The 72,089-nt window shown below is 49.2% G+C and overlaps 1 long non-coding RNA gene across 1 annotated transcript; it reads right to left on the reverse strand.

Annotated features, from left to right (window-relative positions):
- Positions 1–4,896: 4,896 nt before the first annotated feature.
- LOC125945860 (uncharacterized) lies at positions 4,897–23,135 on the reverse strand. The gene is made up of 3 exons (XR_007467165.1): positions 23,007–23,135; positions 14,535–14,646; positions 4,897–5,103 (listed from the first exon to the last, which is right to left on the reverse strand). It is a non-coding gene; the product is annotated as an uncharacterized LOC125945860 (long non-coding RNA).
- Positions 23,136–72,089: the final 48,954 nt, after the last annotated feature.

The raw sequence follows: 72,089 nt of genomic DNA on the forward strand, positions 1-72,089 counted from the left end.
AGTCTGTACTGCAGTGTATGAATTTTTAAATTGCTTGGGGCTTTTTCGTTTTTCAGCAGATATTGTGGCTGCAGGAACAGTAACAATTTCTACGTGTATGCCAAAGTATTAGAGAGCGTCATGCTCTCTGACAACATTCTATGACAATGAAGAAGCGCACACAAGTAAAATCACTCCAGTAGAGAAATCCCGCATTGTCATCTGCGTTAGTTTAGGCTGGCAAAATGAAAAAAAAATATATTTCCCAAATGAGCCAAAAAACAAACAATCTACACAACTGAGGGTTAGAGTGGATCTATTTTTCTGCTTTTCGCTTCCGCGCTCGGGCAAATGCGGAACCGTAGCACGTGGAAGCTATGGTGATTTAGGATCTGTTCGGTGAAACCAAAAACGCTCTCAAACGGTACGTGAATACTTGGCGCAGTGACGCATGTGACACATGCTCCTGCAGAAGCCCCACATTCATTGCTATGTAAAGTAGTTATCCGTGAGAATAGAAACTTCTCCTGAAGCCTTAAATATATACTAAAACATATCTTCATAGAAGAGCACGTATAGTGATACTGATATTGAATGCACCTTCATCATATTACGCAGTTTTTTTACTAAATGCACTAATAAATAAATGCCAGAGAAGCTTTCTTATTTGGTCGACATGTTTTGTATAGTACTGTCAACGCTCCTTTCAAGACGAATTTCGTTTACGTACAATTCTTGGGTAAGAGGTCTTTGTAAAAACGCGTTCTCTTCAGTAATTGCTCCGGCCAAGAAACTGCTGCTGAGAAACAATTTATGCGTTCCCAAAGGGCCATAGAGTCATCCATATCCAAATTTAATGTATTAGCCTTATGCCACAAAGCTGACCGTGGCATCTCCCAGTCGAATAAAGCTTGGCGCGTCTTGAAGGGAACAGTGGCCAACGTCCTCAATCTGGCATAATGCCGAAATCGCTCCACAGAGACATATGCAACGAATATTTCGCGAGATGGCCAGAACTCAAAAAAGTCAGTGCTGAAGTTTTCTTGTTACCTGCGACCACTGCTTATCGCTGGTAAGCTTAAACTTCAAGGGAAAGACTATGATTACAAGGGTAACGTTCTGATTACCTTATGACTGCCTATTGGAAGTTCCGCCCACTCACTTGTATGTGAAAGAGGGAGCCGTACAGAAGTTTAGAGCCTGAACACTGTCGTGCACAACGCGAGAAAAGGTCGCTAAAAAGCTGAGAAGTCTACTGCAGGGAGGCGAGATTTCTGATGTAGCTCACTCTGAACGGGCAATGCTAATTGTGCCAGTGCTGAAGAGAGATCTGTGAGTTTCTGTGGCGATGACAAGGTAATTGTGAACGCGGTATACGTTACAGAACAGCGTTCTCTTCAGTTTGTTGATGGACTTCTTCCGGCGCTGCACTAAGGCGATGTCTACAGCACATTAGATTTACGCTGTGCCTATACCAGACCCCTATTGATGAAGAATGAAAAAAAAAAAGCTAACGATCACATCAGTACTCACAAAGGGCAGTTATGCTACAGCTGCCACCTTTTGGCGTGTCGTTGGCCACAGCTATCTTCTAATGCACCGGGTGCACAAGCGTAGTTGGATGACGTCCCGGTGGCAGAAAGGGAAGCTGGCAGTGAAAGCAAACTCTAAGCAGTAATTGAGCGCTCCCGTCAAAGTGATGTGACATTGCAGAAGGATGAGCGTTCCTTGAGAAGTTCGTGCCTCAGACGCATGCTTTCCGTAAAAGACTTCAATCGCTGGAAAAAAGCCTTGAAGCTGTGATGAAGGCAAGGTGGACAAACGTGAGTACACTGCGTTCTTAAATTGGACTACCTATCACAGTACGTTCTTTTACAGCGATGCTGTCTATGGCTAAGGTTCTGTGCATTTTTGCTGTCCGTCAACAGATCTGCGCGTGCAAAAACTCAGCTCCCGAATTTGATGTAAATTGCTTCATTTTATGCGATATCCTATACGTCTCATCACCTGAATGTCAATAGGCACCATTTTCAACATCATCTGACTCTCAGGTAGATATTAAGGGCTTCTCAAAGAATTGCCGCTGTGTCACCCGCGTCGGCCATGTGTACGCTCGCACCGCCCTCTCTTTGTCATTGTTCCAAGCGCTTGCGTGCCTACTTTCCTTCCGCTCTCCCGGCGTGGCGGTCCCGTCAGGCATGTCTAGTTTCCTCCGGCTCCCCGTGGTTGCGGTAGTCTTCCACGCGAATATTTGCCGCCGATAAAGAGCACCGATGAAAATAAAAGTGTGTGCATGTGCCTTTCTTCGGGATGACCGCCGGCATCCGCAAATACAAAAGATGCCCGCAAATACGCGCAAAATGTCTCGAGTGGCCAGTCGCACGGCAATTTTACGTGTATTCGCTGGCTTCTTTCACACTCGAAAAAACTCTCTTAATGTAGCACGTATTGAGCAAAAGAAAGGTGTATCGGGAGTTTTTCATGTTGCTCCGCCATTTTCTCATTTACACTTTTCATCTAATCGTAATAATTGAAAAGTTGATTAATTGATTAACGCTAATGATTTACTTAGGCGGAATGCAAGAAAAAACACTTAACCTTGCACTCGGCCGTGCAACGCCTGAAACAGTGAAACTGGGCGATCGTAGCCCAGCATTTTCCGGAAGTGCGCGCGAATTTCTCATCTTATTATCATGATGATAATTTATTTTCGCGCGTCTCGGACTTACGGCCGCCACTGTGCGTTGTATAGCGCTGCTTGCAACACCGACACCGCGTTCCAATGCCGACACCGCGTTCAACCGCGTTGCAATGCCTACAACGCGTTCTAGCAGACCCGCTCTGTGAATGCGTGTCTCCCTCTCTCTCTCGCTCTCATTTTCTCTCTCTCCCGAGCATAGTTGTGAGCATAGCGCGTAAAACCTCTTCTTGACCTCGCAGAGAATTGGCACGAGTGCGTGCGAACGCGCCAGCTGTGGACGAAGACGACGACGCTTGAATGCAATCATCTGGTTCACATAAATGCATGTTCTGCAAGCGTGGCTGTATAGCCTAGTGATTACGACGCTCCCCTTGGGTCCGTGGATACATGGGCTCGAATCCCACGTCGGCTAGAAAGCTTGTTTTCTTTCTTCATTGCTGCTGATGATGATAGTTTCTTGATACGAACCACAAATTACGGCTGGCTTAAACAGCTTCGCTGTTAAAATAATCTCAGTGTCTACAAACGACGGCAAACACCATTGCATTGGTTCCGTCCAGCTACGCAGCATTTACATATTTTTTTCAGTTTGGCCCAAGTCATGGAAAACACCCTGTATATGCTCCGTGGAACATGTGCGCCTGCAACCTGAAGCTGCCGCCTGTCACCGTAACGTCGTGCCCTTCCAGTCATTGATTTTCTAACCAGGAAGGTGGCATTTCCCAACACGTTAGTGAGCATTGCGCAAGCAAAGTCTCCTTTCCCCTTCTTAACTTCAGATTGCGCACTCAAGGGATGTCGCCAACCCCAATCACGACCACTAAATAGAAAATTTCAAGCTTGGATCCCTACAGCGCTTCCAGCTCTGTCTTCGAAGTCCCTTCTTCGCGTGATGCCTTTACCAAAATGACCCCTGACTATCTTTCTCCTCTACAACTCTCAAACTTCAAGTCCTGAAGCCCTGTCATGATATCTTCGATTTTGATGTTCATTCCTTGGTCCGCACACCTGTATTTCAGCATCGAATCGACGCAGGCCGATTTCACGTATACATAAACATCAAATCGATATTTACATATACATCGTTCTCGTCGATAACCTCAAGTACCCATCTATATTGTCGACAATAAAGCTACCAGTTTTGGTCCAGTAGTGACAATTCTCGCCGGTAGTGGCGTCTTGATGAACGATGTCCGGGACAACACCATAATAGGTGCGATGTATTTTTATATTCATCTCGCTTAAGTGTTTCCACACCCCCGCCGTTTTGTACATGAGTTTATAACATGTTTTGAAGTTGTAAGCTCTAGGTAAGTGGATTAAATCGTCCGCCCTTGTGTACCACAGTAATACAGAAAACTATTGCCATTGCACCTATTTCTGTGCACATTTTAAGAAACGTAATTTTAGAGCAAATGATCGCTCTAAAACTAGTTTTGCGGGTCTTTGGTAGCAGATTCTGTGAATGATTCGCCTTAAAAATTGCTTAGCCCTTTATTTTATTTTTAACCAGCATAAAGGGGTGCGGGTGATTTATTCAGCAGTAATGTGAAATTTCTTATGTTGATGTAGAATTTTAATGAAAATGTCCTATTACTGGAGTGGTGCCACGGAAAAGAATATGCTGATGTATCAATTTTATAGAAATTTCTTCGATACCTGTCATGGCACAGTAAAGTCCGAGCAAACGAATGGGAACATTTAACGGCACAGGTCTGATTGCCTGCACGGGACGATCTGTTGTCGTAGCGCTCTGTTGTCGTAGCGCTTTCCCGCAATGTGTATATCGACGCCAGTGAGTGCGCTGGCACTTCCAACCGATTGGTGGGGCTCGGCCCAATAACAGTGCACTGCCAGGAATAAAATACACCTTCCAGTAAAATTTCATATATTTCAATTGAGTTTGTTTCGAACACTGTCTGCCAAAACACAGCTATACCTCAAGCTTTTTTTGCTTATATTAGCCCTTTCGGTTGCGAAAAGTTCTGACTTCAGTTTCCATGACAGCCGCAAAATCTGCATTCTAGGTCCCGAAAGTAAAAAAAAGACGTCCAATATAGTTCTTAGAAGTAAATGTCTGTGTTTTCATGGGTCTTACATCACACGTTCCATTTAATACACTCCAATAATGAGCAAGAACACAAAAAGTCTTGCACTTCATGTCGTACGTAGAAAGTCGTTTATTAATCAGAGTCATGGGTGCGCTTGCGGTATACTAAATAACCGTGCCGACACCATCCATACCACGTAACCTAAAAGCCGGTTTATGAATATATGTTGAGTTAATCCGTCAGTCCCCAACGAAGCATCTTTATGAACGTCGTTGTACTTGAGGGCAATTAGCACAGCAGTGAGGCCATGCTCTAGTCTCCGCACTTGGCCCTCCCGGGGCCGTGGAGCTGCAGCCGGCGGTGTCTTGGCACCTGCATTGGAATAATCAGTTATTTCTGAACATTTAGACTGCAACCATATGCAACAAATAACATTTTTTAAGATAAAAAAAGCAGGTAAAACTTAATACAGGTGTCTGTATATGTAAGCGAAGCTCTCTTACTTTTGAAACAGAGTACATTCAAACGCATCCAATTTTATGTTAACTGTACATGGCTTCCAGTTTGTTTACAAGTTACGACATGTTCATACTTTCGGGCAGTTTCTATTTTCTTGTCCGGCTGTCTGGATCTTGATTCGCAACTGAGAGAAAGGGTGGTGCCAATTGCCTCTGTCTGATTAGTTAGTCGTTTCTAGCACCTTTTCCGAGCTATTTGCTATACGCAAGTGCTCTCGCTACTGCCAAAAGGCCCCGGTGCTGACGATTTCCGTGCATTTAAATCGCTTTCTTATTAGCATGCCACATAAATTACGTGAGTGAACTAAGAACCAATGTAGCGCACACCTTTTATTTAAGCGTCGCAGTCTATAGGGGCTGATTACACATAAGAGTGAAGCTGCGGAAAAGGTGCAGGATGTGTGGACCATAGGGAGTTGTGCCGTCAATAGCGGTTTCATTGTACCTCCAAAGTATAGAAAGTAACTGAGCAAGCTTTTCGTTAGAAAATAATTCCGGCATAACCTACCTCACAATGGCTGTCGACGTTAGTGCGATTAGTATTAATTATCACGAATACGATTAGCATGCAAACAATATTGTCACGTAGTAGTGACTGTAAAGAAAATAGTGTCAAAACTGTGAATGATGAAATGGACGTTTTATTGTTGTTCTTCTTCTTTCTGGGGTTTTACGTGCCAAAACCAGTTCTGATTATGAGGCACGCCGTAGTGGAGGGCTCCGGATTCATTTTGACCACATGGGGTTCTTTAACATTCACTACAACGCAAGCACACGGTCGTTTTTGCATTTCGCCTCCATTGAAATGCGGCCACCGCGCCCGGGATTCCATCTCGCGACCTCGTGCTCAGCAGCGCAACGCCTTAGCTGACTGAGCCACCCCGGCGTTTTATTGGGCGAACATGTGCCCACAAAAGCAAGTTGCACTCGAAGCACTACGATAGCGGTGAACACAGTCGGCGATCGTCCAAACCTGATCAGCGGCGAAACGCGTCGGCTTTTGTGCATGAGTCATCGAAGGTTCCAGAGTATTCCCTGGTGAAGTCAACAACCACAATGGCAGTCCCAGAGTCCCCTATCCTGCTGCAGCAACCTCGGGAGCCACCGACCTTACGTGGATCATCGGCTGAAGACCCTGAAACCTTGCTGGAGACATACGAGAGGACCGCGACGTTCAACAACTGGAGCGATGACAACAAGCTGCACCATGTCTATTTTTTGTTGGACGACGCTGCTCGGACCAGGTTTGAGAACAGAGAGACCAACCCTGGTAACGTGGCACCGACGACGTGAGAACTTCGTGCGGACCTTCACCAGTGTCGTACGAAAGGAAAGGGCCGAAGTTCTCTTAGAAACCAGAGTACAATTACCGAACGAGAACATCGCGATCTTCACGGAGATGACTCGCCTCTTCCGTCACGCCGACTCCGGCAGGTTTGAAGAAAAAAAGGTTTGGTGCTTGATGCGGGGTGTCAAAGAGCGACTATTCACTGGATTGATACGCAACCCGCCCAAGACTGTCGCAGAATTTTTTTCGGAGACCACAACGATCAAGAAGACCCTTGAAATGTGCGCCAGGCAATAAAATCGCCGTGTGCTGACAAACTACGCCGAAGCTCAAGCGTTAGGCACCCTGGACCTGCGAGAGACGATCAGAGCGATAGTACGGGAAGAGCTGCAAAAGTTATGGCCAATGTCGCAGCCTCAGGTGGCATCGATCGCTGATATAGTTAAAGAAGAGATTCAGCGGTCACTTGAAGTGCCAGAAGTTCCGCCATCGCCTCAACCACAGCCGGAAGCGATGACCTACGCCGCCGTCGCACCTAGTCAAGGTCCCCCTCCGTGCTTGGGCCATGGCCCCACACCGCCACAGTTTTGTTGTCCGCCGCCGCCGCCATCAGCACGCCCGCCCGTCGCCCAGCGCAGCTACCAGAGGAAGACGGACAATTGGCGCGCCCCCGACCACCGCCCGCTCAGCTATCACTGCAGGTAGCCCGCAATGTCTAACACCGATGCCCATACCGCGAGATCGGCCTACGAGGGTTCAAAGTCAACGCGCCACGTCCATAGTTTGGCGAGCGGCCACGGAATAAGGTGACTCCCTGGCAAGCTAGTCGACGAGTACCTCGAGCGTCTGCATTTCCTTAAGTTCCTCCTTCGAGATTCACCTCGAGCTACGCCGAGATCGTCCAGCTCAATACCTGCACGGGTAAATATGAGTGGACACTGTGTATTCCTATTCATTCGGTTCGTACGTGTTCGACGCTTAGTGCTTGTCGTTAATTATTTTCCTGTGTTTTGTTAACACCCATCGGAATTCCATTGTGATGTACCTAACCGACGTGTGTACGTGTGTATGAATTGCCTTATTTGAAGAATCTATTTTGTTGCGTTTTAGACAAATCTGGCCCCATGAATCGGTCTTTGGGCCACAGCCGGCGTTCGCTGGCGCACCACAAGGCCCCTTATTAATTGTCCTTGCTTTCGGGGGGTTATTTTCGGAAGCTGATAAGTTGACTCGAATTTGGGCCGGTGTTGGCGCCTCGTTCACGGGGTGTTTGAAAAGGTGCCGCTACGTTTTTAAGGCGAAAGCTTTAGGTGTCTATGTTGGCGGGTGACCTTGGCGAAACTGCGCCGTGATAAAAAGTAGCCGACGCCGCAAAGAGTAAGAACGTAAAATATGCTCAGATTTACGTCACATTGCTCAGGGAAGTTCCTGTAAATAAAGTAAATTAGTCGGTTTGAAAATTTAATGTGGTACATTTTGGTACATTTTGGACATCTTGGATCGAAACCGAGCCTCCGCGGTGCCACACCAGCACGCTTCCCTGAAGCCACGGCTGCTCCACGGTTCTGGCTTACGAAAGGTGTGCCTACTGCGTGCGTCATCGCACACGTCATGTCGCAGCCATCTCGCTATTTTCGCACATGCGCAATAAAATATGCAGAACGCTATATATATATATATATATATATATATATATATATATATATATATATATATATATATATATTGCAATGGGGATGTTTGCCTAGCAGCACTCGATCTAGAGTTTCAACGGTAGACCGAAACAAGTCAAAGGGAGCTATGGCGAAGCGGGCGAGGAAGCGTCACTTTTCTTCTTCCTTCACCAGCACCGTGACCCACTGCCTTCAGTACAATCACTCCCCACCGAAAGACGAGCCATCCTGGCGACCTAGGGGCAGGAGAAGACGGGGGGTCGTGGCACTGCTTGAGGCGGGAGACGTGGACAATTTCCTGGCCGCGACGACGATGGTCGGAAGACGCGTCCACCGTCTCGATGAGGTAGTTGACTGCGAATGTTTGTAGCAGTACCCGATAGGGACAGTGGTACTTAGAATGCAGCTTGGAGGAAAGGCCCGGTGGAGTAGACGGCACCCACAACCAGACCAGCGAGCCGGGAGCAAAGGATGTAGCCGTAGTGAACGCATGGTGGCGATGATTTTGGCGCCACTGGTCCTGGGATGTGAACGAGCGAGCGAGCTGGCGACATTCTTCGGCATATGCAGCCGTTCGGGAAACAGTCGTCGACTCCGAAGCATCCGGCCGGTAGGGTAGAATTGTGTCCATTGTGCAGGAAGGTTCGTGTCCGTAAAGAAGAAAGGGTGAAAATCTAGTAGTGCTTTGCGTTGCAGTATTGAATGCGTATGTTACTAAAGGCAGAATCCGATCCCAATTCGAGTGGTCAGATGAAACATACATGGCCGACATGTCGCCAAGGGTGCGATTAAAACGCTCTGTCATGCCATTAGTTTAGGGATGGTATGCCGTGGTAGTGCGGTGAATGATGCGACACTCCTTTAGCAACGCTGTAATGACATCAGAGAGGAAAACGCGACCGCTGTCGCTTAGTAATTCTCGAGGTGCTCCATGCCGTAATATCAGGTGCTGAAGGATAAAACTAGCAACGTCTTTTGCTGTGGCAGATGACAGGGCTGAAGTTTCTGCGTACCGCGTAAGATGGTCGATAGCAACAATAACCCAGCGGTTGCCGCTGGGAGTGCTGGCAAGCGCACCGTATAGGTCAACGCCGACGCGGTCGAACGCTCGAGCGGGGCATGGTAAAGGCTGCAAGGGTCCGGCAGCATATTTAAGTGGCGTCTTGCGGCGTTGGCACAGGGGGCATGACCGTACATACTGAGGAACGAAACGGTACATACCGCGCCAGTAGTACCGAACCTGGAGGCGAGAGTATGTCTTCAATGCCCCAGCATGGCCGCATTGTGGGTCATCGTGGAAAGTGGCGCAGATGTGGGAGCGAAGGTGACGGGGAATAACAAGCAACCACTTGAGGCCGCTGGAGTTGTAGTTGCGGCGGTAAAGCAGGTTATACCGAATAATAAAGTGCGTGGCTTGGCGACGGAGTGTCCGCGAGATCGGCGCTGGTGACCGGCTAGACAGAAAATCTAGAAGCGAACAGATCCATGGGTCCTTGCGCTGCTCTGATGTCATGTCGGAAATGTTGAGGGCGAAGGCACCGCAGTCGGAAACAGACGAGTAGATAGGATCAGGTGACAGGGCTGACCGGGAAAGAGCGTCTGCGTCGGAATGTTTTCGGACTGAGCGATAAACAACACGGATGTATTCTTGTAGGCGTAATGCCCAACGAGCGAGCCGACCAGTTGGATCTTTGAGTGACGACAACCAGCATAGGGCATGATGGTCCGTCAAGATGTCAAAAGGGTGCCCATACACGTAAGGTCTGAATTTTGCGATAGCCCAAATAATGGCCAGGCATTCCTTTTCAGTAACCGAGTAGTTCGCCTCAGCTTTGGTAATGGTGCGGCTGGCATACGCTACGACGTACTCATCGAAGCCATTCTTGCGCTGTGCAAGTACAGCGCCTAGTCCGACACCACTAGCGTCCGTGTGAATTTCAGTTGGAGCAGAGGGATCGAAGTGGCGCAGTATTGGCGGTGAAGTGAGAAGGCAGCGCAGTTCTTGAAATGCGTCGTCACATGCCGGGGACCAGTGCGGTAGCTCAGAACGGCCGGTAAGAAGCGCGGTCAAGGGGGCGATTATGGAGGCAAAATTGCGGACGAAGCGTCGGAAATATGAGCATAAGCCGATGAAGCTGCGAAGCTCTTTCAGGGTAGTTGGTTTGGGGAACGCGGACACGGCACTAAGTTTCGTAGGGTCCGGGAGGATACCGTCTTTTGAGACCACATGACCGAGAATAGTAAGCTTGCAAGCCGAAGTGGCATTTTCTCAAATTTAGCTGCAGTCCTGCAGCGGTCAGAGACGCAAGGACTTGCTCGAGGCGGCTGACGTGTGACGCAAAGTCGGTAGAAAAAACTACAATGTCATCTAAGTAACAAAGGCACGTGTTCTACTTCAGGCCTCGGAGAATGGTGTCTATCATTCGCTCAAAAGTGGCAGGCGCGTTGCAGAGGCCGAAGGGCATGACGATGAATTCATATAGGCCATCAGGTGTTACAAAGGCTGTCTTTTGGCGATCGGCACTTGCCAGTACCCGGAGCACAGATCCAGCGAGGAATAGAATTCCGCGCCCTGTAGGCTGTCCAAGGCATCGTCTATGCGCGGCAGAGGATAGACATCTTGCGCGTTATGCGGTTAAGGCGGCGATAGTCGACGCAGAACCTTACGGAGCCGTCTTTCTTTTCAACGAGTACAACCGGAGATGCCCAGGGACTGTTAGAGGGCTCGATGATGCCACGCTGCAGCATGTCGTCAACCTGCTGGTCGTCAGCCTGCTGGTATTCAGAGCTCCCCAGGCACTCGCCGTGGAGTATGGATGAAGGGCACGCGGAAGGATTGCACACGCAAAGGGCAGCAGAACCGCCGCAAAAAGTGACGATAGCAAAAGGAAGCAGAAAGTTCCGACGGCTCGCACAAGAGGTTGACGGCGTAAGCAAAACAGATGAGTTCGCGAAAGAGTCACACGACACAGGGACCAGAGCGGCTGAAAAAGGTGCAATGTCGATGTCCGAGGCAGTAACAACTTTAGTAGAATGGTGGTCGTCAGGGTCAAAGCGCGGCACTGACAACGTAAGTTCGGCAAGAGCGCAGTCGACAACAGCTTGATTTACAGATAGGAAATTCAATCCAAGAATGACGTCGTGCTAGGAGCGGGATAGGACGACAAATTCGACAACATACAAAACGCCTTGAATGACGACCCGAGCTGTGCATGATGCTGCAGGCTGAATGCAATGCGAGGTTGCCGTACGCAGCGATAGATAGGTAAGTGGAGTGGTCACTTTGTGGAAATTGCGGCAAAACTTTTCACTAACAACAGAAACGGCGGCTCCGGTGTCAATAAGTGCGTGTACGGTGACGCCATCTACGGACAGTTCAATTTCGTTCGCAGGAGAAAAACAAGACCTTGAAATGTTCGACGTAAACGCAGTTCTTGCCTCGGGAACTTCGACTGTTAGTTTTCATCGCGGGCTGGACTGAGTCGACGAACCATGGGGGAAAGGGATCGACGACGTGGGGAGGGCGACCGGCTTGAATTGAAGGGGCGGCGACTAGAAGACGAGTCCAGAGGAAGATTAGACACACTGTGCCGTGGCGCCACCTTCTCCCCATTCGCTGCTCAGTCACGTGCCCGATGATGCACGCACTAGGCACACCTTCAGTCAATCAGAACCGCGGAGCCGACGTGACGCGGGGAAGCGTGCTCGTCTCGCACCCCGGAGGCCCGGGTTCGAATCCCATCCAAACCAAAATTTACCGCATAATCTTTTCAAAGCCATTAATTTACTTTATGGAACCGCCCTGAGAAATATGACGTAAATCCGAACATTACGTGACGTATTTTCACGCTTTGCTCCGTCGACCATTTTGGGTACCATCTTTTGGTCACGCTGACTGCGCCGACGGATTTTCGCGTAATGGAGCAAATAATGGTTCGAAGTTATACAGGCTTCTAATACTTGTTTTGAAGAGTCTTGACTGGTCACATATGTGTTACTTAGTTTGGGGCAGACACGCAACCTACATTTTGACGATCAGTCCTGAGACTATATCTGCTACATATTAATGGTTTATATAACTCCTAACCCAAACGTCTTGCGAACTTTGCTGCACTAGTCTCCTAGACTCTCTTGAGGGCACCGCAACGATCCCTGACTTACCCGTCACATGAACACTGCTGGGAAAGTCAGATAACTATTCTAGTTGAGTAAGATCATTCTAGCTGAGAGTGCCAAGTGGCTTTTAGACGCGTTTCTCATCACACTACCAAAAAAAGTAAAGTAACTGTTCCATATGAGACGTTCGAGTCTTACAGGGGGCGTCACAGCACTTCTCAAAATCAGTCAAGTGACTGTTGCTGAAAATATATAGAGTCAACGTTGTTACGTTTTACATCAGATAATAGTAGCACAGCCGTGATGCTTTTGATTTGCGTGTTGTTTTAATGCAACAGCGCTAAGGGCCCCTTGTCGCAGAAAATGCGGTGTCGGCGTGCAGCGCAGAGGCATTAGTGAACAAAATTGAACTTCTAAAAGTAAAATCCGTCAGAAAAGTTATAAATTACGACTTGACCACAAACTACAGACAAGATAGCGTCGGATTGTAATTTGAAAGTAGGACAAAACATAATTCTGTTACGAGGAATCTCAAACACAAACCTCTTTTCCAGCAATTCTACTGTATACCAACTGCGGCACGCCTGGGTAGATTACTTGCAATAAAACCATCAAGATGACCCCGACCCCCCTCTCCTCCTCGGCAGCGTAGGGAGCGTAAAACGGCAGCGGCGCGCAGAGGCGAAGGTGGAGAAAAAAGAAAGCTGCAGTTGCCGGGAAGCCTGACAAGCATTCAGGGATCTTTGAATGCTATCGCGTTCCACTCTTAAAGGTGAAGCTTAAGCGTCCTCCAATTTTTTGTCGAATCTATGATCAACTTCTACGAAAGCAAGAGATACGGGACCACTTTATTTAAGTGCAAATTTTAATGACGGGATTTTAATGGCGCCGTAGTGGGGGACTCGTGATTAATTTTCACCACCTCAGGCTCTTAAACGTGCACCCATTGCGCGTTACATGGGCGTTCTTGCATTTCGCCTCTATCGAAATGCGGCCACTGTGGCCGGGATTTGATCCCACGCCGTCATGCTTAACAGTACAACACCAGAGCCACACGCCCCCACGGCGGGTCTGTACTTCATTGGTAACTCCCGCGTCAGCTATATCAGGATGCTTTGCCTTGAATATCAGTATAGATCACTCCCGTTTGCATTAAACTTTTAATTGAATTCACGAGCCCCTCGCCGTGGTCGCTTAGTGGCTATGGTGTTGGGCTGCTAAGTATGAGGTCGCATGATCAAATCCCGGCCACGGCGGCCGCATTTCGATGGGGGCGAAATGAGAAAACCCCCGTGAACGTAGATTTAGGTGCACGTTGAAGAACCCCCAGGTGGCCGAAATTATTTCGGAGTCCCCCACTACGGTGTGCCTCATAATCATATCGGGGTTTTGGCACGTAAAACTCCATAAGTTAATTTGAATTCACGAACTGTCAGCAAGACCAGCGACTGTTACCATCATAAAGGACGTTAGTACTGCATATAAAAATGCATTCCTCGATCAGATTTATCGTTCAAAGATTATAGGCACGATTTTTTTTATGAAACGCCTTTGACGAATAATTTCTTCTTAGCGTATACAACGCAAACTTCTCGTCGGTAGCTGGGCATACGACAAGGAGAATCAGTTATTCCTTTGCATGTACTGTTGAGAAGTTTATGTTGCAGCACTGGACGTAGGGCATAATAAATGCATAATATATCTTCTTTTAATACCGTATAGACTCGCGTATGGGCCCCGCTTTTTTTCACAATTTTGCAAGGTGCGGCCCGGACACGAGACCGAACCTTTTCGTCAAAATTGTGCACACCTCCGAGTCGCGGATATACCATTGCATCAGAAGTCAACGCGCAGCTCTTCGCCATCTAGTACGCAACACACGAAATTTCGCCCCAATGGAAAAATTTAACAGCGCCCGAAATTTCATCATTGGGGCACCAGAGGCTATTGATTCACCGCCGAAAAAAAATTTCAGAATTTTCGGCTCCAAGTTGGGTGTGCGGCACTTACACGGGTGTGGTCCTTACTCGAGTATACACTGTAATAATAAGTTTACCATTACCACGATGCCGGCGCGTAAATCGTCTTTAGTCACAATTACATTTGCAAAGAACTGTAGTCGTGACTAATGTTCTGTCTGTACCACGTACTGTTCACCTATTTTGATAGCGACAAGATGCTATAGACTACATTAAACATGTCACTCACCCTGTCAGAGTAAGTCTGTGTCCATTGCTGCTGCAGTCAGCATGTACACAGGGATTTCGCAAGTTTGCGCTTGTTCCCCGTGGTATTGTGTGCCCACGATATAGACATCCTTCTGTTAGTGAATAATAAAAATCAGAAATTAGAATCATTCCTGTATTCATCACAGTGAAATACAAAGAAACAAACAGCCTTACGGCCGCCTTCTCTGCTTTCTGATAATAGGTCATCTTTTACATACGTATAATTTACAAGGTTAGTTGCTTATCGACGCTTCCCTTGCCTATCTCTCCACGAATTGGCGTGTCGTCATCTTCCTAAATATTGGAGCGCTACGTGTCGAAACCACGATGTGATCGTCATCGTGTTCTGTGTCACCACGCAAAAGTTGTTGCTAAATATAGAGATGCAGATACCACGCACGGTGGCAATTGATGTTGTGCGAATGATTTTTCAGGTAGCTATTCGGCGTTGTAGGTACGCTTTTGCAGGTAGCTGTCCATTCGGCATTGCAGGCATACGGGCTGAGGCCGGCATGGTCGGCCATGTTACTGTTGTAAAATGCGGTATGAAACCACCGCGTTATGTGCGCTCTGTCAATGCGCACGCGCCAAGTTGTTTTCTATGTTCGCTCGACAGATGCCCCCCCTTTCCCCTTTGCTTTATATATGCGTGCAATAAACGCTTGTGCGTTGTTCTCGGCTAAACACTTCGTCGGCAACCTCTCCCTTCTTGCATGACGGCAGCTAGGCTTCCGCTGTTATGCTACAGTGGCGATGAGCCAGGAAGGCACCTACGCAGTCAAGGAAGAACCCAACGCTAAGCATTTAGAGACAGCCGTACCGCTGACCACGATGGCCTCCTACATGCTTCCGAACTTCGACGACCTCACAGATAAGTGGAAGCCTTACCTCATCAAAGTGGAAGCGTATTTTGAAGCTAACGGTATTTCGGAGTCTACTAAGAAGACACTTTTAGTCGCTGTACTTAGCACATCGACGGTTCAAATCCTAATGAGAAGGATAGCACCTACAAAGCCCAATGCCTTAAGTTATGAAGAAGTAGTGAAGGTGTTAAATGACCACTATGACCCAAAGCGCAGCGAAATCGCTGAAAGTTTCCAGTTTTTCAATCACTGTCAGCATGAGAACGAATCGATTCATGATTTTGACGTTGCAATCCGGCGCATAGCAGACAATTGCAATTTTGGAGACTCGCTGACCAGGCTACTTCGAGACAGAATTGTCTGCGGTGTGCGTTCAAGTGCTGTTCAGAAGCAACTGCTGGCAAAGCAGGATTTAATACTGGAGGAAGCGGAGTCTATAGCTATAGCCGCTGAAACTGCCGAAAAAGACGCCAGGACAATGTCTGTAGACGTACCGCCTGTGCTTAAAGTGGAAGCACGTCGCAAGCTACCATCGAGATCAAGCATGGGAAGCGCAAAACTATTTGAGTGTGGAATGTGTGGCAGTTCTAGACATGACAGCAGCAGCTGCAGATGGACTAAAGCCCGGTGTTACTCGTGCGATCAGAGGGGTCTTCTGGCAAAAATGTGTCGCAGCCGCAACGCTAACGAAGTTGCCACCAATCGGCGAGTCCCTCACGCGAAAGCTTTGGTGGTGGAAGACGCTGCTTTAGAAGAGGACAACAGCGATAGTGCGCAAATTTGGACGTTGGCGTCCGCACGAAAGAATGCTCTTGAGCCACCAATTCGACGAACGTTTAGTTGGGGAGGCGTGGATTTATCTATGGAAGTAGATACGGGTTCCCCGGTGTGCGTAATATCGCGACAGCTTATTGATAAACATCGCAAATGCTGGCCAAGCTTGAAGCCTTCGCATGTGAAGCTATCCTGCTACAATAGAAGATTGCCGGTGATGTGCGAGCTTCAACTTCATGTGAAATACCGTGATATTTCAGTTGGCTGTTCCCTTGTGGTTCTAGACTGCCCCGACCAAGCTTGTGCGGCCGAGACCTGCTAATCCTCCTGGAACAAGCGGGCGTTCCGGTACTACGAGTCACGTGCGAAGGTGAGGCGACCGCGAGTCAAGTGAACTGTCACAGCATCAATTCCATTCGCGACACATACCAGGACGTTTTCTCGAAAACGTTGGGGTTAATCAAGGGACAACCAGCCAGCCTCCTGCTAAATGGTGACGCTGTTCCCAAATTCATTAAGGCGAGACCTATTCCATACGCTCTACGTGACAAAATATCGCAAGAACTTGACCGGTTAGTGTCACTGGGTGTAATATCGCCAGTCAAGCATTCAAATTGGGCGACGCCCATTGTACCCGTTTTTAAGAAGGATGGCTCGGTCAGAATTTGCGGCGATTTTAAAGCCACTTTAAATCCTACTTGCACTACGGAGCAGTACCCGCTTCCGGTAATTCAAGATATCTTTGCATCATTAGGAGGAGGCCAGTTGTTCAATACGCTCGACTTGCGGGATGCATATACCCAGGTGCTTTTGGACGAGGACTCTGGGAAGCTTTGCGTTATTAACACTCACAAATGCCTGTTTTGTTACAATAGGTGTCCGTTCGGCATTTCCTCCGCTCCAGCAATTTTCCAAAAAAAATTGATACAATGCTGTCTGGCTTACCTGGCGTTCCGGCTTACTTGGATGACGTTCTAGTCTCGGAAAGCGTTGAAGATTGCGGAGTACGGTTGCAAAGTGTGTTAGAACGGTTCAGAGAGCACGGCGTGAAGCTCATATAGGATAAGTGTAAATTTAGACAGCCATCTGTCGCTTATCTTGGTCATCGTATTGACCGAGCCGGCCTTCACCCAACTGAGAAGAACGTAGATGCTATCATGAATGTTCCTGGTCCCGAAAACCTAAGCAAGCTGCGTTCTTTCCTTGGGATGAAATAATTGTATTCAAAGTTTTTGCCAAATATGTCAGACGCATTGTTCCCATTGTACCAGTTCTTAGAAAAAAAACGCGCAGTGGCAGTGGAAGGCCGCACAGGAATCTGCATTTCGGAAGGCAAAACAGTGTCTTAAGGACGCCGAGCTCCTCGTCCGTTTTGATCCATCAAGACAACTGAAGTTGGAATGCGACGCATCCGCTCGTGGGATAGGCACTGTTCTTTTTCACAAAATTGGAAGGACCAACAGACCAGTCGGGTTCCGTTCAAAAACCCTGACAAAAGCCGAAAGAAATTATTCTCAATCAGAACGTGAAGCATTGGCACTTGTTTTTGGAGTGACTAAATTCCGGGATTATCTTTTAGGTCGAGAGTTCGTCCTGGTTACCGATCACTAGCCACTTTTAGGACTGCTGAGTCCCGACCGCCAGATGCCTGCCATGGCCGCACCTCGCATTGAACGCTGGGCCCTCTACCTAGGAGGCTACCGTTACAAGCTCGAATATGCTCCAGGACGGCTGCTACTGAATGCGGATGCACGAGCAGACTACCGCTGCGGTGCTCCATTTCCGTTACGGAACCTGACCCTGAAGAATACGTACTTTCTTTGAAAAGCCTGGATGAAGGAATAGTCACAACACGCGAGCTGAAGGAGCTGAACGCCAATGACTCAACCTTAGCTCGCCTAAAGCAAAACGTGTTGCACGGGTGGCCGAAACGCACAGAACGGCTTGACCCTTCCTTGGTCCCCTTTGCTAATCGTAAGTTGCAGCTATCTCTAGCACACGACCTCGTCTACTGGGGACATCGTGTTGTCATACCTGTTGCAGCACGGAAGCGCTTCTTACAATTATTACATGAAACGCATCAGGGGTCCTCGGCAATGAAAACAGTTGCGCGGTCTTTGTTTTGGTGGCCAGGAATAGACCGCGAAATATAGTTCACGGCAGCGCAATGCACCAATTGCACTGACAATTTGCCTATGCCGCCCGCCGCTCCGCCGTTAAACTAGCCGCAAATGCAGGAGAGATGATCGCGGGTTCACGTCGACTTTGCAGGGCCAATACAAGGTAAAATGGTTCTCGTGGTAGTTGATTCCCACACTAAGTGGATAGAAGCGGCGCCACTGAACCAGCATACTTCGGCAACCACCATTGACTGCCTGCGGGATATATTTAGCCATTTCGGCGTACCAAGAACCCTCGTATCCGACAATGGAACACAGTTCACCAACGTTTGCTGACAGGAACAACATTACGCACCTAAGAACCACCCCCTATCACCCGCAGTCAAACGGTGCAGCGGAGAGGGCAGTCAGGAAAATCAAGGACGGTCTCCGGAAGGTGAGAGGCGGAAAGCTGGAGCATAACCTTGTGCGTTCCCTGCTCAATTACTGGAGGACTCCCCAGAAAACCGGAAACTCGCCATCGGAAATGCTGCTGGGGTACCAGATACAATCGCACCTGGACACCTCTTTCCCTGCGTCGACTGTTGCTAATTCTAAAGAAAACGACGAGTGGTTGCCTCCAATGGACTGCTGTGTACATGTCCACAACTACGGGTAAAATGGTAAATGGATACCAGGACGGGTAACAGCGAAATCGGCAGGACGGATGGTCAGAGTGGAGACTCCTCAAGCAATCGTGCGGCGTCACATCGATCAAGTGCGTGCCCGTACTGGATCTTCTCAAGATGAACCACCGGGCACCGACCCAGGCACGATCAGCAGAGACATTACACCGAGCGCACCGCCACTCTGCCAACAGCTATCCGCGAGCCCCGACGACGCGGGGAAATCTTCACCCCAAGAAGCGTTTCCAAACGTGGACCACCAGGGACCTGTTGCTCCAACACTCGTGGCAACCGGGGCAGACAATGTAACCGCACAACCTCTTCGACGCTCCACAAGATCACGCAAGCAAGTGCAGCGTTTTTAAGAGGGAAGAAATGTTGTAAAATGCGGTACAAACCACCGCGTCATGTGCGCGCTGTCAATGCGCATGCGCCAAGTTGTTTTCTATGTTCGCTCGGCAGATGCCCCCCCTTTCCCCTTTGCTTTATATATGCGTGCGATAAACGCTTGTGCGCTGTTCTCGGCTAAACACTTCGTCGGCAACGTCTCCCTTCTTGCATGACGGCAGCTACACGGCCGCTGCTATGCTACAGTTACATAGGATACGTGGAGTTTCTAACAATTGCCGGGAACACGACAACACGCATGTCGTGCTGCCGTGAAGGCTGTGGCCGTTGGAAATATCTTTTATGTAAAAGCATCAAATAGCCCATTGAGCGAAAAGCCGCCGTCTGTAGCAGCGAAACGGCAACTAAATCACCATTCGCTGTGACGCCACGTCAAGGGCACGCCACGTCTCGAGCGCGCATTGACGGAGCAGAGCGGGCGAAACGGAACACCTGCTGCCATAAGAGCGAGCCAGGTGTTGCGTGAGAGGAGAGGGCACCGCTGCGACGCCACGTTACCAGCGATCCTCTCGCAGTCTTGCTCTCGGAAGCCGTTGCACGGTCCGTATCTCTCTGTCTGACCCCCACTAGGCTTACCTGTTGCGCGCGCATGCCAGCCATAGTGACCGCTGCTGCTGCCTTGGTGTCTCGTACGCGCAGGACATCGGTGGCATGCGGCATTGGCACCTCAGGCTGCTGCTGCTTGCTGGCTCGGGCAGCGCGTACCACTATGGTACATACAATGCATCGCAGCGCAAAACTAGAAAGACCGGTCAGTGGCGTTCAATTGGATATCAGTGCTTTCGAATTCACAACTAATAAGTGCTTAGGTGCTCTCTGCTTTTTTTATCGTACACCCATATAAACTTTCACCTTTACGGACATCCTAAGTCTTGAACGCTTTCACGCGGCCGCCCTCCACACTATAACGTGGTGCCCTAAAATACTAAGTTTGTCATGTGTGAGTGGAGAGCGGGAAAACACTGCGGAGGAGCGCAAGCTCCGAACACCATCGAGTGGCCGACAAGGAAGATGATGTTGGCGGGCGGTGGCACGAGCGACCGGACGACGGAGAAAGAGGATCAACCAATCAGTGGTGGGCACGAAACCACAGGTACGAGGAACGAGCCGAGGGGAAGGGACAGACAGGAACGCTGCAAAAAGAAATCGCTTGGAGACGGGGGTTCGAAGATTGCTGATGTCTAGGTCGGTGTCAGCGGGGTCCAGAACCAAACCCGAGAACCTCGACAGAACCAGGACGAGCCCGGCGGTCCCTGGAGAGATCCTTCGAGCGTAGGGCTCGGCTATTCCTGCTACACCTGCTGCTGCTGGCTTTCCTGCTCTTTGTGCTGATCCTGAGCTCCTGTTGCTGATCCCGAGCTGCCGTGTGGAGAGCAGAGGTCACCTGGGGTAACCAGAGGCTTGGAGCGACGCTGGTGAGAGGCACCAGGGCGGAACCACGAGCCAAGGAACCAGTACGTGCGCCGCTCAGCTGTAGTGGTCGCACTTTGATGGCCTTCGACTCCGACAGCCTGGGATTCTGACGTCCGTGGCTGGCTCTACCTTGCGCCCGCGTCTATCATGTGCCACTGCCCGCCACACCACTACCGCCGTCCACGCAAGTGCCAGTGCATGCTGTCAACGCACTGCCCGAGTAAATAAGACTTTCGATGATTGAGTTTTTCTTTATTTGTTCGGGATCGAGAGTCGTTTGAACTTCTCGCGTGAACTAACGTGGCTAGTTTTACTTTTTTACGTACTTTTTTACGTACTCGCCCAACGCCGTAACTAACGTGGCTAGCTTACGGCGTTGGGCGAGCGTATGGGTCTGCAGGGCGCGGAATTGAGAAAGTAGGTAGATGAGAAAGCCGACAGGGCGCAGGAGGAGGCTGCTAAAGTACGTGTGGAACGGCTCACGGAGCGCGAGGCAACCAAGCAACGTTTATACCTTGAAGAGAGCGCACTGGAGCTACGCCTTAAGTTAGCCGAGGCAGGAGATTGCACAGAATTAGCAACGCTTAGGTGCGAATCGGAGAAAACTCGTTCATCTTTTCTAAACCCTCACAACTTAATTCCCGTGTTTAATGAGAATCGAGAAGACCTAGACGCTTATCTAAAGAGATTTGAGCTTGTCGCCACTGGTCAGTAGTGGCCTAAAGAGAAATGGCCCACGGCACTGAGTTTGTGTCTGGATGGGGAAGCGTTGAAGGTGTTTGGCCGCTTGTCGCTTGAGGAGTCGTTGAACTACGATAAGGTAAAAATGGCATTGCTCCAGCGCTTTCGTTGTTCTACTGAAGGCTATCGAGAAAAAAATCCGTCACAGTAAGCCCTACGACAATGAGACAACTAAGCAGTACGCTACTAGGCTGTTCAGTTTTTTCGATAGATGGGTAGAGATGAGCGTCCAGGGGAAATCTTGTGATGTGGTTCTGGAATTATTAGCCACTGAACAGCTTTTGAATAACTGCCATGGTCGTCTTTGACTCTTTCTTCGTGAGCGGAACTGCCCGACCATTCAGAACATCGCAGAAGCGGCTGACCACTTCATGGAAGCCCAGCGACAAAACAACTTGCTTGTTTTTCGAGAGAAACAAGATGAAAGTAATGAAAAAGACGGTGGTCAAACGGTGAGGTCCAACATCAAATGCCTTGTTTGTGGCAAATCGATCTGGACACAAAGCACGGGATTGCCACGTAAGGGTCAACCAGCCCTATTGCGGGTACTGACGAAAAACGGGACATGACGCCCAGTCCTACAAACGGAAAGGTAGCAATGCAAAAGAAGCATCGGCTTGTCTTTCCTCAGGCAATAATTCTGGTGAAGGAAGACATGCATGGTAACTATCTTTCCCTTCAGCCTGCTCATCCTATCTGAAATGATTTGTCCAACCGCCGAGAATACGCGTTCCGCGGGTACCGACGTTGCTGCAATGCACAACAATTATTGTGTATTTGTTTGTACATTGTATGAATAATAATAATAATAATAATAATAATAATAATAATAATAATAATTCCTGTGAATGGTAAGGTAATATACTGTCGTCGTATGTCGTATCATAGTTAAATGACTCCTAACGCAGCAGATCATGCTTATGCTATATATGACCGATTAATAATAAAGATGCGTACGTGTGTCGTTATGAGACATGTCTTCAATCATGCCGAATTGCACTTGGTTTACTTGAAAGAAATTATTGGGGGAAATAGTTGAAGATTATTTTGTGCTCTTCCTTGTACGAATGCTGGACCCGTGGATGTCTGACGCACAATTAAGTTGGCCATTAAGTGTATGAGTGCCTCTGAAGTTGATGTAGGACTCGTACTGTTCCTGTTGATCTTTAGCCGAAAGTGTTGAGTATTTTGTATAATTCACTTTCAAGCATTATGTCAAGGCTACGAAATAAAACTTTTTGTACGTGTGTGTGGAGGGGGGGGGGGGGGGCTGGTCACTTACAATTTCCTGCGACAGCCAGCGGCGCTCCCTGCTATGGATCCCGATGTGGAATAATTATTAGGCTGCATATTTCATGTACTAACTAATGTTGAAGCAGGCGAATGACCAACCTAATGCACGCAATCTTTCATAGTGATCAACGTCACGCAGTTCACGTAAAAAATTGTAGCAATCAAAAATACTTACGACCACTGTAGCGTAGGGGGCATTGATCCTGAAGATTTTGTGTTGCCACGAATTTAATATTCACTGCGAACAAAGTTCCCACTGCTAGAACGTTCATCACCGTTAAAGTATGCATCGCTAGCTGGCAGCACCTGTTAGAGAATAAGAGTGGCGATAAGATCATAGCGGAAAGAATATTTGGAAGCAAAAAAAGGTATACATCTACAGCAATGACACGTGCCTTAGCAGTGATCAGCCAAAAATATTGCGATAAAGCAGTACATATGCCACCACATTTTTTTTTAAATCTTACGTTATTGCAGAATATCACCACGCTTCACTTATTGCTCTGGCAGTGACCTGCTATAGCGGCATGCTCTAACAGCTGACACCGCTATTTTCAGAATGTAGTGACAAACACGGACGCAAGCAAAGCTGCGTCTGTACCCTACAGCTGCGTCTGTCCCCAGCTACGATTATACGCCCTTATATATGCCAACATGCCATCCGAGCAACGCCAGGATCCTTGGATAGCCTCACTCCTAGAGTTGCTGTCTTACCCGTCGTCGCGTACCACCAACCGCACGCTTAGACGAACTGCTCGTCACTTTACCACCCTCGATGGGCTTCTGTACCGCCGCAATTACCTACCTGAGGGCCGTAAGTGGTTGTTCATGATCCCTCGCCGTCTACGTTCCTACATCTGTGCCTCCTTTCATGTGGACCCGCAGTGCACCCATGCCGGTGTATTAAAAAGCTACGCACGCTTGCGGTTGAGGTACTACTGGCGTGGAATGTACCGCTTCATTCGACAGTACGTCCGCTTGTTCTCCTAGTGCCAACGCCGCAAGCGCCCACCTTACGCGACGATTGGCGCACTTCAACCCCTTCCCTGACCCATCCGGCCTTTCGACCCCATCGGAATTGATTTGTGCGGACCCCTTCCAAATACTCCACATTGCAGACGCTGGGTAATAGTCGCTGTGGACCACTTCACGCTCTACGCCGAAACTTCAGCGCTTCCGTCTGCCACATCACGTGAAGTGGACTTCTTCATCCACCATAACCTCGTTCTTCGGCACGGAGCGCCTCGTGAACTACTGAGCGATCGCGGATGTTTCTTCCTCTCCAAAGCCGTTGAAGCCCTTCCACGTGAATGCAAAAACGTTCATTGCACTACCAGCGCATATCATCCTCAAACCAATGGAATGACGGAGCACTTCAACCGCACACTAGGCGACATGCTTGCCATGTACGGTTCTGCTGACCATACCAATTGGGACCAGATACTACCCTTCGTTACCTATGCTTACAACAGCGCCACTCTGTCTACTACAGGATTCTCCCCATTCTTCCTTCTTTACGGCCGTGAGCGTTCCTCCTTCATGGACACTATCCTCCCATATCGCGCCGATGCCTTGGAATCCATGACTCTATCTGAAGTATCCACCTATGCCGAGGAATGCCACCCGCTCGCGCCCTCTCTTACCTCGCAAGAAAAGGCCCGCCAGAAAGACTGTCACGACCGTAGCTCCACTTCGCTGTCATATTCACCTGGAATATTGGTGTGGCTCCACGTTCTCTTCACCGCTCCCGGCCTTTCCACAAAGCTGCTGCCTAAGTATGACGGTCGTTACCGGGTTCTACGTCAGACGTCCCCTGTCAATTACGTCACTGAGCCCCTTCAACCATCCACGGGCCAACGGCGCCGCGGTGGCGACACGGTTCACTTTGAACGGCTGAAACCGCACTACGACCCGTCAGTATTGCAGTTTCCTTAGGTCGCCAAGTTGGCTCCCTTTTCACCGGGGGGTAATTGTAGCGACAAACACGGACGTCAGCAAAAGGCGAGGACGAAGAGTGTTGGGGATCGTGCTCGTTCTGCTTTGAAGTTGACCGGACCGCTTTCGCGTCACTTGATTATTCTGATCAATCACTACTTGACTTGAACGTATGCTTGCAAAAATATTTTAACCGGTCAGCGCTGCAACCACTGTTGGAAATATAGCCTGTAAATAGCTGCTCGTCTTACTGACTCGTCCTTCGCGTAACATTGTGGTGGAGGTGGAACGTTCCCCGTCCTCGCCACAGAGCTGCGAAGAGGCCGCACCGTCGTCTTCTCAGCCATGGCTTCCGATGGAACCACCCTGTCGCCACCTACACCTGCGGCGCCAACCGCAACGCACGTTACGGTTCCTAGTCTCCGTGATCCTGGGACATTCTCCGCACAAAATGGCGTTGACGTCGACGACTGGCTCAGCATATATGTGTTAGCCGAAGCCACCACTGGGACCCTACCATCATGCTTGCCAATGTGATCTTTTATCTGGATGGGACACCGCGTGTCTGGTTTCGCACCCATGAGGTCGAGCTCTCCAGCTGGGACATTTTCAAAGAGAGGCTTCGCGACCTATTTGGCAACCCGTCAGGTCGCCAACAGGCTGCGCGAAAAGAGCTTGCTACACGTGTCCAGTCGTCGACCGAAGCGTGTCTCCTACATACAGGAAATGTTCGCGTTTTGCCGGAAAGTTGACGAGCACATGGCCGAGGTTGACAAGGTTGGCCATATCCTAAAAGGCATCGCGGACGACGCCTTCAATTTGCTCGTCTCTAACGATATTTCTACTGTCGACGTCATCGTCAAAGAATGCCGCCGCTTCGAGGTAGCCAAAAGCCGCCGCGTCATCCCACAGTTTTCCTGGCTCCCCAAACACCCCGGCCACGTCCTCTTGCTCCTCGCTTACCGCCACACGTCCATTTCAAGAGCACGTCACGTGTATCGTTCGCCGTGAGCCTGAAGGGGCAAGTCCGGCCCCCCTTTATCCGTGGCCCTACTATTTCCCTTATTCAAGCAGTTGTGCGGCAAGAAATTGCAAACCTTGGCATCCCTACCGCCTGCTCTGTCTCCCGTCCTGATTCGGCACCCATTCCCATGTCCACAACCTGTAATGACCAGTAATTCGCTCCCAGAACACGCAATCCTGCTGAATGGCGAACCCCAGACGACAAACGGATATGCTTCCGCTGCCACCGAGTTGGCCATGTATCCCGCCACTTCCGCAGCACCTGGATGCCGCCGTACTGGAGCTCATTCCCTCCTCCTCGCCCATTCGCCGACGCTCGCCGTTAATCACCTCGCCCTCTGTACCCTACTGCTGATGCCCCTGACAGCCGCTCCTCCGGGCCATCGACGTCGCCTCAACGCCGTCGCTCCCCGTCACCCCAACCTCGCCGCTTTTCCGCGCCCAACGCCGGACGGAAAACTTGGCCATGCAGCTTTTGGAGGTAGCACTGCATCACGTTCGTCCTGTCCAAATCCTCCGTTGACGATCCTCACGAACGCGAACCTAATTGAAGTACACGTAGATAGTGTCCCGTTGACGGCATTGATTGATACTGGAGCCCAAGTGTCAATAATGAGCACTAACCTATTTCGTCGCCTCCAAAAAAATCACCGCATATCCACGACGTGAATATTGATGAGTGGGCGAAGCACCGGAGGATCATTCGGGTAAACCAGAGCTACGTACGAGAGAGAAAGAGAGCGTGCGTCGGGAACGAACGTTCTTGTGAACCGCAGCGCCCCTACCTACGGACGAGAGAGAGAGAGAGAGAGCGCGTCGGGAATAAACGCCGTTGTGCACCGCAGCTCCCTTAGCTACGGATGAGAGAGAGAGCGCGCGTCGGGAATAAACGCCCTTGTGCACCGCAGCGCCCGTAGCTACAGACGACCGAGAGATAGAGAGAAAGCGTCCGTCGGGAACGAGAGAGAAAGAGACAGACAGACAGACAAAGAACTTTATTTGTGGTCCTGAGGAACCGCTTTAGGGTACCTCCCTTTTCAGGGAGTTCCCGTAGCCGTCGCGGGCCGCACCCACGTCGGGGTCGGAAGATCGTGGTCCTCCGCCCTGTCGCAGGCCCTCTGGACAGCCCGTAGTTGCTCTGAGAGGTCGCCGCTCTTAAGGGCTGCCTCCCAGTCCGTTAGAGTGGTAAGCGATGAGCTGCGTAACGCAGGGCATTGCCAGAGCATATGAGATAAAGAGCAGTACGCCTCCCCACAGTCTGGACAGTGGGGATCTACATTAGGCGCGAAGTGACTGAATCGGCCCCTGGAGGGGAACGACCCCGTTTGGAGCATGCGAAAGGCCGATGATTGTGGTCTAGTGAGTTTAGGATGTGGTAGCGGAAAGGCCCGCCGAGCAAGTTGATAATGTGCCAAGATTTCATGGAAGGTGAGGAGCGAATCCCTGTACAGTCCTAAGTCGCCGCCCGTGAGTCTACCGGAACCACCGCGGTGTGTTATACCTCGCGCGCAGTCATGGGCTAACTCATTGGCGTTAACAACCTCAGAGTGCACATTGATTCCCATATGGGCCGGGAACCATTTTATGATATGAAAACCAGCAGCCCCCTCGGTGCCGAGGATGGCCGCCGCCTCCTTTGATATCGAGCCGGAGGCGAACGCTCGGGCTGCAGACCTAGAGTCTGTGAAGATATGGGTACGTAGAGGGTCCTTCAGTGCTATAGCTACAGCAACCTGCTCGGCTACTGTTGCAGAAACCTTCCGCACGGATGCTGAGTTAATGAGAGAGCCATTGGAATCAACCGAAACTGCGACATAGTGATCAGAACGCCCGTACTGGGCGGCGTCAACGAAACATGCAAGATTCGGAGTGGCCGCAGCCACTTTTAATAGGGAACGAGCCCGGGCTACCCGGCGCCCTACATTGTATTGAGGGTGGACGTTACGTGGCAGGGGATCTACCTTGAACGTATCTCTGACCATTGGTGATAGGGTCGCGTTGCGCTCCATGATTTCCTGGTGACCGCATCCAACGGATTCTAGGATACGTCTCCCCGCTCGCGATGATGAGAGTCGTATTATTTGGGCCACTCGTTGGGCCTCGATCACCTCTGACAGGGTGTTGTGCATGCCTAGTTGCATGAGACGCTCGGTGCTGGTAGTGAGTGGTAAACCCAGCACGCGCTTGATGCTTTTGCGCATGAGGGCGTCGATTTTGGCCTCTTCCCGTTTAGACCAGCGCAAAGCGGAAGCTACATAGTTAACGTGGCTCATAAGAAACGCGTGGTAGAGCCTGAGGAGATTGCTTTCACTTAAACCCCCCCGGCGGTTCGAGACCCTGAGGATAAGCCTAAGCATATTCTCCGTCTTGGTGGTGATGCGGGCTATAGTCTGTGAGTTGCCCCCGAGTGATTCCAGCAAGAGTCCGAGGACCCGGATGGTATCCACTCTGGGGATTTGTTCTCCGTTCCTCGTATAGACGGCTATGGGAACTTGATCTAAGGGTGTGGAGCACCTAACCCCCCGTCTGGTGGGCCTATACAATAGAAGTTCGGACTTGGTTGGTGACAGACTCAGGCCCGTGTCTAGTAGGAAGTGTTCTGTGATGTCGAGCGCCTCTTGGAGCGCACTCTCAACTGCAGCGTCAGACCCTCCCATGCACCACACGGTAATATCATCCGCGTAGAGGGCGTGACCAGTTCCTCTTACTGTGGTCAGTCTTTCCGAGAGGCCCTTCATGGCGATGTTAAACAGTAGGGGAGAGATGACCGCCCCTTGCGGAGTGCCTCTCGCTCCCAATGTAAATTCTTTGGATTTGACCTGCCCTATTTTGACAGTGGCCTTGCGATCCCTGAGGAAGGAGCTAACATACGCATGGAATCGTGACCCCAGGCCCAGGTCCGAGATCGCGTCTAGCACGAACCGGTGCGAGATGTTATCAAAAGCCTTGGACAAGTCTAGAGCCAGGATGCCCCTAGTGTCTCTAGTGTCATCATCAAGGATTTGCCTCTTTATAAGCAGCATGACGTCCTGTGTGGAGAGTGCCGGCCGAAAGCCGACCATGTTGTGAGGGAATAACTCATTAGTTTCTATGTGCTTAGATATACGGTTATGAATGGCATGTTCGGCCACCTTGCCTACGCAGGACGTAAGTGAGATGGGCCGCATGTTCTCCGGCGCAAGAGGTTTGCCTGGCTTCGGGATGAGCACCACTGAGGCTGTCTTCCAGGAGTCGGGGACGAGGCCCGTTTCCCAGATTTTATTGACTTCCTCGGTGAGCAACGCTACTGAATGTCCGTCCAAGTTTCGGAGGAGCTTATTGGAGATTCCATCCGGGCCCGGTGCAGAGCGACCGTTGAGCGTTTGGAGCACCTCCCAGATTTCGGATTCTGTGAAGGAGGCGTCGAGCTCCCCCACTGCGCCCCCCCGGTAACGAGGATAATCCCCGTCACAGGAGGGGCCCAGCGGGAGATACTTTTCGGCCAACTCTTGCAGGAGGACGTGTTCAAATACGCCCGCCGCCTTTTGATTGTGAACTATGCGATCAATGGCTAGTCTTTGATTGCTTTTGCTTTGCGAATCGTCGAGTAAGTGCTTGAGGAGGTTCCATTTTCCCCCGGTTCTCATCTGCCCATCAACCGAGGAACACACTTCGTTCCATTGTTGTTTGGACAGTTCGATTGAATGAGCTTCGATTGCACGATTGAGCTCCGCAATTTTCTTGCGCAGTCGGCGATGGAGTCTGTGCGTTCTCCAGCGGGCCAGGATGGAGTTTTTGGCTTCTAGGAGGTGCGCAAGGCGCGCGTCCATCCGATCAACTTTTAGGTCGGTCATAACCACCTTGGTCGCAGCTTGTACGTCCTTCTGTAGTCTTGTGAACAGACTATCGAGATTATCGTAGTCGGTCTGGTCCGCTTCCCGCAATTTCCGGAAGGCATCCCAGTCCGTCACTTTAAATTCCCTGGTAGGGGCTGCGCTAATTGTTAGGGTAATCTCCACAATGAAGTGGTCGCTACCCAGATTCTCTTGCAAATTTCGCCATCCTGCTCCGGGGGCGTTCTTGACGAACGCCAGGTCCGGAGTGGTATCTCGGACTACCGACGTGCCGATTCGCGTCGGATATTGAGGATCCGTAATCAATTCCAGTGAGCAGTCAGAAACTGCCTGGACTAGGAGATTGCCCTTAGTGGAGTTGCGGGGATATCCCCAGGAATCGTGGGGTGCATTGAAGTCACCCGCTATCACTATGGGGGCCCCCTTGGTAAGGGCCACCGCCTTTGTCATGATCGTGGCGAATGCCTGCCGTTGATCCGACGGCGAGCTGTATATGTTTAAAAGGAAAACACTGCTCTTAAGCCAATTGTTAGGGATAATTTCGACCATAATGATCTCCACCCTGGTTTTGCCAAGTGGTAATTTGTGTACTTGGAAGGAGCACTTCCGTGCGACCAAGGTTGCTAAGCCCCGCTTTCCCTCCTCCCGTATCGATACGACCCGGTATCCCGGCAAAGTAGGCGTGTCATCGAGAGTTTCTTGTAAAAGAATTACGTGCGGTTTGACCGCCTGTGCCGAAACGAATTGCTGCAGCGGAGCTTTGCGCCGTTGGAAACTAGCGCAGTTCCACTGCCACACAACCAGCTTATTTGAATTGACCGCCATGGTGATTGCCTTGGATTGGCCATTCCACCGTATTGTTGACGGGGGAGGCGCTTGCGGGTAAAGGTGCCCGACTGGGCTCTCTCGAAGGCTGCCTAGCCGTAGCTAACGCGGCCTGTCCGCTTTCCAGGGACGCCATCCTTTTAAGGAGGGCGGTCACGCTTTCAGTGAGCTGCTGGATTGCGCGCTGCATGCTTTCTAGGCCTTTGTTATTCGACTCGGTTTCCATAGAGTCAGCGTCCCCCTCTGGGGGCGTGGCCCTACGTTTACTCGAGCGCGCCTGTGGCTCCCCTGTTGGGGGCACCTGTTGCTTCTCGGCTTGCGAGGGGTAAGAATTACGGAGCGACTCAAAGTCGGCCCTCATCTGCTTCATTTCTGCTTTGAGTCTAGCGTTCTCTTGCATGAGTTGAGCGACTCTGGGATCTACTTTATGCTCCGGCAATGCTACCTGCGTTACCTTTGGAGCCGGCGTCGTCTGCTTCGGCTTGACACGATCGGCCCAGGTGGGCGTTTCCCGGATCCGCACCCGGGAGGTAGAGCGCCCTCGGGAACGAGAGCGCCCTCTGGAGAGGCTGCGTTGTCTACCAGTTGGCGTGACGGAGCGCTCCCTCCTGGGGGCTCCCGCCGCGCTGGAGTCACGTTGCCGGTTCTGCTTGGCCAGCTGTTGCTGCTGGGGCTTGTTCTTTGCGCGCTTGCGGCGCCGCCGGCGTCTTCGTACGACGTATGGGACTTGAAAGCGCTGCTTACACGTTTTGTCCGCCGTAAGATGCGCGCCCCCGCAGAGGGCGCACACCGGCGAACACTGGTGGTCATCGGGTGGGGAGGCTAGTCCGCAGCCTCGGCAATCCTTATTGGTGGGGTTGGGACAGACGTCCGCACGATGTCCCAAACCGCCACACGCGTAGCACACCTCGGTTTGGCGTTTGTACAGCGTGCAGCGCAGAAGGCTGACGCCGCACATGACATAGTTAGGCACTGTCATGCCGTCGAAGAGGACGACCACTGTTGTGGTGTTCTTGATGCGTTTGATTTCCAGAGCCTTCGGGTTGCGGTGGTTGACGATCATGCGCTGGAGTTGGGTCTCGCTGATGTCTGCGTCGATCCCTCGTATGATCCCTTTGCAGGTGTTGTCTGGGGCCGCGATGTATGCGGCCACCTTGTATAGTCCTTCGCTTATGCGGATTTGCTGGATCCCTGCATAAGCGGAGGCGTTCTTCTTCTCCGGGGTAGAGACGACGAGAACGTTTTGCGTGAAATTAGGGCAAACTATGTCGCCCTCGGTTTCTGTGGGGGCTAGTGCAGCCGCCATGGCCAAGGCTTGAGCCAGCCTGATTTGGCTTACTTTCTTGACGTTCAACCCGTCCCTTGGGCGGACAATAATTCTTATGTGCTCCCTCGGTAGTCTAGGGAGCCTCGACGAGGCTGCGAGGCGTTGCAGCACGCCTTGCGGGGCAGCCGTGCGGCAGCCGCCCTTCGAGCTCACGTAGGATTTATTGCTCGTTGAAACTTGTGTTTCTTTCCGAGTTTTCTTATTCTTGCCCAACGCTGTCGTCCAGCCTGGGCTGTTGGCTTCTTCGGAGGAGATGTCCTCTCCTACAACCATTTCTACTTCGGGCATAATGCCCCTCTTCGTCGGGTTAGGCCTAAGCCTACCCGCGCCTAGCTTCGAAGCGGCGTGATCGACACAAAAAGTTCCACAATTTCTGCACAAGGGCCACTCACCGAAGGAAGTCCTCAGAAGAAACCCTGACGAATGACGTGCATGTCAGCGATAGGTGACACCAAAAACAGACCGAAAACATTAACGAAAGCGGGAGCCGATCTTTCCACGTCCGCACTAGTCGGCGCCTTCTTCTTCCTCCTTCAGAGAAAGAGAAACGAACGCATTCGGGTAAACCAGAGCTACGGACGAGAGAGAAAGAGAGCGCGCGTCAGGAACGAGCGCTCTTGTGCACCGCAGCGACCCTAGCTACGGACGAGAGAGAGAGCGCGCGCGTCGGGAACGAACGACCTTGTGCACCGCAGCGCCCCTAGCTACGGACTAGAGAGAGAGAGAGCGCGTCGGGAACAAGAGAGAAAGTAGGGTGCCTCGATGCCCAGCGCCGCCGTCCAGGGTGGAGACAACCTCGCTGGCGCCGCCATATTGTGTCACACGAGCTGAGACTAGAGTGTACTAGACAATGGTCGAGTGGGCCGAACGGCGCTCTCCCGCTGAGGCGCCGCGTGTGGAAAAATTATGCGAGGGCGCTGCGAGCGAACTGGATTGGGGCGGAAACGCGCTCCGCGGCATATTCAACGTACTTTCGCTGCGGGCGCCGAGGCCGATTGCGCATAGTAGCTCTTAAAATAGTGCTTTATTTCAACTGCAAATTTATGCTTACACCATTTTGCCAAACATATATATTTGAGGCATGGATTACACAGCACGACGTCTTCAATTTTGCTGTCGTTGTCAAACGCGTCGTCTGCTAGCGAGCGCGCGTTCGATACGTGGACGCTGGCGGACGCCCAGTTTTTCTCGGAGAACGTCTGTGCAGTACATTTTTTTTTTATGTTTAGTTGCTTTGGTGAGCCCATGACTCTTGACGGCCGGTACCAAATGTAGTTTTAGCCAGGTGAACTGCTGTTTTTACCACTGTCTTCTAAAAGTAACTGGTATCTCTGCAACATGAAGCTACGTAATTTTATTATTGATATCGTGTCATTTTACGCACGCTTCTTGTTGGTGGATTTTTATCAGGGAAAATCATCGAAGAAAACAGCATTAGAGTGAAATAAACTAGGTTTAATAACTGCGTGGCGCGAAGAATGACCAATGTATTTCTAGATAATTAAATCGAAGGGTACATAGACATATATGTTCACGATATATATATATATATATATATATATATATATAAGGAAAAATAACAAATAGTCTAAATGCACGAATTGAAAAAGCGAGAACTCCCGACCGGAATAAGCGCACGTGTTTGCTGTAACACACTTATTAGGGTATACTGCACATAAAACTCTCATTCGCAGAAATAATATCCAAAACAGCGTATATATATATATATGTGTGTGTGTGTGTGTGTGTGTGTGTGTGTGTGTGTGTGTGTGTGTGTGTTTGGGTGTGTGTGTGTGTGTGTGTGTGTGTGTGTGTGTGTGTGTGTGTGTGTGTGTGTGTGTGTGTGTGTGTGTGTGTGTGTGTGTGTGTGTGTGTGTGTGTGTGTGTGTGTGTGTGTGTGTGTGCGCGCGCGCGCGCGCGCGCGCGCAAGTGTTGTTGATATACTGTACGACGCCGAATAGTCGTTTCCGTTCGAATGTAACGCATAACAGCACTGTTGAAGCCTCAAAGGTGAGGGACCGATGGAAGTGAGGACTGTTAGTGCTGCCGGATGATAGTGCTGCCGGAGAGTCGTGGTTGTTGCGCAGAGGCGCAGTTTCTGAGAGAATTAACATATTCTAGTACACTCTACTGAGACTCAGCTACGCTTGCGTTCATAAAGTGTTACTCGCGGCGCGCTTCCAAGTGCTTTGCCTTGATGAGGATTTTTTTATCGGTGTCCCATCTGCATATCTGTATAACCAATAGCCGTTAACTCGTCGAAGGTCGAAGACGTAAATGTATGGCGCCAGGAACATGCCCGAAGTTGCCTAATTCAATCACATTTAATATGCCGTGTGTATGGTTAAAATACGCACTTTTTTGCGCTTTGATGCTTGGTATATAAGGTTTGCGACCCCCTGTGTGTGGAAGTTTTTCTTTTTCGCTGTTGTATTTTGGTTTACACGTCACGCCTCCTTTACCGTAGCCAGCCACTCGCGCACGGCGGTTAGTTTCCCTTGCGTTGCGCGTGCTCTTCGCGTTCGTTGCAATTATTTGACGATATCTACGCGCAATTTTTGCTTTTTTTTGCCCACAAAACTGTGTGCTGACAGGATTAAGCTGGTGTAAAAATAACTGCGATGTGAAAATAAGGTTTAGTTAGTGCTGTAGATAAAAATGTAACGTAACTTGTCTGTGTCAATCTTGCGTAGTACACACAAGAATTCAAACGATGCACAAAATACATTTACTTATAATGTCTAGTACAATCAATCATGAAAGAGATATGTACATGAAAAATTATATGTACTGTGTGGCGCCTGAAGGTTATGTTGGAAGACGAGATAAAAAATTAATTCGCAAGGTAGGCTCGACACACAATTCGGGATAGAGAGTTTTTTTTTTATTTGTTCATTACATGGGGGGGGGGTTCAAGTGAGTACATCAACCTTATTACACACAATATAAATCGAAAACAAGAATGCAAACAAGAAAACGCAACCGCGGGTAATATTAATCAAGATATCCAGCCAGATATCCAGCCAGAATACATACATCAGCTACCATCGAATACGTCGCATCAGCCAAACACATCGATGGCGAGTACAGAACATTTCATACATAACCATTAGAACACTGATAACTACATTGAAAAAATAAACAACACTGCATACATATCACGTACAAAAACCGTAAATGAAACTAAGACAGTCAAATACAGATTAGCAATCTTTTTCACTTCGAAAATATAGTCCATGATGATTTAGGGCTGTTGACTTTAACAGACGGCGCCCATCCTGTCGATTTCCCTCGTACTGGTCCTCTTCAAAGTGTTTCTAAGTACAGGTAAAACAACAAAAGTGATTATTGATATGAAAAGTTGCCTTGTAAATACAGAGAACCCATTACAGTGCTTAAAAATAAATTTTAGCAGAAGCAATGCTGTATTACCTCGCTTCACACGTTTAGAAGAAATGCACAGGCTACAACAGACACCATGCCAGAAAGCGCCGAAACATTTTGGTTCCATGATGCCCCTTAACTCTACTACACCTGGGCATACCGTGCACAGGCATTTAAAGACCGTCACAGTACCCACTACGATCGGGAATGAGCACGAATGACCATCGGCTTACGATCACCACGCTACAAATATGCACAAGTCTAAAAAATCAGCTATGTAACGTAACACCCTGAAGTCCGCAAGATATCTCCTGAGAAATCAGAGCAAATCACAATGTTTCGCTTACCACGTACAAAACAGCCACCCTCCCCAGACGAAGCACTGCGTATTTTAGTTCCAAATAACCAGTACCGAAAAAAGAAAAAAAAAGAAACAAGAGACACACACGATGTGTGCTTCCCGTGAAAAAGGAAAATAGGTGGCTTACGTGACGATTCGTAGCTAATGTAAGACTATTTCGCGGCTAAGCATCTTCGTCAGTCCTTAAAATAAGGGTACAGACTGCGCCCATCAAAACGAAAAAAGCCTATGCGACGCGCGCTCGCAAACCATACGCTACTCAGACAGCATCGGTGCAGTGCTTACTTAGTTCGTGAGCGAACGTAGGTACGTGAGCGAGGATCAGAGAATACTTTCTTATTTAAATGAAAAACACGGTGCGGTAGTCTAAACATTCTTGACACTTACCTCGCAAATGCAGGAGTTATCCGTTGCCTTCCAGTGATCGCGCTTTACTTGGGCTTCCCATCTCTTCCGTCACTCTGGGTCCCGGGGGAAGCGAAAACAACGCAGTTCTTTACGCGTCAATCCGGCGCACTTGGGAACACAACAGCCCGTCATGTCGACACGATGCACTTGATAGCTTGTCAGTCATGCGGCTGAACACTGTCTAGCAAGTAGAAGCGTCCGCGAAGCATCCGCGCGCACTGTGCCTCGAACTCAGCACCGGCACCAAGCAATCGCAACGGCTCGCTGTGACACAATATGGCGTCGCAGCGAGAAAGCGGCGGCGCGGGGACGGTCAAAGGTTGGCACCACCCTGAACGGCGGCGCTGGCATCGAGGCACCCTAAGAGAAAGAGCACAGCTGCGCCTCTAGCTGGAGCGGCGAGTACTAGCATGGGTACGATGGCGCGACGAGGGACAAGGCCCGACCATAAGGAGCTTCGCCCCTAAAAAGTTCTTACGCCTTCCGCATACCCCTGACGGCAACAGTGGCGCCTTCGGAGACGCTTACTCGAGGCGTACGCGTCGCCAATGGCGCCACTGTTGCCGTCAGGGGTATGTGCACTGCTCGCATTGAAATTGCTGTGTGCCAAGTTCCAGTCCTGTTCACCGTGCTGACCAGTTGCGCTCATGACCTAATCTTCCGGCTCGACTTTCTGACGACGCATTCTGCCCTCATCGACTGTTCCACGGGTACGCAGTGCCTCAAGCTTCCTCTTCTTTCAGACGTTCGCCCCAAACAACCAAACACCCTCTGCACTACAGCGTTTGTTCGTTTACCTCCAAAAAGTCCTAGCCTTCGTCGAATTGGCCTCAGCGGCAACCGTGCTTGATGGTGACTATGTCGTCGCACCTATTCGTGATGTCCTCCTGGCGGGCGACATCTCTGTGCCACACTCCGTCGTTACCCTTGCCGCTAATCGGATGTGTCTCCCCGTACTCAATTTTGGCTTGACGAAGCAAGTGTTACCTGAAGGCATAGCAGTGGCCACGCTCCGGTCAGTGACAGACGACCACGTCACTGCTTTTGCAGCCGATGCGTCTCCAGATCCTCCTGATTTCCCGCAGGTTGCCTTGAACCTCGACGGCCCATTACGTCCCATGGTCGCTCCGGACCTCGCACCTGACCAAGCAGCCGCCCTACGTCGCCTTTTGCTTTCCTACCGCGACATATTTGACACTGACAATCGCCCACTTGGTCAGACGTCCCTTGTTAAGCATCGGATAAACACTGGTGATGGTGCTCCCATTCACCGCCGACCGTATCGCGTGTCCACAGCAGAGCGGCAAGTTATTCAGCAGGAAGTAAACAAGATGCTCGCCAAAGGCATTGTTGAGCCCTCGTCGAGTCCTTGGGTGTCGCCGGTCGTGCTCGTCAAAAAGAAAGATGGCACGTGGCATTTCTGCCTTGATTACCGCCACCTAAACCGCATCACTAAAGGCCGGAATACAAGGAGCGAATAACCGACGTCCGAGCGAAGAACTTCGTCGGGCGGCGAACGTCCGACGGCCGGCGTCAAGAAATTTGCCGTCCGCAGCCGATCTGCCTGTCCAAACATTTTCGTCGGGCGAACTCCGCCGCCGGAAGCGTCTAGCGCGCAACGGTGGACGACAGCCAATCAGGAGGCACTAGTTCCGGTCGCAATGCATGCTGGTGTTTCGCGCGCGCGCGCCTTTTCGCGTCGTCTGCAATCGCGTTGGTGTTGCCGTGTCTGCATGTCTCTGCACCGATTGAGTAGTTCCTAGTATGATCTCTCAGGAATCGCGTTGTATTTGTACCTTCCATATCCGCTGATCTGCGAGGAAAGAAACAAGCAGTGCAAGCTCTCTACAACAACCTTCAACAGAAATCTTCTGATCTCAGACGCAACATGCTGTCGTCATGCCTATCTCCTGACTTCCCCGATAGATGGCGCTGGCATCGGATATTTTTGGACGCGTTCGAAACGAGAAGCGATCTCGAAAACTACTCAAGGTTATCCATAATACTCTGTCGTCGAAGCGGCCTGAGACTAAGCGAAAGCCGTTTACGCAGTCATTTGCTACCAACGAAGTGAATTCTACAAGGACAACGCCAAATTCAGTTCGAAGCGGGCGGCCGGGACCGCCGCCAACACGGCGGCCAACGCGCGGCGGCGTTCGCCGCATGTATCGCGACACAGCGAACATCCTGCGTCGTGTCGCCGCGTCGTTACTTGACGCGTGAAGTTCGTCGAGAAAGTTCGCTCCATGTATCCCGGGCTTAAGAAGGACGTTTACCCTTTACGACGAATCGACGACGCTCTTGAATGTCTTCGCGGTGCCAAATACTTTTTGTCCATCGACCTTCGATCTGGTCATTGGCAGATTTCCATCGATGAGCAAGATTAAGAAAAGACAGCTTTCGTCACTTCACATGGCCTCTACCAATTTAAGGTTATGCAGTTCGGTTTATGCAATGCCCCCACCACGTTCGAACGGATGATGAACTCTCTGCTTCAAGGTTTCAAATGGTCAACTTGCCTTTGTTACTTCGACGACGTCCTTGTGTTTTCTCCTGCATTTGAGACGCACCTTGAGCGCGTCGCAGCTATCCTTGACGTCTTCCGCAAGGCTGGGCTCCAATTAAACTTATCGACGTGCCACTTCGAGCGCCGACAGATTACAGTGCTAGGCCATCTCGTCGATGCTTGCGGAGTACAACCCGACCCGGAGAAGGATCGAGCAGTAATGGCTTTTCCTGTCAAAGACGTCCGTAGTTTTGTGGGGCTCTGTTCCTATTTCAGACGGTTCGTGAAAGATTTCGCAGCAATCGCTCGACCACTCCCTAAACTTCTGAAGAAACACGTGCCTTTTACGTGGGGTTCCCCCCAGGCTGCCGCATTTTCACGCCTAATCGCGATTCTGACCAATCCACCGATCTTGGCCCACTTTGATCCGTCCGCACCTACTGAGGTCCGAACCGATGCCAGTGGTAATGGGATCGGCGCCGTCTTAGCACAACGCCAACACGAGCACGACCGCGTTATAGCCTACGCTAGCCGGCTTCTGACAACTGCAGAGCGCAACTATTCGATTACCGAGCGCGAATGTCTTGCTCTCGTCTGGGCTGTTTCAATGTTTCGCCTATATTTATATGGAAAGCCCTTCTCAGTAATCACAGACTCTCATGCGCTCTGTTGGCTTTCGTCGCTCAAGGATCCTACTGGGAGGCTCGGTCGTTGGGCTCTCCGACTACAAGAATATCCCTACACAGTGACGTACAAGTCGGGACGCCGACACCAGGACGCAGATTGCTCTCGCTAGCCAGTCGAAGACCCGACCTCTACATCTGATACTGATACCGACCCCTGCGTTCTCTCTGTTTTTCCACTGCTCCATGTCGCCGACGAGGAGCGCAGTGACCCGTTCTTGCGTATCATTGACCGCCTGGAATCGTCACTTGACAACTGTTTCCTTCGCTTATTCACACTTCAAGGTGGCGTACTCTATCGCCACAACGTTCACCCCGATGGCCCAGCATTACTCCTTCTGATCCCTAAACACTTTCGCTCGGCTGTTCTCCACGAACTTCACGACCTCCCCACTGCCGGTCACCTTAGTGTGTCACGTACCTACGACCGGATCTGCCGACGCTTCTTTTGGCCAGGGCTTGCTCGCTCCGTTCGAAGATACGTAGCTGCGTGTGAGAAATGCCAGCGACGTAAGACACCATCGACGCTCCCTGCTGGATACCTTCAACCATTCGACATTCCCGCGGAGCCATTCTTTCGCGTTGGTTTAGACTTACTTGGTCCTTTTCCTCCTTCTACCTCTGGGAACAGGTGGATCGCTGTGGCCACAAATTACGCCACGCGCTACGCCATCACCCGAGCGCTCCCTACAAGCTGCGCCACAGATGTCGCCGATTTTCTTCTACGCGACGTGGTTTTATTACATGGAGCTGCGCGACAACTTCTCACAAACCGTGGCCGGACATTCCTATCAAAAGTTATCGCGGGCATCCTGCAGTCCTGTGCCACGAGGCACAAGCTGTCCACATCATACCATCCGCAAACAAATGGCCTCACGGAGCGTCGCAATCGCACTCTCATAGACATGCTCGCGAAGTATGTCTCTGCAGACCACACAGACTGGGACCTCGCTCTACCGTTTGTCACGTTTGCGCACTCCTCGCGCTACAACGCAGCCGGTTATTCCCGGTTTTTCCTTCTATTCGGCCGAGAACCAGCACTGCCCCTCGACACAACCCTCCCTGTTCACGCGGCACCGACCAGTGATTACGCACTTGACGCCATCGCCCGCGCTGCCCACGCAAGGGAAATATCCCGTGACCGCCTTCTAACTCCCAAGAGAGTCAAAGGCATTTGTACGACCGGCGACACCGAGACTTGCCCTTCCCGCTTGGTTCTTTGGTGCTTGTATGGTCTCCGTCGCGTCAGGTCGGCCTGTCAGAAAAACTGCTGTCTCGTTACACAAGCCCATACCGAGTGATTCGTGCCGTGACTCCCGTCACCTACGAGATAGCCCCTGATGCCCCATCTGCTTCCCAGTGCAGTGATATCGTGCACGTTACACGACTTAAGCAGTAGCACCCTCCCAGTGATGCCATTTAGACGATCCGGGACGTCGCTTCTGCCGCCGGGGAATTATGCTACACGCGTGTCGTATTAGATTGTTTGAACCAGGCGCGCGGGCGCCATCACTCGAGAAAAGGGGAAGAAGAACGAGCTGGGCTCGCACGGTGAATCGAACCCGTCAGCGCTGCGACCGCTGTTGGAAATATAACCTGTAAATAGCTGCTCGTCTTACTGACTCGTCCTTCGCGTAACAATATTAACCTTTTCCCTGCCTTGGACAAGCTTGGTTCATCTACGCTTTTCTGGTAAAAAAGATCAAAGACGAGCCATGTTTGTCGACTGTACTTTTACTGCGTTAACATTGTTAGGATACTTCACCCACTATCCGAGGGCTACTATCTATGCAACTATGTTTGTATCGAGCCGTTTTCCCGTCTACCTGGGTCGCTCAATAGTCCGATATTGAATGGTTACCGCATCGAGCTCGTAACAGGGTTTTAAAGCACCCATCGGACCAACTTAGATCATTGAGTATGTGCCAACGTGTTCATACGTACCGCACTTAAACGAACCTTGTTGGATCATAGTCGGTCACAATAGGTCACATGGGTCACTGTGGATGCGGGACTGGGTAGGCACCGCTGTTCAAAGAAACTTTTTCAGACCGAGTTGGGGCACTAGGTATGTGCCATTCGGCCCGTTCTGGTCTTCAATGAACCTCTTTGAAGCCAACTTAGGTCACTGAGTATGTGCCCGTAGGTGCATGTCGCTAACCAAGAATATGCCACTGGGAACGTACCGCTCTAATATGACCTAAAAAGATTTCTCCGATGCTGAGCGGAATCAAACCCACGTCAAATTTTTTTCTGCTGGACAGAAACCCGATGCATTAGCAGGCTGCACCACAGATTCAATGGCCATGTGCGGCTTTCAATGTGTGTGTGTGGCAGTGAAGTGTGTGTGCGGCAACGAAGGAACAATTCTCAGCGTTATCAGGCATCCGAGCGCCGCGCTCTTTATCTTGGAAGCCCCGTGCGGACTTCTCCACAGTGCTACTAGATGGCGTAGCCTGTCAAGAAAGAAGCGCGGGAGAGGGGCCTGGTCGCCACATGACGCGTTTCTAAGCGCTCACATGCACCGGCGCACCATGGATTTCGGAGGCCACGTGCAGGCATGGCGGCAGCGGTGACAATGGCGTCACGTGTTCTTAGTGAAGCGCGAAAGACGAGTCACGCTGCAGTACACGCTTCATACGTAACTCGTTTGGACGGCAGCAATACGTAATGGCGGTGCATTTGTTTAATGCTAACGCATTACCGTTAACACTCATCGTGCGCTGGATTCGGTGGATCTCACTGATTCGTCCGTCAGCGCCGAAAACGCACTGCAGGAAAGCCAACTTACACAATGGAACTATCTGCGCATCTGCGCACACAATAGAACAACGGCACACAACATACGTATTGTAGGACACTACAGTTTATATTCGCAGTTGTACCGATAAGAACAATGGGAACTGCAACGCCACGCTACCCAGACGAACTGTATATATTTGCATTCCATTACGCGCGTCACGCAGTGCATTCCCGCTCGTCACCATGGGTTGGCCGCGGGTGCAGCGCACGGCAGAAGAGGCTCCTGTACGCGACCGTAAGCGCGACCACGATCGTGCCCATAAAGCCGATGCCGTGTACCGGCAACGGCAGAGCCTCTGACCGTCTACACAGCGATCACAAGGCAATACTGTGCAAATGTAGAGCTGTCCGTGAAAGTGTGACTGTGTGCGTGTAATCAACGGCTGCTTTATGTAAAACAAAGGTTATGCAACTTAACGAAATGTGTCTTCATTCAACTTCAACGTTCAAAAAATACAATCCTAAACAAGCAGTGAAATCACATATGCATCGCATCGGGTCGCTCAACATTTCTTGGGTTCTTTGCGTGGTCGTCGGCTTTGGACTTGGATTCAGTTTGCATGGGAGAAAGCTTCGCGTTCAACCATCTTTCTTTAAGAAAGGGGCTTTGATTTTATTATAAATTATTCTCAATCCTGAAATAATGTCAGCAGTGGTTGACTCAACATTAATAACTGAGGCACCTTTCAGTTCCGGCCAACTGCAACCTACAGCAACAAACTTCTTTGATGTATAAATGAAACAAAATTAGAGCATCAACAGCATTTTATATTGTGCTGTAATTACGAGCCGGGTTTTCCAACTAGCCACTTCAGCTTCATAAAGAATGCTTTGAATTTCCCGTCATGGTTGCTCAGTTTCCGCACCATCAATTCTGTCTGTCGACGTTAGCTCCACACTGTTGCCCTCTGAGAGGCAGCGCCTACTGGCCCTGATACATTAGTTTGAGGATTGCTTTTCGACGACGTCCATGGTCAAGCAGACAGCTTTCACAAAGCATCAGATAATTACGGAAGATGCCAGGAGACCGATTCGACAGAACCCCTGCCATGTGGCTCCGAGGGAACTTGATGAAATACAAAAGCAGGTGAATAGAATGCTCGAGTGTGATGTGATACAGCCTTCGAAGAGTCCATTTGTACCCCCCGTGGCACTGGTCAAGAAAGAAGACGGCAGCTTGCATTTGTGTATTGCTTACCGCCAGTTAAATCAGGTAACAAAGAAAGACGTCTACCCATTACAAGGCATGAACGAGAAGAAAAGGAACCGAGGGGCCCGATTTTTATTAATCGTATCATAAGAAGCCAACAAACAATGACACCAAGGACAACACAGGGGAAATTACTTGTACTTACTCATTGAATTAAATAAATGAAAAGGTAATGGAAATGAAAATGGATGAAAAAAATGTCACAGTTTCGCCCGAAGGGCGAAGCAATGAATGCGATAGCAACACAGCAATGTCATACGAAGTAAGGTGAGTGGCTTTGGTAGCAACAACACGCAGAACTGTTGTCGACGCCATCGGCGTTTTGCCCGCGTTAGCTCAAAATGCGTGCGGCGTTGGTGACTGTTGCTGGAGCCTCTGATATAAATAGGCACTTGGTGCCGCAGCTAAACGTCGCCTCCCTTCCTTCCCCCTCCCCCATGGCCTCTCGCGCGTCTGAAGAAGGCGCGTTTGCTCTACATATATGGTGATTGTAAAGGAGAAACGAGACGCCTACTTCTGCAGCCCTTAAGCGAGCACGGCGCAGAACGCGCGTTTGTTCTCCGCCGTGCGTTCGCTCCCCGTGAAAGACGCGCCTCTCGCGCCCTTTCACTCGCACATACAGCGTTCGGCGGCGCGCGGCGACGATTTCATCTCCAAATGACGTCATACGGAACCTCACGGCGACGGCGACGGCGACGGCGACGCCGACGGCGACGGCGACGCCGACGGCAGAAATCTGCTTTTGAGTGTCCATATAATTGCTATCGCAATAAAACAACTGTCCGCAGGTGGGGAACGAAACCACGTCTTCGCATTACGCGTGCGATGCTCTCACCATTCAGCTACCGCGGAGCTGTTTTCCTATCCACTTTCTGGGGTATTTATGTTTTACAACTAGAACTAACCCTGGGAGTGTTATCCAGCGCCAGGATTGTCAGTGGTGGCGCTGGCTAACACTCTCAGGGTTAGTTCTAGTTGTAAAACGTAAATACCCCAGAAAGTCAATGGGAAAACAGCTCCGCGGTAGCTCAATGGTGAGAGCATCGCACGCGTAATGCGAAGACGTGGGTTCGTTCCCCACCTGTGGACAGTTGTTTTTTCATTCATTTTCAATACCTTTTCATTTCTTTAATTCATTTAGTAAGTACAAGTTTTTTTCCCTGTGTTGTCCTTGGTGTCATTGTTTGTTCGCTTCTTATGATATCACTACAAGGCATAGACGATTCACTAGACAGGTTGCGCCACGCCCGTTATTTTTCGTCCTGGGACTTATGCAACGAATATTGGCTATTGGCAGGTAGAAGTCGATGATAGTGATCGTGAGAAAACAGCATTCGTGATGCCCGGTGGCCTTTATAAATTCAAGGTGCTCCCTTTCGATTCGTATTCAGCGCCAGCCACTTTTCGGCGTCTAATAATCACTGTACTTTCCCGTATAAAGTGGCAAACGTGCTTGGTGTACATACATGACGTGATCGCGTTTCAGCTATATTTGAAAAGCACTTCAACCGGCTACTGGCTGTTCTTAAAGACATGCGCTCAGCTGGCCTTACGCTAAAGTCAGCAAAAATGTCATTTTGCATTTAACAAAATTCAATTCCTATGCCACGTAGTACAGCTCTCTGGCCTGACCCAGGCAAAGTATACATGCTGTCACGAATTCCCCCACACGATCTGACAAGAAGGCCGTGAGACGCTTCTTGGACCTGTGTTCCTGTTACCGACGGTTTATTGTGGTATTTTCATGTAGTGCCTCACCGTTGATGCGACAAACACGAGAGGATGTTCGCTTTGTGCAAATGGAATTTAGCGAGTCATGTCAACGTCTGCAAACGCCCCCACTTCTTCTACACTTTGTACAGGATACCCTGACAACACTTTATACCAACGCGAGCCATATAGGTTTGGATTGCATGCAGGTGCAGCGGGAAGACGGCTCCAAAAAAAGTGATAGTCTACGTCAGCAGAACTCTCTCGCGCACTGAGGAGAACTACTACACTAGGGAGAAGGAATGCTTCGCCGTAGTGAGCACTTTGATCGTATTTCGCCCTCACTTATACTGCCGTTGATTCAACGTGGTCAGCGACAAACATTCTCTGTGTTGGTTGACTAACTTAAAAGATCCATCCGGCCGATTGGCGCACTGGAGTCTCAGGCTTAAGGAGTTAGACATGGTCGTAGTATACAAGTCAAGGAAAAAGCACACTGACAGCGACTGCCTTTCTCGGTCGCCAATCGGTCCCTCTGTCACCAAGAATAAGGACATGGACGCTGACTTCTTAAGAGTTACCGATACAAGTACCATTTCATGGCCGCAGCGTGACAACCTATATAACTGCTTCCAGTTATTGATTTCTTGGAAGGCCGAGCGAAAGACGTGCCGCGACTGTTTTCAAGACAACTGGTATCATTTTGTTTAAGGGGCAATGTTCCCTATAATAAATTTTCTCCAACGGGCAGCACCTACTTACTGGTCCTTACTACTTACTTACTTACTTACTTACTTACTTACTTACTTACTTACTTTCCTTCGCAACAATATTCTTGCAGCGTGTCATGATGAGGCCACCTCAGGTGGTCTAGGCTACTCACGAACATCGTCCCGGCTGCGACGCACGTTTCATTGGCCGAAGTCCCAGTCGCTGTTAAACATCGCGTACGCGCTTGTCCTGACTACCAAAGACACAAAGCGCCACCCGACAAGCAAATTGGTCTCCTACATTCTGTTGAGGTGCCGGGAACGCCATTCGCCCAAATTGGCATGGATCTTCTTGAAACATTTCCTAATTCTACTGCAGGGAACAGGTGGATTATTGTCGCTACCGATTAGCTCACCTGGTATGTGGACACTAAAGCTACCCAGTGAGGCACAGTACAGGAAGTAGCTCGATTTTTCGTCGAAAACGTCGTGCTTATGCATGGTGCCCCAACGGTAGTAATTAGAGATCGGGGCACTGCGCTGACGGCCTATTTTCTGGGTGCAGTTCTCAAACTCAGTGGCACACCCCACCAGAAAACGACGACCCATCATCCTCTGACGAATTAACGAACGGAATGTTTGAACAAGGCACTGTTCGACCAAGTATACATATACGCCAACGCGGAACATAAGAACTGGGACAAGATACTGCCTTATGTAACCCTCGCCTATAACATCTCTCCACAGGAAACGACTCGTGTGACACCATTTAGCTTGATACGCGGTCGCGAAGGTGCGACAATGTTGGAATCAGTGTTGCCGCACGAGTGTGCCGCACTGAACCATTAACTTAACGTGCCGCAGAAACCATACATCGTTGCACGTGTATGCATCTGCCACCAGCAAGACAAGAATGCAACGCTGTACAATCGTCATCACAATTTCTTCGCCTATACAATCAGCGAGAAAGTGTGGATTTGGATGCGAATCAAGTGTAGGGGACTATCTGTAAACTGCTAAGGTGATATGTTAGGCCATACACAGTCATGCGACGCATAAACTGCGTGAACTAAGAAGTTATTCCAGATAATGAAACTTGCTCGTGGCACCAGAAGCAGCTACAGGAAGTCGTGCATGTAGTGCGCATGGAGCCGTACTTATCCAAGTGACTTACGCTTCAGTGTTTTGTGCGTGTACACGCTTAACTTGCCCATGCAGACGGTGCCTCCTTTGGAAGGGAGGCAAATGCCGTGTCTGTAATGTGGCAATGAGAATGACGAGATGATCTTTCGCCAAATAAATAAAGCACACTGCGTACACGCAGATGCTGAAGCATTTACTCAACATGACGGAGAAACCATGCATCGTGCACGTATGCACAATGTATGGCAAGATGTATGGGCAAGATGTGTGCACTGAAGGATGTATGGGCAAGATGCACGGACAAGATATATGCACAAGATGTATGAACAAGGCAAGTTGTAGGCACGGAAATATAAGCAGTGTAATATCATCAGCAATTTCGGTGACATAGTAAAAACAGCTCTAGAATTCTATACTGACCTGTAAAGTAGCAAGAACAGCGAAGCTACTTTCATTCTAAATAGTGATGAACGGGATACAGAGGCTCCTTCAATTACTAGCGATAAAGGAAGAAGGGTCTTGCAAGACATGACCACGGGAAGAGCTGCTGGAGAAATAGATTAACAGTCGATTTAATCAAAGACGGAGTAGATATCATGTTTGAAAAGCTTGCGGTCCTTTATGCGCCATGTCTCACGACTTCAAGTGTACCAGAGAACTGGAAGAACGCCAGCATTATACTAATCCATAAGAATCCATAGTTCATAAGAATATAATATTTTTAAAAGAATTGAAGAATTATAGACGCATTATCTTGCTTTCAGTATTGTATAAAATATTCACCAAGATTATTTGCAATAGAATCGGGGCAACACATAACCTTAGCCAACCAAGAAAACAGGATCGCTTCAAGAAAGTATATTCTACGATGGATCATATCCATTTCATCAATCAGGTAATAGAGAAATCTGCGGAGTACAATCAACCTCTCTAGATGGCTTTCATAGATTATGAAAAGGCATTTGATTCAACAGAGATACCAGCTGTCATAGAGGCATTGTGTACTCAAGGAGTACACGAGGCATACGTGAATATCTTGGCAAACATCTACAAGGATTCCACAGTTACCTTGGTTCTCCATAAGAAAAGTAAAAAGTTAACTATCAAGAAAGGGGTCAGGCAAGGAGACACAATCACTCCAATGCTATTCACTGTATGCGTAGATGATGTATTCAAGCTATTAGACTGGGAAGACGTAGGAGTGAGGATCAACGGCGAATATCTCAACAACCTTTGGTTTGCAGATGACAGTTTCCTATTTAGCAACACAGGGTACAAATTACAACAAATGATTGAGGACCTCATTCGAGAAAGTATAAGAGTGGGGTTGAAGATTAATATGCAGAATACAAAGATAATGTCGAATAGCTTGGCAAGGGAACAAGAATTCAGGATCGCCAGTCAGCCTCTAGAGCCTGTAAAGCACTACTTTTTATCTGTGTCAATTACTCACACAGGACCCTGATCATGAAAAGGAAATCTACAGAAGAATAAAATTGGGTTGGAGTGCCTACGGCAGGCATTGCCAAATCCTGACTGGGAGCTTACCACTGTCGTTGAAAATAAAAGTGTACAATCATTGCATTTTACCAGTGCTAAATTATGGGGCAGAAACTCGGAGGTTAACAAAGAAGCTTGAGAACAAGTTAAGGACCCCACAAAGAGCGATGGAACGAAAATGTTAGGCCTAACGTTAAGAGGCAGGATGAGAGCGGGGTGGATCAAAGAGCAAGCGGGGATAGCCGATATTCTAGTTGACATTAAGAGGGGAAAGTGGACCTGGGCAGGTCATGTAATGCGTAGGATGGATAACCGGTGGACCCTTATATTTACAGCTTGGATAACAAGAGAACGGAAGTGCAGTCGAGGACGGCAGAAAACCAGGTAGGGTGATGTAGTTTGGAAAATGGCAGGCGCAAGTTGGAATCAGGTAGCGCAAGACAGGGGTAATTGAAGATTGCAGGGAGAAGCCTTCGTCCTGCGGCGGACATAAATATAGGCGGTTGATCATGTTGATGATGATACCCGCCGGGGTGGCTCAGTCAGCTAAGGAGTTGCGCTGCTGAGCACGAGGTCGCTGGATCGAATCCCGGCCGCGGCGGCCGCATTTCGATGGAGGCGAAATGCAAAAACTCCCGTGTGCTTACGTTGTAGTGCACGTTAAAGAACCCCAGGTGGTCAAAATTAATCCGGAGCCCTCCACTACGGCGTGCCTCATAATCAGAACTGGTTTTGGCACGTAAAACCCCAGAAAGAAGAAGATGTTGATGATGATGATGAATGAAGAACAGACAAGCGCGTGGTAATAGAAAGACCGTTCTTGTTACTGTTGCTGCTGACTATAAGTGCTCTTGTCGCTCGAGTTTACGACACCACGACAATGTAAACGTCAACCTTTAGAAGAAGAAGAAAACTTGAATAAGTGGTGACTGTGGTCCGAATTCGCCTTTTGTAGTATATACTCTTGCTCCAAGGCGGGATGGAAGCACGCAGAAGTCATTATGATTCTAAAACACAACAAGCCACTACAAATCAGCAACCTACGGCCCATCTCCCTGACTTCCTGCGCTGGAAAGCTTCTCGAACACATGGTTCACGATCGCCTCACCACATACCTCGAAGACTCAGGACTCATGCCTGACACAATGTTTGGCTTCCGACAGCTCCTCTCAGCCCAAGATATACTCTTACAGCTCAAGGAAGACCTCTTGGACTACCTAGAACGCCACAAAAAGTTCTCTATTTTAGCAATAGGTGTAAAAGGAGCCTTCGATAATGTGAAGCATGATGCAATCCTCCAGAATCTCCAAGACACAAACTGCGGAATCCGGACCTACCAATACGTACAGGGCTTTCTCAAGGATCGCACGGCTACGGTGGGCATCGGCAACATCCGAAGCGACAAATTCGAAATGCCCAACAAAGGCACTCCACAAGGGTCAGTCATTTCACCTTTGCTATTCAACCTTGCTGTGATTAAGCTCCCGCAACAACTCGATGACATCGACGGTTTAAGCCATGCAATATACGCCGACGATATAACGTTATGGACAAAAGCGTCGACAACCGGCCGACAGCCAACTACCCTCCAAGAGGCAATCGATCTGATAGAACAGTACCTATCAAGATGCGGTCTCCACTGCGCCCCCGAAAAATCAGAGCTAGTTATACTCAAGGCAAGGACCCGGGGAAGACCACCAGCCTACGTCGACCCAGATCCCAACGTCACACTCAATGGAGTCGATATACCTCAAGTTGACTCCCTCCGCGTCCTTGGCCTCACACTACATAAAGATGGTTCTGGCGCAGCTATACTTCCGAAGCTTCAGAGGACCCTAACACAAGTAACTCATCTCATTAGGCGCATAACCACTCAAAGAAGAGGACTTAAAGAGCAAGAAACCGTCCAAATTATCCAAGCACTCCTTATAAGCCGGATAACATATGGCACCCCGTATCTACTCTTCAAGAAGGCTGAAATTGAAAAACTCAACATCGTCATCAGAAAGGCAATCAAGAGCGCACTAGGACTTCCCAGTACGACCTCAACCACGACACTACTCAAACTTGGCCTCCATAACACCTGGGAAGAAATGAGTGAAGCGCACAGGGCCAACCAGCTGGAACGCCTTAAGCTGACTCAAACAGGAAGAGCAGTACTTCGCAAACTCGCATACAGCGAAAACTTTATAGCAGACTCCGACGTGAAAGCCCGATTACTGCCACTTCTCCGTGACTATATCTCAGTCGCTCCAATACCTCAAAACATGCATTCAACACACCACAAAGACAGAAGACAAGCAAGAGTTCGAGCGCTAAGCAAGAAATACTCAAGGAACCCCAACACGAGATATACAGATGCGGCAAAATACCCAGGTAGAAGAGCCTACGCAGTTACCGTGACCAACAACAAAGGTAATGAGCTAGTCGCTGCCACCATACCGGCCAAAAATCCAGAAACGGCGGAGGAAGTGGCCATCATCCTCGGCATCGCCACATGCAAGGACACCGCAATCATCTTGAGCGACTTGCAAACGGCATGTAGAAACGTACAAAAAGGCCGAATCTCTGCCGCAGCCGTGAAAATTCTAAAAGAGCTATCAAGACGCCAAGAACTACCCGAAACCTACGTCGTATGGACCCCAGGCCACGAACACCTGGCAGGAAACGAAGCAGCACATGCTGTCTCCCGAGAGCATACCAGCCGGGATTTCCTGCCGCACGGGATCCGGAAATCGACGTGGGTGGAGGACATTCCCGTCAACTACGCCGTAATACTGCAACATTACGGACTCGAAAGAAGAGAATATCCTTTACTACATCCAAAATTAAGCAAGGAGGAAGCCACCGCCCTCCGCAGACTACAAACGAATACATATGTCCATGGAATTATCGTGCACCGGATGCATCCCATTAAATTCTCTTACCTATGCCGATATTGTGATGTACCAGACACCCTACAGCACATGGTGTTGGTGTGCCCACACCGCGAGAAAAACAGTCAAGACGATGCCTCAGAAACGATACAAGCCGCTGAAGAAACGTGGGAGGCAATGTTAACGGCACAGAGCCTGGAGGATCAGCGAAGTCTGGTGGACCGGGCCCGGGCTGCGGCATTAGCCAACGGCTTTCTGGACTGAGAGAGCAGCCCACCTAGGGCGAAGAAAGAACACTTTCTCGCTGTTTCTAGCAATAAACGTTCATTCCTCCTCCTCCAAGGCGGGCTGCTGACTGTATGCATGTGGATCCAGTCGATATTGTTTCAGGGCTTCAAACGTTCAAAACCGCATGAAAATTCTTGTATTCGCATTAATATTACAACTGCGAAAGCTCTATGCGCGTTCACGCTGCCAGTGCTGCAGTCCTGCTGTGACGGTGTCGACAGCACGTGCTTTAACATGCGCGGCCCTCACACGCCCTCTTTGCTCTCCAGCGATACGACTGACACGCAGTGCTGTTGTCTGCAAAAAATGACGGACATGGTCTGCCTGATCAGCTCAGCAGCGGAGCCAGGGCAGGGTTCCTCTTTCCGGTGCTGACCTGGGCGTTGTGACACACTTGCCAAAGAGACAGTGAACTTCAAGCTACCAATACCGACGGCTTTCCATAAGCATCATGTACCCAATGGAGGTGCGACGCATGCCACGCCGCTGGCGACGCTCCTCATCAAGCCAGCGTTCCGAGACGCCTGGTAGCTGTCGGGGTGCTGTTCCTGCTGCCCAGAGGCAGTTCTCCCCCTTGCTGCGTCACGCCAACATACCGCCCCCACCTACTTTATTGCGATAGCAATTATATGGACACTCCAAAGCAGATTTCTGCCGTCGGCGTCGCCGTCGCCGTGAGGTTCCGTATGACGTCAATGGAGATGAAATCGTCGCCGCGCGATGATGATAAGTGGTTCTTGAGGGAAAGGGAAAGGTTGGCGCTATCTTCTGCAGCCCTTGAGGGAGCACGGCTCAGCGGTGGTAAGTGGTTCTTGAGGGAAAGGGAAAGGTTGGCGCTATCTTCTGCAGCCCTTGAGGGAGCACGGCTCAGCGCCGCCGAACGCTATATGTGCGAGTGAAAGGGCGCGAGGGAAGCGCGCTTTCACGAGGAGTGAAGGCACGGCGGAGAACAAACGCGCGTTCTGTGCCGTGCTCCATTAAGGGCTGCAGAAGTAGGCGTCTCTTTCCTCCTTTACAATCACCATATATGTAGAGCAAACGCGCCTTCTTCTGACGCACGAAAGGCCGTGGGGGGAGGGGGGGGGGAGGGGGGCAGGGAAGAGAGGCGACGTTTAGCTGCGGCACCAAGTGCCTATTTATATCAGAGGCTCCGGCAACAGTCACCAACGCCGCACGCATTTTGTGCGAACGCGGGCAAAACGCCGACGGCGTCGACAACAGTGCTGTGTGTTGCCGGTGCTGCTGCATGTCCAAGTTTGTACAGCGGATAAAACTACTATCCTTACTCCGTATAGCTCTCTACTAAGTTGCTATCGCAATTGATGCTTCGCCTTTCGGGTGAAACTGCGACAACTTTTTATAACACGGTCACAGGAACATAGAGGAACCGCTTCGCATTGCTCAACATATCGACTGTAGCTCCAATAATTCTCCTATTTGCATTTCGAGTGCTTTAACAACGCATTAAAACGCAGTTGGAATTGATATTTCAGATGTACACGTTGGGACAACATTCATAACACAAAATTAAGATAGCGACCAAGGTAAATATACCTGGTAGCGAAGCTTCCATAGAAGCCCATACGTTCAAAACATGGTGGTTCACCGGCGGTTCATGGGGCTTAGCGCCATCTGTGTGAAGAGAGAACACTTCCGGCAGAAGAAAAAATAATGTGACGTCACATTCGTTAAAAACAGAAGTGACGTCATTTTGTTCTCAAAGGCGCGAAATTTGTTTTCGGAGGCCGGCCATTACAGCTGTATATTCAAATGCCCCGCCATACGACTTGGTGGGCGTTCCGAGCTTTCAGCACAGAAGGCGAGGCAGGAAAAGGTCTGCCGTACGGGGGTCGAAATCGCATCCCTGCACTAAACATACTTTCTTTGGAGGCCGACGAACGCTTTGGGCGTAGAGTGCTCGTCCTTTCGTCGGACGCGAAGCCCGTCGGCCAGCGCTGTCGCACGAAAACAACTAAAGTGAACAATTATCTGGCTGTCGCAACTTACTGCATTTGACTGAGCAGGAATGAAACTACCCACGTCACCAAATTAAGTAAGCGTCGATAAGCAAAACAACCTAACATGTGAGGGGGGCGTATTGCAACAGGTGAGCGTTACGAGCCCGCCTTTCTGCACACTTCAAGAGCTGCATTGAACTGCAAGTGATAACGGCGTGAACGCCCGTCGCTATCGATGGGCGCTCTTGCGGTGGGCGCTGAAAAAAGGTATTTATTGATAATGATCAACTGAAACAGAATTGACACTTATTTCCTCGCCATGCGTATATAAAATTGATTAGGAACTTTATTTTCGTTGAATGAATCTAACTGTGTCGCTCTTTATTTATAAAACGCTTTTTTCTTTCCCAGTGTTTGTTCCCTCCAAACATAGTCGCGCTTCAAACGCTGCTCCCATAACCACCCTTGCTGATGTCGGTGACAATTTGTTCGGAACCGCTTTTCGCCCGAAGCTTCGCGATCTATCTGAATCGACCTTGTAGCAACTATGCAAGCTTAGAATTTAAAGCATATATACCTCTTGCAAAGCAAAAAATTGAAGTGGTACTTACCGTGCAGTAGGTAGTGTGCTTCTTGAAGGGAGCTCGAGTACTCCAGGCTGATTAGCTGCCGCTTTTATACTAAGAGCACAACTGTTTATTAAAAAAAAACAGTGATGCATCCATGTTTTGTGCCTGCGTACTGTTCTTACAGAAATATCCATTTTGATTTGTAAGCGTGACTAAGATCGATAAGATCGCGCTCTCTCTAAAAAGTGCGTCAGCATAGTTTCTATAGTCAGCATGATGATTCCATAGTTTATGCAGACCGTTAAGGATAAATTTATCTGGAGCACCACGACGTAAAACAATTTCAATCTCCTGACGTTAAATTTACGTAGCCGCTGATGCAAGTATTGGGAGGTGACTCTCAGTGCTGTTTGAACAGCACTGAGAGCCTTTTGTTCACTTTGAAATCGAATAGCATGGCTGACGTTGACAGGTTCTTCCTATATAATTGGCTGACAAGATACGAAGAACACGCAGAAGCGGAGAGAGTGTCGATGAGGCCGAGCTAGCTTAGTGAAAGTAGATAACAGGATGAGGAGGTGGATGAGGAGTGAAGCTGCCCAATCGTCTGCGATTGGGGAGCTTCACTTTGCTTAGCTTGCAGTCCCTGGTTGAATATCGCTGTGACGGGCAACGAAATCTTTAAAATGCTGCTAAAGTAGCTACTGAGCGTAGAAGAGTTTGCTCAGTGATGTCGTAAACTTGTCGAAAGGGCTCGACGACTCTATATTGCCACTCAATTTTTCCCCCTATACACAATAAATTAATTTTTCCCAGCCGCACGTCGCGTAACATCTCACTTCAACTCATTTTTACCGACAGCCTGGAAGAGTTTTACATTGTACAGGCATATTCTAAGCTAGACCTGGTACACAATTTGTATAGCAAAGTTTTAGTACCTTGAGAGATTTGCGGTGATTACCTCTTAAGAATCCTAAAGTGTTCCAAGTCTTAGCTACTATTTCTCCTCAACATATCGATGCCACGACAATGAGGGGACAAGAAGGACACCTAAATATTATTGCGATAGCAATCCTATGGAAACTCCTGATGCATCTCTGCCGTCGGCGTCGCCGTCGCCGTGAGGTTCCCAATAAAGCGCAGGGGCTATAAAGTTATCGCCATGCGCCGTATGTTGTACGTGCGATTGAAAGCGTGCGAGGGTGAGCCGGCTGCATCGCGCCTCCATCTCGTGCATGTAAGGGCGGGAAACGGGAAGGAAGCGAGCCGTCTTCCAGTCATGCGCAATGCTCCGGATGGAGGGTAGACGGGGGAAAGGTGCATTCAACTTCGCGCAACTCGAGCGGCCGCGTTCGCTCGCCGAGCCGCAAGGCTCTGGAAAGGAGGAGAGGGAAGGGGGGGGGGTGGCGTACTTTGGCTCGCGCACCCACACGGGCGGCTGTGTCTTTAAAGTCATCTGCGGCAGGCGGAGAGCCCGCCCTGCGCTTTGTTTTGGCGGCTTTGTTCGCGTTGATGCGAGCGGCGGCACGAAGGTCAATCGGCGCGCTGCAGCTGCCGCGCTTACTCATTACAGCGTTTTGAAAGCGCGTTTCTGTGGTCATCGAACGAGATGTGTTCATGTTTGCTTGTGCGCGCGTGACACCATTCTTGTTAATTTAGTTAGTCTTCCTATGTTTACAAGTTTATATGTCCGATCAAACTACTATCCTTACGTCGTATAGAACATTCTTCCTAGTGACATTGTTAACTTTATACTCATATGTACCCGGTTCAACTTTCCTTGAAAATCTCATACAAACGGTCTTGTTGAGATTAGGAGTCATTCCCAATTTTAAACACTACATATTTATTACATTAAGATCGCTCTGAATTGTGTTACAGTCATTAAATGAATTTAGTTTACAATACAATATGCGGTCAGCTAGGAAACTTTTCATGCAAGATTCAAGGTGCTCATTAGTATCGTCTATATATGGCAGGAAAGCACCGGCCGCCAGATAGAAACTTGTGGAACTCCTGACGTAACATTCACAACTCCAAATTGCTGTCTGTCCACTTGTAGATGTTACTTTCGGTCTCGTAGGTATTCTTCTATCCAAGAAAAGAGTTTGGGGTTGGAATTAAAACAATCTAAATTTTAAATTAAAAGGCAACGAGGAAATGAATCGAATGTCTTACGGAAGTCTAGGAAAATGCAATCCACGGATATACGATCATCCTGGGCCGCAGCCAGTTCATGCGTAAATTCGGTTATTTGTGTGACACCAGAGAATTCTTTTCTGAACCCACACTGAAACTACGTGAAGAGGGAGCTGTTTTTTATGTCTATATTAATTGGCCTGTATAAGATATTTGGGAATATTTTGCCGCAATCCGATGTTAAGGAGATGGGGCGATAATCTAACACAGTATTTCAATGACCGACTAGAAATATGATTTGGAACCACGGATGGTATTTTCCAGTGTGTTGGCAGTACTCCATTAATTAGTGATGTTAGAAAGATAATGTTTAGTTATACGCCATTAGTTATACGAACAGCACTTAAGCAACGCCTTAGGCAAACAATCACAGCCAATGGCCTTTGTAGGGCTGAGAGGACACAGAGTTGAAGTAAAGGTTGACAATGAGGGCTCCTTGTTGAGTATCTTTTACAATCCGTCTTTGAGTGCAAGGATGGACACGTTATCCTCCTTGTTACGCTTAATGTACTTACAAAGTTCTTTTCCCTTTTCCTTAATTCTAGTCTGCATTTTTTTATGTAGGTAGCTCTCGCTCGTGCGAGTGGAACGTTCAAGTCATTTCTTATCTATTTTAGTTTGTCAGGGGTTCCTGCAAGTGGATCCTATCTGTGCGATCTCTATAATATTTACCTTCCCAGAATCAACGTGCTAACAGATATTGTAAACCATGGTTATTCTTATTTCGTCGCTTAGTAACAACCAACAAAGGCACAATGCAGTCACGTAATTATAAAACCTTGGTCATAAATAAATACCAGAACCCTGGCGCAGAACATGGTTCGGTAAGGATTTCGGAAAGAAAACTGTACGTCTCCAACGCTGCATCCATTTATTGTAGGTTAGCCATTGTTTTATTCAACATCCATCGACTATGACCAACATTTCGCTAAACCGTGTTCATTGCCGATGGCACGGCATTGAGGTCACATATTGCAGGAAAATGTTATGTAGATTCGACCAATTTCGGAGTATCCCTAAAAAATCTAAGGTACGATCCCCATTAGCAAGAATCGAAACAGTCTGTGCAAAGGCAAAAAAGTTGCTGAAATCGATCGTTAGTGACTTCAATCCCCGTGATGTGTCAGAAGTCAGGGGCAACTGGTTTCAGTGAAAATTCAGAAGATTGAAGTCACTGCCAATATGAGGTACTCAGTGTTAATTGCTTCGGACGCAGTAGCAAATGCATGCAATTTTGACGAACCAAGAGATAATACAGGCAAACATAAAAATCAGAAAATCCTTCAAATCCTACTTTGGTCTTCCCGAATGGGCTAGCACAGAGAGATTCGGCGGGCTAGGCCTGCAAAATACTTTTGACGTGCACGCAGTAGCAACGTTATATGCTCAGAAAGAACGACTTTGCTCTTCAACTCTCGGCAGGGAAGTATTGGTGAGGTTATGCTTTACACAGCGGCCACAGTATTGCGCAGAGGAAACGGCAAAGATAGACCGCAACGTCTTACCGCACATTGCGGTGGCCCCAATTCTAAGAACATGCATTCCAAGTACCAACCCGCATAACGCAGAGCAAGAGCAAGTACTCTTCATAGGCTTGGTAATATCGATTAATGATTAATCGATTCAACGTATCCCGCAACACGATTAATCTTCATCAATGTGCACTTTTCATTTAATCGACTTAATCGATTAGGCCTCTTCGGTTAACCCTTTTCTAGAGTTTGACAGGAGTGGCGCAAAAATTTTGAAACCGTACTAGAATGGCGGCGCAAAAGCAGTTCTTCTTCTTTCTGGGGTTTTACGTGCCAAAACCAGTTCTGATTATGAGGCACGCCGTAGTGGAGGGCTCCGGATTAATTTCGCACAAGCAGTGACTGTGCGGCTGGGGTAGAGCGACAGTCGACTTTTATTTTTTCTTTGAGTCCCGACTTGCAATTCAAGGCATACTGTAGCAACACCGAGTCGTTGATCGTCGTGCCGCTCCCAGTGCAGTTATATATATTTTTTTTTGGATGTGGCACAGCATGCGCGCCGCTTTGGAGCATATATTTGACATAGCGATGGATTTATGTCAATTCTAGCAACTCTATAGCGTCCATGCATCTATAGCGTTCATGCAGTGCTGGTTGCGCGTCCATTCAAGAAGGTGATGGGGTGTTTGTCACCAACCCGAAGGCGTCCCCACCTCAGCAGGTGCATTTGAGGCATCACATGGGAAATAGTCGCCGCGGGAGCGACCCAAACCTCTTTTTTATGTGCTCATGAGAATTTCGACAGGAATTTAGGGCGCAGGCTCCGCTCCCAAGCGAATGACCCCTGAAGAAAGCTGAACACTATAGGCCGGGGTACACTTGTACCGATTTGAACCAGTGGGTGGCCGGCAGCGGTGGTAATCGAACCCGCCGCCTAGGCGGGCGCTTTACAACTAGGCCAGTGCTGTCAACTAGGTCCTGCCAATTGACATTCCTTTGCTCTGTAAAAAAGAGCATTGTGAGTTAAAATCTTAGACCAGTAATTTTCTCTTCCCATATAGTATATTGTAATTTCTTGCACAGTTCAGTTGGCCTTCAGCTTACTTTTGCCATTTCTTCTTCTTTCTTGTATAACTATTATGCTCTAGGATTCACTGTTCCAGGTATTTTATTGTTTATTTCCACATTAGGTGTCATTTTGTAACTTAGAATGTTTATCTTTTCAAAAGCCACGGGTACCAATTATATTTTCTCTGTAACAAGTTAAACGTTATGTTTTATCAAACAATTACAAATTTGTGCTTCGAACTTGATTCCACCTATCAAACGTTAAAGGGTCCCACAAAAGTAGATAGCTCTGTTTCAACCTTCTTAAAGGTGCCCGGCAAAAATTTCCATTATTCAAATAATCGATGAACAATGCGGCATCGAAAGCGATTCATCGAATAAACGTAGAAATGATGAATGATTATTCTTTATTCTAACAAAAAAATTGATCGACCATCCCTAACTCTTCAGAAACATTTCGGCATGGGACCGGGAGTGTATTACATGAATGCTAGTTAACGAGCTCCGACATCTTGACCGCAGTATCTACGTGTCAGACTAACGTACCAAAAGCATCTTACAAAGCCTCTTCGGTATGCGTGACAGAGGCTGAAGCCATTGCCTTGGCCATTCAGGACGCCGAGCGCTAAACCAATTCCTCTGTCGTATTATTCGACACAAAAGCAGCTTCTAGACTGTTTCTAAATGGGACGGCACCCCAATCAAAATTCAAAATTTTGGCCAATCAACTAGAAGGACACCACACTATTCAATGGTGTCCGTGACGCGAGGGACTGGCAGGGACCGCAAGGGCAGACCGTATTGCTCGAGGACTAAACGCCCGAGCAGTGGCAGGGCCCAGCGACGACCTTCCACCGATTTCTCATGACACAATCTTACAGCAAAGACAGAAGGGCAGGTGTTTTGCAGATCCTCACTGGTATTTAAACAGCCAACAGAAGAGGCACTGGCATCGTGTTCAGACGAATACATTCCCCAACGTGCACCACCACAGAATACACCCCACGAGGTTCAACGAGTGCCTGTGGTGCACAGACACATCCACACTAAAACCCATCACATGGGGGTGCCCAAAGAGGCCTCCGCACATAAACAACCGAATAATACACAAAAATATGTCACAGTTTCGCCCTAAGGGCGAAGCAATGAATGCGATAGCAACACACCAATGTCATACGAAGTAAGGTGAGCGGCTTTGGTAGCAATATGAATTGTAGTAAACATGAGCTGATTAAGTAAGCAGGTGTGCTGCGGCGTAAGTAGACCGACATGAAGAGAGACTCGATGACCACGAGAAGGCGCGTGTGAAACGGTGGTGTGGATGAGAAGCGCTTCCCGTGGGCAGCGCGTGCGAAGGGACACACCTGTAGCGCTGCACTGCCGATCTGGGCAGCATTGCATGTGTAGCGTGCGTTGGAAAATGTGGCCCGACTATTACTAACTGAATGAAGAAGCGTGGTGTGAGCGCGCACAAACAAACATGAATACATCAAACTGAATGACTGCAGACAACGACTGTCAAAACGGTGGCAGCAAGCGCATACGCCGCAGAGGGCGAGGTACGTGCGGTCTATCGCTTCAACGGAAACTGAGCGGCGAATGCACAGCGCATAGAAAGTTCAGAGCCGTGTGGAGATAAGAGACGGTGCGGCCGAGCGACGAGCGCGGTTGTTGGCAGAGTATAAGTGCGCCCCCCCCCCCCCCTGCTCCCTCCAGCGCTGGCTTCCCGCTTCCTTGCTTGCGCGTGGGAGATTGAGTGCGTTCGCTCTCCGTGATAGCGCGCGTCCCCGCACGCTTCCGCTCGGGCATACGGCGCGCGGCGAAGATTTTATCTATACGGAACCTCACGGTGACGGCGACGGCGATGGCAGAAATCCGGTTGAAGTGTCCATATAATTGCTATCGCATAAGGAATAGGCAGTGGGAGGCATGGCTTGCGGTCGAGGTCCGGGAGAGCCAATTGGCTCTTCTGAACCAAGCTCAGCAAGCGGCTCGTGCCAGTGGAGTCCTGGAATCCCCAACCATCGTACCTCCTTTTACTTATTTTCAATGAAGTTCTTCCTCACTCACTTAAAAAGAGCAACTGCCAGAAAACTGGTAAAAAAAAAGCAAACTGCCAATGATTTATCGTTCACCAGGTCTAACTGACACCAAACAGCCTCACACGTTTCTTGAAGCATTTCAATTCGATAGGACGGGATACGCTGATCTAATCACACAAAAACGCCCTCTCCATGGCTGCGGAGATCTTTTGAATAGCAGATAACGTATTCAGGAAATACCCCGCAGCTTGCTATGTTTTCGTACAACCTAGACCACGTGCCAATAACCTTAGTTTGCTTGAGCATGCGCAGGAGGTTATCGAAATCTTCAACTTTATTCCTAACGCTACTGCAATTCACAAATAATAAAGAAATGGGTACAGGCGTATATGGCTGTTTCGTCATTTCTGCTCCACGACCCTACATAGAGGCTCAATATAATTGCTCCTAATATTGTAGAAGTCCCCGAAAGCTGGGAGCTTTGGAGCATTTGTTAACATAACTTAATCACCATATTCGACCTCTCCCTTCTATCTTCCTCTTCTTCCCTTGTTTGACAGCATTGTTATCCGTCTTCATCTTTATTTGCTTCTGTCCCTGGCTGGGGAATCTTATATCCTCCCCGCCGTCTGCCGTCATCCCTCCGTGGACGACATGCAATAACGTTTCGAATGGAAGCTGCTTTTTTCTTGCCTCATCATTCTTCGTAATAAGCAGTTTTCAGGATCCCTTTGCCTGGAAGTTTTGGTAACAACATACTGGCTGGAGAACGGGGGCCATGAATCAAGCACCCTTTTCACCAAAATCATGTGTCAAATCATATCCGGTATCTAGCATCGATGCCGTTCGTCAGAGTTTCCTTTCACAGCAGGGAGGTATCTCCGTCACTGCTCTGCAGACAGTGATTTTTCCCGGAGTGTAACCTTGTCTGTAATCCCTAGTCCCTTATCGGCGACAAGCCACACAGCTCTACGAAAAGCGGTGAAATAAGGGTTGCCTTCTATTGTAGAAGTCCCCTAAACTATGTGGCTCAAAGCTAGCCGCTGCCTTCAATGAATTCTTTTCCCAAGTTTGTAGAAGCAGTTACAATCCTAACTTTACCTGTTTTCTGGATGACTGGATACCACAGACACTATTTTTTGAGCCAACAGACGACAATGAGGCATACTCTACTTTTAACGCCGTACGCGATAGCTCTAGCTTAGGCGAATTTAATGTCCAAAGTAGGCCGGTAAAATTTGTGTTACCCTTTCTCGCTCCATGTCTAACACATATATTATTGCGATAGCAACTATATGGACACTTCAACCGGATTTCTGCCGTCGCCGTCGCCGTCGCCGTGAGGTTCCCTATAGATAAAATCTTCGCCGCGCGCCGTATGCCCGAGCGGAAGCGTGCGGGGACGCGCGCTATCACAGAGAGCGAACGCACTCAATCACCCACGCGCAAGCAAGGAAGCGGGAAGCCAGCGCCGGAGGGAGCGCGGGGGGGGGGGGGGGGGAGGGGCGCACTTCTACGCTGCCAAGAACCGCGCTGGTCGCTCGTCCGCACCGTCTCTTATCTCCACACGGCTCTGACCTTTATGCGCCGTGCATGCGCCGCTCAGTTTCCGTTGAAGCGATAGACCGCACGTACCTTCGCCCACTGCGCGGCGTATGCGCTCGCTGCCAGCGTTTTGACAGTCGTTGGCTGCAGTCATTCAGTGTGATCTATTCATGTTTGTTTGTGCGCGCTCACACCACGCTTGTTCATTCAGTCAGGCCACATTTTCCAACGCACGCTACACACGCAATGCTGCCCAGATCGGCAGTGCAGCACTACAGGTGTGTCCCTTCTCACGCGCTGCCCATGGTAAGCGCTTCTCATCAACACCACCGTTTCACACGCGCCTTCTCGTGGTCATCGAGTCTCTCTTCATGTCGGTCTACTTACGCCGCAGCACACCTGCTTACTTAATCAGCTCATGTTTACTAAAATTCATATTGCTACCAAAGCCGCTCACCTTACTTCGTATGACATTGCTCTGTTGCTATCGCATTCATTGCTTCGCCCTTAGGGCGAAACTGTGACATTTTTTGACACTGTACTGATCACAGGATAATTTCCCGCAGATTTGCAGCTAGCACGAGTTGCAGCTATTTATAAGAAAGGTGATAGGAATATTTTAAGCATTTATAGGCTTATATCCATCCTTCCGTATTTTTCAAATGGACTGGAACAAATAATTCGCTCTCTCCACTGTTTTTCTCTCAGGCACTCCGTAATTACTGATTGTCAGTATGGTTTTACTCGGAATACATCAACGGAAAACGCACTACTTGATCGAAAAGAACATATACTAAATAACTTTGAATCTCAACTACTTACTTTAGGCGTATTCGTAGACTTCAGCAAAGCGTTCGACGCGCTCAACCACGACATTCTTTTTTCAAAACTAGAACACTACGCTGTACGGGGACACATTCCTTAATGCAATATAAATCATACTTGAACTCCTGTTTGCAGTATGTAGTAATTGGAAACTACTCGTCTGAAGTCCTACAAATAAAAAATGGCGTCCCGCAGAGCCGTTTATTTGGACCTCTGCTCTTTAGTGGCTCCACAAATACAAGCGTGTGTGTGCTGAGAGGTCTCCGGAATTTTGCTCCACCAGACACATGCCTCATCTTGCGGAAAAGGTTTGCTGTAGTATGTTGTGGTCCTTAGGTAACCAGCTCTAGCCATGATCGTATTTACGTGGACTGCCTTCTCCTAGACGTCCGCAACGCATTTCATTAATTTCCCCATTACCTTTTAATTTAAAAGTTCGATTGTTTTAATACGAACCCCAAACTTATTTATTGGAGAGAGGAATACCTACGTGACCAAAAACAACACGTGTAGGTGAACAGAGAGCAATGTGGAGTTGTGAATGCTACGTCGGGAGTTCCGCATGTTTCTGCCTGGCGGCCGGTGCACTCGTGCCATATATAGTCGATACTAATGAGCACTTCGAATCTTGCTTGAGAATTTTCGCAGCTAACCGCATATTGTATCGTAAACTAAATTCATTTAATGAGTGTAACACAATTCAAAGTGACCCTAATGTAATAAATATGTAGTGTTTAAAATTAGGAATAAATCCCAATCTCAACAAGATCGTTTGTATGAGATTTTCAAAGAAAACGACATCAGGTACATATGAGTATAAAATTAACAATATTGTGGGCATTTCTTGGTCACGTCTTCGTTGGGTGCACATGTTCATTTTAACATCGGCTTTTTCGTGTTCATCGCTTGTGGAGACTAATCTTGAGATTGATCTGTGCCTTTATTGTGATCGGTCCGCCGCGTCTTCTGAGCGCGTCTTCTGAGCGCGTCTTCTGAGGCCGTGTTAAGGCTACTTCAGACGTGGTCGAGGTTGCTCCTCGGTCCCCCGTCCTCTGCTCGCCTTCTCTACCTCTTGGAGCTTCGCTCTGGTCGCCGTTTGCGCCAGCTGTCTGCCAACATGCCGAAGGACGAGCCATGGGGCACTTCTACGTCTGCAATCTCGGCTCCGCCTACCGCATCCTCTGCATCTTGGATCGTCAGTGGATCCCAGCGCTTTCCCCATCTGTTCGCTGGCTTTCGCGGTGATGTCGAGGGTTGACTTGAGAACTACTACCCAATGAGTTTTGTTAATCGTTGGGACGAGGTGCTGAAGCTACGCCACGTCTCCTTCTATCTCACGGGTGTAGCGAAGACTTGGTTTTTCAACCATGAGGTCGACCTCACAGACTGGAGTAGTTTCAAACAGCAGCTCCGACAAGTTTTTGGTGCTCCTGTGGTTCGTTCCGTCATTGCAAAGAAGACACTCGACACTCGCAAACAACTCGGCGAGTCCTATACCTGGTAAATAGAGGATGTCCACGCTCTTTGTCGAAGCGTCAACGCTTCCGTGGCCGCATCAGACAGAGTGCGCCACATACTCAACGGCATCGGGCGTCTCGCTTTCAATGAGTTGGCCATCAAGGACCCGGCGACCGCCGCTGATATTCTAGCTATGTGCCAGCGCCTCAGCGAACTCGAATCTGTCCGATTGCCACCCCGGACACCCCTGACAACAACCGTACCGCCGATGCCTCGTTGCGCGCAATGGTCCGCGCAATCATACGAGAAGAGCTGAAGTCTCTTGGCTTCTCGGCAGGTCCATTCCTTCCCACGCCCCCAGTACCATTTTTGCGTGACGTTGTCAAGGAGAAGTTGGCGTCCAAGGCGGGCACTACGTATACGGACCTTCTAGCCCCTAGGGCCCCACCAACTAACGCGCAGGTAGCCGCAGTTACCCTAGCCCTCGTTGCATCGATGCCTACAAAACCAACGCAGAGGCACGTAACCAACGCACTTAACCTTACTTTCCGCCATGGCGTCCGACCCGCCTTCTATGTTATTACTGTGGATATCACAAGCAACAGCCAGCCGAGCATCGCGGATATCACGCCTACGAGCGGGACGAATTTTTGGCTGGGACTTCTTTCCAACCCCATCCTTATGCTCCGCGTTACGGCCCCTCTCCATCGTCACCTGCAACGTCCGAGACAGCTTCTAGCTACCACAGCCAGACGCCGCTCGCCATTACCTCTTCGTAGCTCTACGTCACCACTTCTACCAGCCTCTCTATTCGCCGACCGTCGCCCGGAAAACTAACTTCTGCAGCTTTTGGAGGAAAAGCTGCATTGCACGATAGGACAGAAATTCCTCCAGTGCGTCCGCATAATATGCTATCTGTTTTCGTAGAAGGAGTACACGTGGAAGCCTTAATAGACACTGGTGCTAGTTTATCAATTTTCACCGTGATTTGTGTTCGCGCAGAAGGAAAGTTACCACTCCTTATGATGGATCTACGCTATTCGCTGCTCAAGGGAACGCCATTAGATCTTCCTCCATGTGCACTGTTTCTTGTTTACATTGATGGACTTCTGCATTATGTAGAATTTTCAGTGCTAAGTTAGTGTATCCAGCAGCTGATATTAAGATAGAATTTTCTTTCTACGGCGTCTGCTTCCATCTGCTGTCGGCAAGGTGTTCTCCACTTGACCGACAACGCCAGTTCGCTTCATACAGATGACGCACCACTTTGCTTGTTTGCTGCAGAAGACACCGAGCTACTTCCTTGCCATCAATGAATGGTTGTAATCGCGTCAGAATCCATTAACCGTGGTGACGTGTTTGTTCAACCATCTGCGCACTGTCTCAGAAGAGGGATTGTCTTTGCATCAAGGATGGTCCGGTTTGACAATGGTTCCGCATTCGTCTGCGCTGCCAACTCGACGTCCGAAAATCTTCTCATCCCTAAGGGCACTACGTTGGCTTGCATCACTAAATACGAGCCTCTCTCTGTTTTTTCTGTTGAAGCGGCTTCCCCTGAAGCTCCTTCAGTTGGGCGTTCCGCATCTCTCTCTGCCCTTGAAGCTGGCATCGGTCCCGACCCGACATCTTCCCAGTCACAACAGTTGCTTGCTTTGCTGAAAAAGTATGGAGCTTCGTTTTACGCTCATGCCACATCTTTGGGACGGACTTTCGTCATCACGCATCGGATAGAGCAGATGGCAGGTCCATTGTTCGTCGTCCGCATTGTGTCCGTCGGCACCATTGGAAGTCGTTGGCATTGACCTGTATGGTCCCCTTTCCACGACTCTCACGGGCAATTGATGGACAGTGACAGCCGTAGACCACTTGACACGTTAGACCGAAACAGTTTATGTGACTTCGGCGTCGGCTTCTGAAGTGGCTGCAATTATACTTCAAGCATCAATCCTCGGTCACGGTGCTCCTCGTGTCATTCTGAGCGACCTGAGGGACGTTTTGCTCCGAGCCTCCGGCATCACGCACAAGACAACCTCCCGTTGCGACCCACAAACCATCGGCCTGACTGAGCGCTTTCATCGCAGGCTCTCCGACATGATAGGCATGTACATTCAACCTGGCCACACAAACTGGGACGCAATTTAGCTACTCGTGACTTTTCAGTACAATACCGCCGTACAACGTACAACTGGTTACTCGCCATTCTACCTCGTCTATATCCATTCGCCGTCTTCTTATCTTCACGTCTCTTTCTTCTCCGCCCCTGTCACTCTAGCTGCATCCTCTTGTGAACAATGTATATCACGCCTCGTCCACTTTGATCAGCTCGCCAGCATCAACACTGAAGCAAGGTAACAGGACCACAAGAACCTCTATGCCGCACCCCATATCGCTGTAATCTTCAGCCCAAGCGATGAAGTTCTACTCCGGACACGAGTTCGCATTCCTGGCTTGTGCGGCAAGTTTCAGTTTCGGTTCATAGGCCCATACAAAGTCTTGGAGCAGACTTCTTTCGGTAATTATCGCGTTCAGCCTATTGTGGTTCCAACTGACCGCCGCTGACGTGCAGCCGAGATTGTCCACGTATCTCTCATTAAGCCTTTCACAAGGCGTTCGCCGTCCTTGTAAGTTGCGGCCAGGCTTTCTACTCGCACGCGGGTTAGTGTGGGCATTTCTTAGTCACTTCTTCGTTGGCTGCACATGTTCATCATCACATCGGCTTCTTCGTCTTCATCGCTTGTGGGGACTCATCTTGAGGTTGATCTGTGCCTTGAGTGTGATCGGTCCACCATGTCTTCGGGGCGTCTTAGCGGTCGTGCTAACGCTGCGTCACACTATCAATATTAAGAATGTTCATGAATCCAAAAAAGTTGCAGTTTCGCCTGAAAGGCGCAGCATGGATTGCAATAGCAAATTAGTGGAAGGCTATATGAAGTAAGGATAGTAGTTTGATCGGCCATATGAACTTGTAACCATAGGTAAACTAACTAAATTAACAAGCATGGTGTCAAGAAACATGAAAGCATCTCACTCGATGAACACGGAAACTCTCTGTCAAAACGCTGTAACGGGTAAGCGCAGCTGCAGCAGCGAACGAACTGACCTTCGTGCCGCCACTCGCTTCAACGCGAACTAAGCCGCGAAAACACAGCGCAGGGCGGACTCTGCAAGCTCTCCCGAGCAACGCTTGTTACATCGACTTTTGGTTTAGAGAACCATATTGGGAGCTTTATTTTATAGTTACATGAGAATGTTGTCATCCTTTCATTAATGACCCATCCAAATTTTTTAGAACACTGGTAATACCGATGTAGGTCCATAAATAGTATGCGACGGTAAATACGAATAAACCGGGACAATGATACGTTTTGATCATAAACAAAATTGCCATTTGTGCGCCTAGTGTTAAACTCGTCTTAACAATAGTCAAGGTCATATTTTTCTGGGAAAATATGAATATATTCAATAAACTACTCGTGTTTCAGGAACGGTTTTCTCTGATGATAAAAATACTAGATTAGCGAATGAACTGACAATTATTCTGTTTGACAGCAGTGTCAGACACCAGAATTTCTGAGGTGATCGTGATTTAACTAAATAATTTCATGTTATGCCGTATATTCAATCAACTCAGAAAGCATGTTCTAAAAGCACAAGTGAAGTAAACTATTCCACATGGCTTAAAAACTTGCTGCAGGCCAGGTACTTTGCGCAGATTTCAAGAAAGATTGACCAAGATCGGCACATAAAAGCGCTGCTGTTCTAGGTTATTGACCCTTTTCGCGGTGACCCCATGGGCGCTGCCTTGTTTGATCACGTGGTGACGCCTCCATTGCTTGCCTCAACTGCCTCCGTTGCCTCCTTGCTTACAATGGAAGTGTATGACGCCGGCGCGGCTTAGAAAACCTCTGTTTTCGGACATATCGTAGACGGTGACTAGGTGGACGACACGAAGCTTTGATCACAGCTTCAGAGAACATGCAAAAGCGCTTTCGGAGCTGATTAAGCTGTGTCCAAACGGCACAAGCAGCGTATATGGTGCTTGTTCTAAAAGCGGGGCTAAATATGTATTCCAAGCTATCCAAACATTCCGCTCATGAATTCAGTCAGGATTAGTGTGGTTTGCTCTTTGATCTTTATTCGGCGAATATTTTGAAGCAGTGGCTTGTCAGTTTCTGACTCAGTGAAGTTCTTCGTTGCGGCCACTATCTGATTGTTTTCTGCCTATAATCGCTCGCGGGTGTGCTCAGTTCCGATAGATTTGTTCTTGCTGCGCACAAGGCTTTAAACGTAGCTCTTTTGTACATTGTAATACCTTGTAGCAAATGTATATTACAGCTAGTAACTCGCTTACTCTTGTGGACCGTCACGAAACATTCAGCTTCGACCATTCGTGCGCCATCGGTGTAGTCCGTCATTTATTGTGCGTATACAGTGCGCATATATTCAAGTGTGCGCCCATTCACTTATTCTTGATACATCGGCGATAGAGTGGGCGTAAATTTTACTGCCATTTGAGACAGATGTGTATAGATAACGAGCGCGAAACTTACTATGACAGGAAGCGGCGCTACTCCCTTTGTCATTGTTTAACGAGTGGTACTCACTCTTGCCGACGTTCTGGGGATGAAGCCCTTTCTTTGAAGGTTAGTGATACAAGGCTGGCGGATGTGCAAATTTCTATATCCTCGAGGAAAGCCGTACATCAAGAAGTGCCGGTAACACGTCCGGACAGTTGCAGCAGCGGTCCGCGAACTTGGCCACACACATTCATTCTATTCCTTAACATGCCAGTCACTATTTTTGCACCCAACTACTGCACACGTCTTCAATCCACATGATTCAATCTAGCATGAATGGAGCACAGTGCGTTAGCGAAAACTCAGTTGCATTTCCGACAGCTGATCGCACAGAAGCAAGGTAGAAGCGGTAGTGGTTTCGTATTCGTGCTCGGTCGCTGAGGAGACGTATGGCGCGCCGCCGTGAGCGCCATGTCGTTTCTCTAAAGCAAACTGCTCCGCGAAAAGGGTCAATATGTTATGCACTGCGGAAAGTAGAGTAATGAAAATTTTAATAGCAATAGCTGTGCGTTTCGCAGCTTATGTTGAGCCCAGATTCCAAGAAAAAAAACTGTTGTTAGCAAATTGTTATAATTTCAGTTCTTTATGACTTTATTGTTGAAATGAATAATGACTCCAGAAGTAAATAATTATGAAGTTATTACAAAAATGATAGGAAAAAGTAAAACGGTTGTCTAGTACTAAATAATGTGGGCGCATTCGCAGATTTGCTCACTGTATGTCTTAATTCTGCGCAATGGGGCTCGCACCTAAATTTAAAAGAGTCGGTATTGCAGATTAGCAAAGTGAAGAAAGATAAGTAGGCTAGTGCGTAAGTTTATTCAGTGTGCATCGTGTATTCAGCCAAAATGCACAACAGACAGGAATGGGTGACAACATATCAGCTGGAGATCAAGTGACCGCTTACTGCACACACTTCCATGGTTTAGAGCAGAGATGACTTTAGTTTATGCTCCTGAATGTTTATACGAGTTTATGCTCCTAAAGACATTCAAGCATAAACTCCGAAGATAGGAGTTTATGCTCCTATCTTCATTGAAAAACTTCTGGATAGATTGCCGCCTTTTGAAATATGGTGGTACGCCGATATGGTATTGTTACACCACTACACATGATTTCTGAATGTTTTCCTGAATGTGATTTTTGAGAAATGTAAATTTTGGAAGGCTGTGTTTGTTCCTTACTACTGAACATTGTAATTATCTGCCGTATTTAACGTCAGATGCTTAAGTTAATTGAATAAATGAATTGCAACTTAAAAAACTGCCATCCTCGTGGCTATGTATTATAATTTAGCTCACAGTCTATTATGCAATGGAAGTAGATTGCCCTTCTGCTCATAGCGAGCGACACTCGATAGCGAGTTCACGTCCCCAAATGCATCAATTCCGCTCAGCTGGCCTTGTTGTGACAACAGCAATATTATCAGCTTTCATTGTGGTACACGCTAAGTCGATTAATCATTGGGTTGGCTTCATAATGTTACGAGACTGCGCGCAATGGGACAAAGATGACGTTGACCATTTGGGTGAAGACGACGACGATTGAATAGATTGTCTTTCGGCCATCTTGGCAGTGCTACAGCCCGCTGTAGATATTTTGTAAATATAGTTTCAGTTATAACGTTTCCCGTGACATTCTGGTGGAGGTGCTGGGTACTACTCAAGACGGAACTCCGTAGCGGACGTGTCCTGGCAAGTTCCACCATGTCAACAGGCGGGGATATTGCGTCAATCGCACCACGGGCACCACAGCCAGTGATTTTGATCCAACCCCGCGACCCAGGATCTTTTTGCGGCACCGACAACGTCGCCGTTGATGACTGGATAAGGAATTATGAGCACGTCGCAACCAAAAATCGGTGGGACCCGACAGCGACACTCGCTAATGTGGGTTTCTACCTGAGTGGGACAGCACTCATGAAACGGAGCTGACCAGCTGGGATCGATGTAAGCAGAAGCTTCGTGACCTATTTGGCAAACCAATTGGCCGCCAGAGCGCTGCTTCGAAAGATCTCTCCTGTCGCGCCCAATCTCCCACGGAGTCGTACGTGTCGTACATCCTTGACGTTATCGCCCTTTGCCGCCGAGTTGATGCCACCATGACCGAGGCGGACAAAGTAAGTCACGTCCTAAAAGGCATTGCTGATCATGCTTTCAACTTGCTGGTCTTTAAGGACTGCTCGACCATTGAAGACATTATCAAGGAATGCCGGCGTTTTCAAGCACTCAAGAGTCGCCGCATCGCCCAACAATTCATGCGGCTTCCAAACACGGCCGCTACATCATCCTGTGCAGACGTTCAGCCGCCCAATCAGCAACCGACCACCGATAGCCTTGTCCGCATCGTTCGTCGTGAAATTGAGGCGGCGTCGCCACCTTCCTATTTCGCACGCCCTTCCGACGACTCCCGACCGACAGTCTCTTTAATCCAAGCCGTCGTGAGGGAAGAGCTGGCTAACGCAGGACTCCAGCCTGTTGCATCCCTGCCTCACCCTCGGGTCAATGCTGTTCTTCCGTCTTACAGAACTACAGCGACGTTGCGCCGCTATCGTCATCCGGCCCAGTGGAGAACCCAGGACGATAAGCCCATATGTTTTCATTGCCACAGCGTTGGACATATTTCCCGTCACTGCCGGTATGGCCAACCTTCCTCCCCTCGCTCATTTTTTTTTTTTTTTGAGATTCGCCGCGAGGACAATCGACCCCTGCAGTTTCGCGCTCGTAACAACTCACCGTTCCGAGACGCTCCTGTACCAACCCGCAGCTCCAGCCGTTCACCTTCTCCGCACGATCGTCGTTCCCGGTCCCCTCTGCCCCGCCGCTATTCATCGCCGCACCCCTCTGGCCGCTCTTCCCAGGAAAACTGAGTAATGCAGCTCCCGGGGTTGACGCTGCATTGGACCCACGACCTGAAAAGCCTCTTTTGACCTTGCCCACGCACGAGAACGAACTTGCCGTGGAAGTGGATGGCCTACCCGTTACCGCCCTTATCGACACCGGTGCACATATTTGTGTCATG

Source organism: Dermacentor silvarum, chromosome 5 (assembly GCF_013339745.2).
Source record: "Dermacentor silvarum isolate Dsil-2018 chromosome 5, BIME_Dsil_1.4, whole genome shotgun sequence".
NCBI classification, from domain to species: domain Eukaryota; kingdom Metazoa; phylum Arthropoda; class Arachnida; order Ixodida; family Ixodidae; genus Dermacentor; species Dermacentor silvarum.